At 45.6% G+C, this 72089-nt stretch overlaps 4 protein-coding genes across 4 annotated transcripts in view; all 4 read left to right on the top strand.

The window, feature by feature from the left end:
• ece2b (endothelin converting enzyme 2b) overlaps positions 1 to 7527 on the top strand; it is a 32329-nt gene extending 24802 nt beyond the window's left edge. Inside the window, exons 11-18 of the mRNA XM_079580478.1 lie at positions 2023 to 2121; positions 2295 to 2372; positions 2477 to 2580; positions 2661 to 2771; positions 4068 to 4135; positions 4206 to 4396; positions 6988 to 7083; positions 7161 to 7527. Coding sequence (XP_079436604.1) covers positions 2023 to 2121; positions 2295 to 2372; positions 2477 to 2580; positions 2661 to 2771; positions 4068 to 4135; positions 4206 to 4396; positions 6988 to 7083; positions 7161 to 7337 — 924 coding nt within the window. The 3' untranslated portion in view covers positions 7338 to 7527. The remainder of the gene's footprint in view (positions 1 to 2022; positions 2122 to 2294; positions 2373 to 2476; positions 2581 to 2660; positions 2772 to 4067; positions 4136 to 4205; positions 4397 to 6987; positions 7084 to 7160) is intronic.
• Positions 7528 to 14387: 6860 nt separating this feature from the next.
• lipt2 (lipoyl(octanoyl) transferase 2) lies at positions 14388 to 16270 on the top strand (the record flags this gene model as incomplete). Its single annotated transcript, XM_079576228.1, has 3 exons — positions 14388 to 14873; positions 15678 to 15804; positions 16056 to 16270. The coding sequence occupies 3 exons, from the start codon at positions 14388 to 14390 to the stop codon at positions 16268 to 16270; spliced, it is 828 nt and encodes a 275-aa protein (XP_079432354.1).
• Positions 16271 to 19052: 2782 nt separating this feature from the next.
• On the top strand, positions 19053 to 52860 carry pgm2l1 (phosphoglucomutase 2-like 1). The gene is made up of 14 exons (XM_079566450.1): positions 19053 to 19401; positions 23874 to 24041; positions 25290 to 25396; positions 26650 to 26734; positions 26804 to 26887; positions 27080 to 27276; positions 29261 to 29450; positions 39949 to 40046; positions 40118 to 40301; positions 40385 to 40478; positions 44364 to 44493; positions 51082 to 51271; positions 51979 to 52115; positions 52659 to 52860. Exons 1-14 carry the CDS (start codon positions 19237 to 19239, stop codon positions 52756 to 52758), a joined length of 1929 nt encoding a protein of 642 aa, XP_079422576.1. The 5' UTR covers positions 19053 to 19236; the 3' UTR covers positions 52759 to 52860.
• A 4580-nt stretch (positions 52861 to 57440) lies between these two features.
• Positions 57441 to 72089, top strand: part of rnf169 (ring finger protein 169) — a 23056-nt gene continuing 8407 nt past the window's right edge. Inside the window, exons 1-6 of the mRNA XM_079579703.1 lie at positions 57441 to 58225; positions 61461 to 61552; positions 63916 to 64010; positions 67027 to 67114; positions 68984 to 69373; positions 70965 to 71202. Coding sequence (XP_079435829.1) covers positions 58060 to 58225; positions 61461 to 61552; positions 63916 to 64010; positions 67027 to 67114; positions 68984 to 69373; positions 70965 to 71202 — 1069 coding nt within the window. The 5' untranslated portion in view covers positions 57441 to 58059. The remainder of the gene's footprint in view (positions 58226 to 61460; positions 61553 to 63915; positions 64011 to 67026; positions 67115 to 68983; positions 69374 to 70964; positions 71203 to 72089) is intronic.

Genomic DNA, 72089 nt, shown 5'->3' with positions numbered 1-72089 from the left:
ACAAAAATGCGATAAAACATTGACGGAAAAAAGTACAAAAATGTGATAGAAATTTGACAAAAAAAATGACAAAAAAATTGACAGAAAAGGACAAAAATGTGACAAAAAAATGACAAAAAAATGACAAAAAAATGACAAAAATGTGACAAAAAAAATTACAAAAATGTGACAAAAATGTGACAAAATGTGACAAAATGTGACAAAAATGTGACAAAAATGTGACAAAAATGTGACGAAAATGTGACAAAAAAATGACAAAAAAATGACAAAAAATGTGACAAAAAATGACAAAAAAATGACAAAAAAATGACAAAAATGTGACAAAAAATGTGACAAAAAAATGACAAAAATGTGACAAAAAATGTGACAAAAAAATGACAAAAATGTGACAAAAAATGTGACAAAAAATGACAAAAAAATGACAAAAAAATGACAAAAATGTGACAAAAAATGTGACAAAAAAATGACAAAAATGTGACAAAAAATGTGACAAAAAATGACAAAAAAATGACAAAAAAATGACTAAAATGTGACAAAAAATGACCAAAAAATGACAAAAATGTGATAAAAAAAAATACAAAAATGTGACAAAAATGTGACAAAATGTGACAAAATGTGACAAAAATGTGACAAAAATGTGACAAAATGTGACAAAAATGTGACAAAAATGTGACGAAAATGTGACGAAAATGTGACAAAAAAATGACAAAAAAATGACAAAAATGTGACAAAAAATGTGACAAAAAATGTGACAAAAAATGACAAAAAAATGACAAAAAAATGACAAAAATGTGACAAAAAAGGACAAAAATGTGACAAAAAATGACAAAAATGTGACAAAAATGTGACAAAAAAATGACAAAAATGTGACAAAAAAATGACAAAAAATGTGACAAAAAATGACAAAAAAATGACAAAAAAATGACAAAAAAATGACAAAAATGTGACAAAAAAATGACAAAAAATGTGACAAAAAATGACAAAAAAATGACAAAAAAATGACAAAAATGTGACAAAAAAGGACAAAAATGTGACAAAAAATGACAAAAATGTGACAAAAATGTGACAAAAAAATGACAAAAAAATGACAAAAATGTGACAAAAAATGTGACAAAAAATGACCAAAAAATGACCAAAAAATGACAAAAATGTGACAAAATGTGACAAAAATGTGACAAAAAATGACCAAAAAATGACAAAAATGTGATAAAAAAAATTACAAAAATGTGACAAAAATGTGACAAAATGTGACAAAATGTGACAAAAATGTGACAAAAATGTGACGAAAATGTGACGAAAATGTGACAAAAAATGTCAAAAATGTGACAAAAAAATGACAAAAATGTGACAAAAAATGTGACAAAAAATGTCAAAAATGTGACAAAAAAATGACAAAATGTGACAAAAAAATGACAAAAAAATGACAAAAAAATGACAAAAATGTGACAAAAAAATGACAAAAAAATGACAAAAAAATGACAAAAAAATGACAAAAAAATGACAAAAAATGACAAAAATGTGACAAAAATGTGACAAAAAAATGACCAAAAAGTAAAAAAAAAAAAAAAAAATGTGATCAAAAAGTGACAAAAAAGATCCTCTCTGTTCAGGCGGGAGTTAAGAGATTAAATCATCCTTTAGCTTCAAGACAAACTCCCTGATCCTCACAAACATAAACGTCTCCTCTATGGAAATATTTCTACCAGGAACTCACCGGTCTGAGCTCATCTTAATGGAAAAGAACACAAACAGGAAGTACTAGCGCCCACAGCTTCAGCTCAGAGGAACTAGCGTAGCCACATTGTGCAACAAGCCGATTGTAGGGGTTGTTGGTGTCCTGCAGGAGGTAGTAGTTAGGATGTAGGAGGTAGTAGTTAGGATGTAGGAGGGAGGAGGTAGGAGGGAGGAGGGAGGATAGAGGATGGAGGATGTAGGAGGGAGGAGGTAGTAGTTAGGATGTAGGAGGGAGGATGTAGGACTTAGGATGTAGGACGTAAGACTAACTCATGTGTGGTGTTGAAGGCGGAGGAGATGATCGGTGAGATACGAACGGCCTTCAAACAGAGTCTGGACAAACTCAGGTGGATGGACCCGGAGACCAAGCAGGCGGCGAAGGAGAAGGTACTTCCTACATCCTCCCTCCTACATCCTCCCTCCTACATCCTACATCCTCCCTCCTACATCCTCCCTCCTCCCTCCTACATCCTCCATCCTACATCCTCCCCCCTACATCCTCCCTCCTACATCCTCCATCCTCCCTCCATCACTCCAGATAAACGAGTTTTGTTTTTCAGGCCGACGCCATTTACGACATGATCGGTTTCCCCGAGTTCATCCTGGACCCGAAAGACCTGGACGACGTTTATGATGGAGTGAGTTCAGCCTGACCCTGACCCGGCTCTGGCCCGACCCTGACCCGGCCCTGACCCGTCCCTGACCCTGACCCGGCTCTGACCCGGCTCTGTGTGTGTTTCAGTACGAAGTCTCCGACGACAGCTTCTTTCAGAACATGCTGAACTTCTACAACTTCTCGTCGCGAGTCATGGCCGACCAGCTCCGCAAGACGCCCAACAAAGACCAGTGAGTTTCTCCACCAATAAACTCTGACCCCGCCCCCTCTGACCCCGCCCCCTCTGTCTCTGACCCCGCCCCTCTCTCAGGTGGAGCATGACTCCGCCCACAGTGAACGCCTACTACATGCCGACGAAGAACGGCATCGTGTTCCCGGCCGGAATCCTCCAGGCGCCGTTCTACGCCCATGACCACCCCAAGTAAGACACGCCCACAGCCACGCCCACAGCCACACCCACAGCCACGCCCTGTCCTAGTAAGACACGCCCACAGCCACGCCCACAGCCACACCCTGTCCTAGTAAGACACGCCCACAGACACGTCCACAACCACACCCTGTCCTAGTAAGACACGCCCACAGCCACGCCCACAGCCACGCCCTGTCCTAGTAAGACACGCCCACAGCCACACCCTGTCCTAGTAAGACACGCCCACAGCCACACCCTGTCCTAGTAAGACACGCCCACAGCCACGCCCACAGCCACGCCCTGTCCTAGTAAGACACGCCCACAGCCACGCCCTGTCCTAGTAAGACACGCCCACAGCCACACCCTGTCCTAGTAAGACACGCCCACAGCCACACCCTGTCCTAGTAAGACACGCCCACAGCCACGCCCACAGCCACGCCCTGTCCTAGTAAGACACGCCCACAGCCACGCCCTGTCCTAGTAAGACACGCCCACAGCCACGCCCTGTCCTAGTAAGACACGCCCACAGCCACACCCTGTCCTAGTAAGACACGCCCACAGCCACACCCTGTCCTAGTAAGACACGCCCACAGCCACACCCTGTCCTAGTAAGACACGCCCACAGCCACACCCTGTCCTAGTAAGACACGCCCACAGCCACACCTTGTCCTAGTAAGACACGCCCACAGCCACGCCCACAGCCACACCCTGTCCTAGTAAGACACGCCCACAGCCACACCCTGTCCTAGTAAGACACGCCCACAGCCACACCCTGTCCGAATAACACACAACCATTACCATTAAGACACGACTACACTGGAGAAATACAGAGAAATATATTTTTTTTTTTCTTTTTTTCTTCTTCATATTTTTATCTTTTTATTTCATTTTTTTTATTTATTTTAATTTTATTTAATTTTAATTTTTTTCCATTTTTTGTCACATTTATTGATTTATTTTTCATGTATTTTATTTTTTTGTAATTTTTAGTAATTTTTTTTAATTTTTTAATTTTTGTTTTGTTTTGTTTTCATATATTTATCTTATTTTTCATTATTTTTCATTATTTTATTTTTTTTTTTCATTTATTTATTTATTTTTTGTCATTATTTTTTTCATTTTTTCCCCCATTTTTTTCATCTTTGTTTTCATTTTTTGGTATTTTTTTTGTTTGGTTTTTTTGTAATTTTTATTTTATTTTATTTTTTTCCTATTTTTGTTCTTTTTTTTTTTTTTTTCATTTTTTCTCATTTTTTGTCATTTTCTGTCATTTTTTGTAATTATTGGTCCTTTTCTGTGTCCTTCCAGGGCGCTGAACTTCGGCGGGATCGGCGTGGTGATGGGGCACGAGCTGACGCACGCCTTCGACGACCAGGGTAAGCATGACCCCTGACCCCACACCCTTAACCCCGCCCCCTGACCCTTAACCCCGCCCCTCTGTTCCAGGGCGGGAGTACGATAAGGAGGGGAACCTGCGCCCCTGGTGGCAGAACGTGTCGGTGGCGGCGTTTTCCGAGCGGACTCGCTGCATGGAGCAACAGTATCAGAACTACAGCGTGAACGGGGAAAACATCAACGGGAAACAGACGCTCGGGGAGAACATGGCGGACAACGGCGGGCTGAAGGCGGCGTACACGGTAACCACGGAGACGCCACAAACATACGGCGTTTGAATCATGTGAAAATCGTCCTTTAAGGCGAGACACGGCAGGTGAAAGTATTGATTCTTCACGCAGTGGTGGAAGTGGAGATTTGTGTCTGTTTTCCTCCCTTTAGTTTTCATGTCAGATATAAAAATGACAAAATGTGACAAAAAAATGACAAAAAATGACAAAAAAATTAGAAAAAATGAACAAAAAATGAGAAAAAAAAGACAAAAAATGTGACAAAAAATGAGAAAAAAATGAGAAAAAAATGAGAAAAAAATGACAAAAAAAATGACTAAAAAAGACAAAAAATGACACAAATGTGATAAAAAATGAGAAAAAATGTGACAAAAAATGACAAAAAATAATTAAAAAATAGAAAAAAAATAGAACAAAATGATAAAAATGTGACAAAAAATGAGAAAAAAATGACAAAAAAAGACAAAAAATGACAAAAATGTGATAAAAATTGACAAAAAAATTACAAAATATTAACAAAAAATGACCAAAAAAAATGACAAAATGTGACAAAAATGTGATAAAAAATGTATATAAAATTGACGAAAAATTGACCAAAAATAAAATAAAAAATTGATAAAAAATTGACAAAAAAGTTACAAAAATGAGCAACCCGGAAGTAGCTGCTGCGCCGCGTAGAAAGGCCGTCTTTCCCGCGGGTTTTCATTCATAAATATTGACAGATTTGACATCCACGTGTCCTGCTAAGGGGCCCCGTGATGACGCTTTCACCCAAATATGGTGTTTTTCCTCCTACGAGACGCTGGAGCGGAAAAGTGGAAGAACGGGCCGAGCATGCGCACTCGCTACAAAACTTCAGGGCTGGTTTTCTCTGAATGAGAGAAGCCGCACTCGGGCAGAGCCTGAGCCCTTATAGAAGCTCCCACAGACTCCACACTTTACAGGCTGAGACACAACAACATTCTGAAGGTTTTTTCAGAGGGATTTTTTAATATCTAATTCCTAGCCTGATTTATTCAGCTTTGAAACCAAAAAAACAGGCGGAATTTGAGTTTTTACAGATTTTTTCACTGATGATTAGTTTATTGAAAAACTAAACAAAATATCCAAAATCCCTCTGAAAAAACCTTAGTCACTAATATGTCAATAAAATAAAACCATTTAATCTGCCTCAATTCATTATTTTGATTTCCCAAAATATAGGCAATGTTGGCCATTTTAATGCTCAAAATGCCTTATTTTTATGTGAAAACATAAAATGACAGAGAAAATGCAACACATTTTTCCTCATATTTATATCTGTGATGTTCAGCAAAAGCTTCAAATTGACGTCTCTACAGTTATTTTGTTTCCCTGTTCACCTGCAGTGTCTCGCCTTTAGCTGAGTGCATTTTCTCCAGGTCAGCTTTACACAAATCTAAAAACGTTTTGCAGCCTACAGGCCAGTGAAACGCCTCATTTGAAAGCTAAGACCTACAAAAGGATCTTAGATTTTTCCTTGTGTTGTTGCCACGTCGTCGTCACTTTTTCCTCAGGTTTTTGTTGCGTTTTCTTCCTCATTTTCGTTTCCGTTTCGTCGCTATTTTCACACTTTTTTCATGAAGCTTTTAGATTTGGGTAAAGCCTGGACGCCTCGATAAACACTGGAGAAAATGTGCTTGTGTAGGTGAGAGTTAAAGGAACAGGCCGGTGTGAGATATGTTCTTACCTGAGCTGTGACGAGTTCTTTAGGACCTGTCTGATCTTCAGTCACGTAAACACAGCGCAGACGGCGTTAGCATTTAGCCTCTCCCTCTCTCCTCTATAGCTCCAAAACAGGTCAAGATAGAAGCTACCAAGCTCTTCCACGTTTCCCCTATTTAAATATGGTTACGTGAAGTGTTCCACTACAAAGTATAATTACACACAATTAAACACTGTGGATTTTCTAAGCGGATAAAAGGGGGGACTATATTGTAAGGCGTAATAATACCAGGAGTAGTTTGGCATCCGCACAGTAAAGTGAAGATTACTGCGCGGATTTCGGACTTGTGTTTTTTGTCTTTTTCGTCATTTTTTTGTCATTTTTTGTCAATTTTTGTAAAAAAAATTGTCGTTTTTTGTAAAAAAAATTGTCGTTTTTTGTAAAAAAAATTGTTGTTTTTGTCATTTTTTTGTCTTTTTTAGTCAATTTTTGTGTCTTTATTTTTATTTTTTTTGTAAATTTTTTCAATTTTTTGTGGTTTTTTGTCATTTTTTAGTCATTTTTTGTCAGTTTTTGTAAAAAAAAATTGTCGTTTTTTGTCATTTTTTTGTCATTTTTTTTAATTTTTTGTAAATTTTTTGTCATTTTTTATCCGTTTTCTTTTCCAGTTTTTTGTCGTTTTTTATAACCATATTTAAATCGGGAAAACGTGGAAGAGCTTGGTAGCTTCTATCTTGACCTGTTTTGGAGCTATAGAGGAGAGAGGGAGAGGCTAAATGCTAACGCCGTCTGCGCTGTGTTTACGTGACTGAAGATCAGACAGGTCCTAAAGAACTCGTCACAGCTCTTGTTTCAGGTTCTCCTGGTTCTGACCCGGTTCTCGTGGTTCTGACCCGGTTCTCTTGGTTCTCTGTTTCAGGCGTACCGCTCGTGGGTGCAGAAACACGGCGAGGAGAAGCTGCTTCCTGCGGTGAACCTGACCAACGACCAGCTGTTCTTCGTCGGCTTCGCTCAGGTGAGTCCAGATGTCCCTCCCCCACACAGACCGAGTCCCTCACTAACCCCGCCCCCCTCTAACCCCGCCCCCCGCAGGTGTGGTGCTCCGTGCGGACCCCCGAGAGCGCCCACGAGGGCCTGGTGACCGACCCCCACAGCCCGCCGCGCTTCAGGGTCATCGGGACGCTCGCCAACTCGCCCGACTTCAGCCGCCACTTCAGCTGCGCCCGCGGCACGCCCATGAACCCGGGGCCGCGCTGCGAGGTGTGGTGACTCCGCCCCCGCCCAGAGGGAGGGGGGCGGGGCCGCGCTGCCGGGTGACTCCGCCCCCCGCACCGGGACCATGCTGGAGAAGGGAGGAGCTCAGGGATTTGGGGGAAGCCACAGAAACGTTATTATTGTGGAGTTTCCTCGAGGCGCCGCTCGCGTGGGCGGGTCCAAAACGAGGCGCCGTTTCTGTCCGTTTAAAGTGTTCGTGTTAAAGCTCAGACAAACGTCCTGTCGGTGACGCCGCGATGATGACAAACCTTCTGTTGGTCTGTAAATGCAAGTAAATTAGAATAACTGCCTTGTATAAAATGTCTGTCTCAAAATGGCTGCAGTGAATGTCTTGAAATAGGCCTCTGTCTCTTTAAGAACCTCTGAGCCTTTAGACACGCCCCCTCCACACGCTGTCTGTGGCATCAGTGGGGAGGGGGTTCTGCTGAGGAGCAGTGGTTGGTTACTCGGCTGGTGACCAAAGCTCGGAGGCGTCTCCAGGAGGTGGGGGCGTTCCTAGGAGGACTCAGGCAAACCTATCCCTAAAATGGCCGCCATCAGAGTTTTTACAGATTACTCAAAATGGCCGCCATCAGCCAAAAATTCAACAAAATGTGACAAAAATTCAACAAAAAATCAACAAAATGTGACAAAAAAATCAACAAAAATGTGACAAAAAATCAACAAAAAATGTGACAAAAATTCAACAAAAATATGACATAAACCTATCCCTAAAATGGCCGCCATCAGCCAAAAATTGGACAAAAATGTGACAAAAATTCAACAAAAATTCAACAAAAAACTCAACAAAAAATGACAAAAAATTCAACCAAAAAATGACAAAAATTCAACAAAAATGTGACAAAAATTTAACAAAAATTTGACAAAAAATTGACAAAAATTCGACAAAAAATCAACAAAAATGTGACAAAAAATCAATAAAAACTCAACAAAAATTCAACAAAAATGTGACAAAAATTCAATAAAAACTCAACAAAATTCAACAAAAATTCAACCAAAAAATGACAAAAATGTGACAAAAATTCAACAAAAATCAACAAAAACTCAACAAAAATTCAACAAAAATATGACAAAAATCAACAAAAATTCAACAAAAATTCAACAAAAACTCAACAAAAAATGACAAAAATTCAACCAAAAAATGACAAAAATTCAACAAAAATGTGACAAAAATTTAACAAAAATTTGACAAAAAATTGACAAAAATTCAACAGAAAATCAACAAAATGTGACAAAAAATCAATAAAAACTCAACAAAAATTCAACAAAAATGTGACAAAAAATCATAAAAACTCAACAAAAATTCAACAAAAATGTGACAAAAAATCAATAAAAACTCAACAAAAATTCAACAAAAATTCAACCAAAAAATGACAAAAATGTGACAAAAATTCAACAAAAAATCAACAAAAACTCAACAAAAATTCAACAAAAATATGACAAAAATGTGACAAAAATTCAACAAAAATTCAACAAAAATATGACAAAAAATGACAAAAATTCAACAAAAATGTGACAAAAATTTAACAAAAATGTGACAAAAATTCAACAAAAATGAGACAAAAACCTCTCCCTAAAATGGCCGCCATCAGAGTTTTTACAGATTACTCAGAAATACGTGAATGTGCCAAGGCAACACTTCAGCCATGTTTTTAATGAGGGAGTGACACAATAACATTCCCCCCTTTAAGAAACAGTATCTGTGACCTCTGACCTCTGGGTCCTTCTCATGTTTATCCAAATCCAGGCTCTTTCGTCTCAGCGTCAGATCCAGCGCGGTGATAAAAGAGGGAAATGAAGCCAAAGGGATGAGAGGGAGCCGTCAAACTGACTTCAGCACTTTCTGTCTTAAATATTCCGTAAATATTCCGTAAATATTCCGTAAATATTCCATAAATATTCCGTAAATATTCCGTAAATATTCCGTCACCGTCAGGACAAACCCGTGACTTCGTCCTCGTCGTTCGTCGGTGAAACTGTCACGTGTCGCGGCGTCCACAGGAAGTGACGGTGAACCGGTTGCTATGGCGCCCCCCTGGAGTGGGCGGAGCCTGCTGTAATTCCACAATAATAACGTTTTCTGGCTCCGCCCTCCCGCCGACTGTGGACCAATCGCGCATCGCAAGTGTGTTTAAATGTCTTTGTCTCGTGCTTAAACAGGAAGCGGAGGAGCCAATAAGAAGTGCCATACTGACTCAGGGGCGGGGCTTGGGAGGGGAACGGGGCCAATCAGAGGACACGTAGATTATATCACACTGTAGAGCTGTTTATTTATGAATGAAACTATTTATTTCACGGAACCGAGTCTCCTGAGGCCCCCCCAACCAGGACCAGGGCCCCTAAACCGAGTCTCCTGAGGGCCCCCCAGCCAGGACCAGGGCCCCCCAAACCGAGTCTCCTGAGGGCCCCCCAGCCAGGACCAGGGTCCCCTAAACCGAGTCTCCTGAGGGCCCCCCCAGCCAGGACCAGGGCCCCTAAACCGAGTCTCCTGAGGGCCCCCCAGCCAGGACCAGGGCCCCCCAAACCGAGTCTCCTGAGGGCCCCCCAGCCAGGACCAGGGTCCCCTAAACCGAGTCTCCTGAGGGCCCCCCCAGCCAGGACCAGGGCCCCCCAGCCAGGACCAGGGCCCCCCAAACCGAGTCTCCTGAGGGCCCCCCCAGCCAGGACCAGGGCCCCCCAAACCGAGTCTCCTGAGGCTCCCCAGCCAGGACCAGGGCCCCTAAACCGAGTCTCCTGAGGGCCCCCCCAGCCAGGACCAGGGCCCCTAAACCGAGTCTCCTGAGGGCCCCCTAAACCGAGTGTCCTGAGGGCCCCCCAGCCAGGACCAGGGCCCCTAAACCGAGTCTCCTGAGGGCCCCCCAGCCAGGACCAGGGCCCCCAATAAGGGCCCCCTAAACCACATCCAGGACATGTGACCCATGTGGCCCATGTGTCCCATGTGACCCATGTGACCCTTGTGACCCATGTGGCCCATGTGACCCATGTGGCCCATGTGGCCCATGTGGCCCATGTGACCCATGTGGCCCATGTGGCCCATGTGGCCCATGTGACCCATGTGGCCCATGTGACCCATGTGACCCATGTGGCCCATGTGACCCATGTGGCCCATGTGGCCCATGTGACCCATGTGACCCATGTGGCCCATGTGACCCATGTGGCCCATGTGACCCATGTGGCCCATGTGGCCCATGTGACCCATGTGACCCATGTGACCCATGTGGCCCATGTGACCCATGTGGCCCATGTGACCCATGTGACCCATGTGGCCCATGTGACCCATGTGACCCATGTGGCCCATGTGACCCATGTGACCCATGTGACCCATGTGACCCATGTGACCCATGTGACCCATGTGACCCATGTGGCCCATGTGACCCATGTGGCCCATGTGACCCATGTGGCCCATGTGGCCCATGTGACCCATGTGACCCATGTGGCCCATGTGACCCATGTGACCCATGTGGCCCATGTGACCCATGTGACCCATGTGACCCATGTGGCCCATGTGGCCCATGTGACCCATGTGGCCCATGTGACCCATGTGACCCATGTGGCCCATGTGGCCCATGTGGCCCATGTGACCCATGTGGCCCATGTGACCCATGTGACCCATGTGACCCATGTGGCCCATGTGACCCATGTGGCCCATGTGACCCATGTGACCCATGTGACCCATGTGGCCCATGTGGCCCATGTGACCCATGTGACCCATGTGGCCCATGTGGCCCATGTGACCCATGTGGCCCATGTGGCCCATATGACCCATGTGACCCATATGACCCATGTGACCTATATGACCCATGTGGCCCATATGACCCATGTGACCTATATGACCCATGTGGCCCATGTGACCCATGTGACCCATGTGACCCATGTGGCCCATGTGACCCATGTGACCCATGTGACCCATGTGGCCCATGTGACCCATGTGGCCCATGTGACCCATGTGACCCATGTGGCCCATGTGGCCCATATGACCCATGTGACCCATATGACCCATATGACCCATGTGACCTATATGACCCATGTGGCCCATATGACCCATGTGACCTATATGACCCATGTGGCCCATATGACCCATGTGACCCATGTGACCCATGTGGCCCATGTGACCCATGTGACCCATGTGGCCCATGTGGCCCATATGACCCATGTGACCCATATGACCCATATGACCCATGTGACCTATATGACCCATGTGGCCCATATGACCCATGTGACCTATATGACCCATGTGGCCCATATGACCTATATGACCCATGTGGCCCATATGACCCATGTGACCTATATGACCCATGTGGCCCATGTGACCCATGTGACCCATGTGGCCCATGTGGCCCATATGACCCATGTGACCCATGTGGCCCATATGACCCATGTGACCTATATGACCCATGTGGCCCATGTGACCCATGTGACCCATGTGGCCCATGTGGCCCATATGACCCATGTGACCTATATGACCCATGTGGCCCATATGACCCATGTGACCTATATGACCCATGTGGCCCATGTGACCCATGTGACCCATGTGACCCATGTGACCACGCTGGTTTTTGTTTATCAGCCTGAAATTCGGAATCATTTTCAGGACATTGACTGGTTCCAGAGCCTGTCAATCAAACTCTGGAGCTCTGTGGAGGCTCCGCCCCCGAGTGCAGGGCTTCCTGCCTTGTTGCCCTTTTAAGGAGGAGGAGGCGCCCCCTGGTCTGTGCCTTGGGCCCTCAGGAGGAGGCGCCCTCTGGTCTGTGCCTGGGGCCCTCAGGAGGAGGCGCCCCCTGGTCTGTGGTGGGGCCCTCAGGAGGAGGCGCCCCCTGGTCTGTGGTGGGGCCCTCAGGAGGAGGCACCCCCTGGTCTGTGGTGGGGCCCTCAGGAGGAGGCGCCCCCTGGTCTGTGTGTGGGGCCCTCAGGAGGAGGCGCCCCCTGGTCTGTGGTGGGGCCCTCAGGAGGAGGCGCCCCCTGGTCTGTGTGTGGGGCCCTCAGGAGGAGGCGCCCCCTGGTCTGTGGTGGGGCCCTCAGGGGAAGGCGCCCCCTGGTCTGTGGTGGGGCCCTCAGGAGGAGGCGCCCCCTGGTGGACACTGTGACTCTTGTTCTGACTCTGTTGCCTTTAAATAAACTCTGGAAAAAGCAGCGTGGAGTTTCCTCTTTTGTTTGTGCAGCGGCTCGTGGCCTAGTGGTTAGAGCCGCTCCTCAGTAAAGTATCGTCTTTACTCATACAGTACTTTTTACTTCTACTTTGAATAATATGATAATGAAGTATCTGTTTCTTACTCGAGTAAAAGTGATAGTTATAATAAAAATACTATATATATTTTAAACCTTATCTCAGGTATTTGTATATTTTAGCTTCAACAGTGAAACATAAAGATAAAACAGTTTCTTAATATAAACATCACGACTTTTGTTTCACACATGACGTCACTGATTGCACGTGCGTGAGTCTCCTCCCCCGCGGCGCCGGCAGGGGGCGGTGTCGCGCTGGAGGCGGCTCCGGATCAAAACAAAGGAGAAGAAGATCCAAGATGGCGGCGGCCTCGCACAGGAGCGTGACCGCGGTCAGGAGGTGCGCGTGAGGAGTCCCCAACCTGCGGTGCGCGGCCCTGAAGGTGCGCGTGAGGAGTCTTCAATCTGCGGCGCGCGGCCCTGAAGGTGCGCGTGAGGAGTCCCCAACCTGCGGCGCGCGGCCCTGAAGGTGCGCGTGAGGAGTCCCCAACCTGCGGCGCGCGGCCCTGAAGGTGCGCGCTCTGTTCTCTGTATTCGCAGTAAAGTCACGTGACTCCTGTAGCCTCTGAGGGAAACATCTGTGAACCTGAATCACGAGTTACAGATGTGGATCTGCTTTAGTCTGACCAGGTCTGAGTCAGAGGCTTCACATGTGGAACATGGATCCAGCTGTTATCCGCTTTACCCAAATCTACAGCTCACAGCTGCGTATATATATATATATATATTAGATAGTAGTGGCTCATTTGAAAGCTAAGACCTACAACACTGATTTGTTGCTGTTGTGTGTTTGTCACGTCTTCTTCTTTTTTCTTGTCGCTCTTTTGTCGTGTTTTCGTCTAATTTGACTAATTTAACATATTTAAGGTTTTAGATTTGGGTAAAGCCAAACTGGATACAAACTAAGCTACTGCGCGGCACGGTGGCACAGCGGTTAGTTCACAGCTAGAAGGTCCCGGGTTCGATTCCCACCTGGACGGGGCCTTTCTGTGGAGCATGTTCTCCCCGTGTCTGCGTAGGTTTCCCCCGGGTACTCCGGTCTCCCCCACCACTAAAAACATGTACAATAGGCCAGGGCGAGTGAGAGCGAGTGAGAGTGGGGACAAAGCCGTTTGAGTAGCAGGTAGGGCTGCTCGATTATTGAAAAAATAATAATCACGATTATTTTTGTCATAATTGAAATCACGATTATTCAAACGATTATTTGTTGCCTTTAAAAAAATCCATCAAAAAAGTGACAAAAATCCATCAAAAAAATGACAAAAATCCATAAAAAAAGGCAAAAATCCATCAAAAAAGTGACAAAAATCCATCAAAAAAGTGACAAAAATCCATCAAAAAAAAGGCAAAAATCCATCAAAAAAGTGACAAAAATCCATCAAAAAAGTGACAAAAATCCATCAAAAAAAAGACAAAAATCCATCAAAAAAAAGACAAAAATCCATCAAAAAAGTGACAAAAATCCAGCAAAAAAGTGACAAAAATCCATCAAAAAAAGTGACAAAAATCCATCAAAAAAGTGACAAAAATCCATCAAAAAAGTGACAAAAATCCATCAAAAAAAAGACAAAAATCCATCAAAAAAGTGACAAAAATCCATTAAAAAAGACAAAAATCCAAAAATTAAAAATTAGAAAAAAAAAAAAAAAAAATTAGAAAAAAAAAATTATAATCGTTTTTTTGCGATTATGCTAATTTTGTAATCGTTTACTGTTGTAATCGAAATCGTAATCGAATTTTGATTAATTGCACAGCCCTAGTAGCAGGTGCTGAGGGACAATATTTACCCCCAAAGCTTGCATGTGCTTAATATTGCCTGCAATGCGTAAACCATCCACCAGGGTGAGCTGCAGCCCCTCAGCACCCTGGGTTCCCACGGCCTGGCATGGACTGTCCCGAGCAAATAAACCAACTAAACTAAACACTTTCCTCCAACAGGACCAACCGGACAAGGTCACACCCGCCCCTGGCCCCGGCCCCGCCCCCGGCCCCGCCCCCATGCCTCCCCCGGTGCTGCGCGTGCTCCGTCTGGGCCGCGTGTCCTTCCTGGAGGCTCTGGAGCTGCAGCGTTTCCACTCCGAGCGCCTGAAGCAGCGCCCGGACTCGGACTGGACTCTGCTGCTCTGCCAACACCCCCCGGTTTACACCGTCGGGCTCAGGACGGAGCCGTACCCGGACCGCGAGCTCCGGGTCCTCCGTCAGACCGGAGCCGAGGTCCACAAGGCCGACCGGGGAGGACTCATCACCTTCCACGGCCCGGGACAGCTCATGTGCTACCCCATCGTCCACCTGGGGGCGCTAAAGCAGGTCAGTACCATCATCATCCTCCACCTGGGGGCGCTAAAGCAGGTCAGTGTCATCACCCTCCACCTGGGGGCGCTAAAGCAGGTCAGTGTCATCATCATCCTCCACCTGGGGGCGCTAAAGCAGGTCAGTGTCATCATCCTCCACCTGGGGGCGCTAAAGCAGGTCAGTGTCATCACCCTCCACCTGGGGGCGCTAAAGCAGGTCAGTGTCATCATCATCCTCCACCTGGGGGCGCTAAAGCAGGTCAGTGTCATCATCCTCCACCTGGGGGCGCTAAAGCAGGTCAGTGTCATCATCCTCCACCTGGGGGCGCTAAAGCAGGTCAGTGTCATCACCCTCCACCTGGGGGCGCTAAAGCAGGTCAGTACCATCATCATCATCCACCTGGGGGCGCTAAAGCAGGTCAGTGTCATCATCGTCCACCTGGGGGCGCTAAAGCAGGTCAGTACCATCATCATCGTCCACCTGGGGGCGCTAAAGCAGGTCAGTGTCATCATCCTCCACCTGGGGGCGCTAAAGCAGGTCAGTGTCATCACCCTCCACCTGGGGGCGCTAAAGCAGGTCAGTACCATCATCCACCTGTCTCAGCTGGAGATGATAGTACTGCAGTATCTGTAGTATCTGTAGTATTTGAAGTACTGTGTGTACAGGGCGTGCGATGGTACGTGTCTCAGCTGGAGATGATAGTACTGCAGTATATGAAGTATCTGAAGTACTGTGTGTACAGGGCGTGCGATGGTACGTGTCTCAGCTGGAGATGATAGTACTGCAGTATATGAAGTATCTGAAGTACTGTGTGTACAGGGCGTGCGATGGTACGTGTCTCAGCTGGAGAAGGCAGTGATGGAAGTTTGTTCTGGTTTCGGCGTCAGAGCGAACACGTCCCCTCACACCGGAGTCTGGGTCGGAGACACTAAGATCTGTGCTATGGGTGAGTGAATACTGCCAATACTACTAATACTAATATTACTAATACTACTGCCAATAGTACTAATACTACTGCCAATACTACTAATACTACTAATACTACTAATACTACTGTCCACAAACCTGTTCATTTACTCTGGTCTTTACTCCCTGCACTTTGTTATGAGCAAAAAACATTCATCTAATCGTTCCCCCCCCTCTCCCCCCTCTCTCTCTCCCCCCTCTCTCCCCCCCTCTCTCTCCCCCCCCCCTCAGGGATCCGCGTCTCCCGCCGGGTCACGTCACATGGTCTGGCGCTGAACTGTGACGTGGACCTGTCGTGGTTCGACCACATCGTCCCGTGTGGCCTGAGGGGTTTGGGAGTGACGTCCCTGAGCCGAGAGACGCAGAGACAGGTGGGCGTGGAGGAGGCGGAGCTTCCTCTGCTGCACGCCCTCGGCCACGCCTTCAACTGCGAGGTCAGGGACTGAGGAGGCGGAGCTTCCTCTGCTGCACGCCCTCGGCCACGCCTTCAACTGCGAGGTCAGGGACTGAGGAGGAGCGCCACCTACAGGGGAGGAGGCGGAGCTTCCTCTGCTGCACGCCCTCGGCCACGCCTTCAACTGCGAGGTCAGGGACTGAGGAGGAGCGCCACCTACAGGGGAGGAGGCGGAGCTTCCTCTGCTGCACGCCCTCGGCCACGCCTTCGACTGCGAGGTCAGGGACTGAGGAGGAGCGCCACCTACAGGGGAGGAGGCGGAGCTTCCTCTGCTGCACGCCCTCGGCCACGCCTTCAACTGCGAGGTCAGGGACTGAGGAGGAGCGCCACCTACAGGGGACTCTCTGACTTCACCAAGCCTCAGGGTCGTTTCTATCATCAACTCTCCTCGTCCACCGGGGGGCGCTGCACAAGTCTGAACCTCCACCTGAACCAAGCACACTACCTCCACTTCAGCTTTACCCAAATCTAAAGCTTCTTGACTGGAGATTACAGCCTATTCATGCATTAGTTCTGGCGGCCATTTTGAATACCAAAGTAGAATTATGCAGTGCTACAACATGTATAACATCTCCACTCAGGATGAAAATGAAAAACAACTGATTGACAGATAAGAAGTCAGAGTTTAAGCTACTCAAGACGTTAGCATGCTACCGGCTAGCAACTGTCAACAATCAACACTATGAACTCTGACCTCTGTCACATGTTGTATCCAAGGCTAGATGTTTGGAGTTTGGTTACACTGAAGCTAACGCTGGCGCTAACACTAAAGCTGATGCTAAAGCTAGCACTAAAACAAGAGCTAGCACTAAAACTAGAGCTAGCGCTAACACTGAAGCTAATGCTAACACTGAAGCTAACGCTGGCGCTAACACTAAAGCTGATGCTAAAGCTAGCACTAAAACAAGAGCTAGCACTAAAACTAGAGCCAGCGCTAACACTGAAGCTAATGCTAACACTGAAGCTAACGCTGACGCTAACACTAAAGCTGATGCTAAAGCTAGCACTAAAACAGGTGCTAGCACTAAAACTAGAGCCAGCGCTAACACTGACGCTAATGCTAACACTGAAGCTAACGCTGACGCTAACACTAAAGCTGATGCTAGCACTAAAACAAGAGCTAGCGCTAAAACAAGAGCTAGCATTAAAACTAGAGCCAGCGCTAACACTGACGCTAATGCTAACACTGAAGCTTATGCTTACACTGAAGCTAATGCTAAAGCTAGCGTTAATGCTAATGCTAACACTAATGAATAAAACAAACGCTGAGGCTAATGCTAACGCTAGAGCTAGCACTAAAGGTAAAGCTAAAACTAAAGCTAATAGAGATATAGATACTTTATTGTCAGCTGCTCCACATCAACACAAAATACAGACAAGACATGAGACAATGTAAACAATTGTTTATTATTTTAATGCTATCATGAAGCTAGCGCTAAAGCTAACACTGAAGCTAACGCTAAAACTAGAGCTAAAGCTAGCGCTGAAGCTAGCGGGTCTGAGAGTCTAGTCTCGGCTAGCAACTGTCAACAATCAACAGTATGAACTCTGACCTCTGTCACATGTTGTATCCAAGGCTAGATGTTTGGAGTTTGGTTCAGGGCTTTCTCTTGGAGAGGCTCGCCGTGTTGAAATGCTAACCGGTAGCATGCTAGCGTCTTGAGCAACACTAACTCTGACTGAGACTCTGATTATGAGTAAATAAAAATATCACTGTCAATCAGTCGTCTTTCTTTTTCATCCTGAGTTCATCCTAATTCGGTTTGCAAAATGGCCGCCATAACAACAACAGTCACGTGACAGAAAGGCGCGTATAGGCCAGAGAAACGCCTCATTTGAAAGCTAAGGCCTACAGAACTGATGGTCACTCTTTGTTTGTCGTGTTATTGTTGCTTTTCAGGCATGTTTTTGTTGCTCTTTTTAATCTCGTGGTCCTCGTGGTTCTTTCATCCATGTTTTTGCTCTTCTGACACTTTGTTCAAGAAGCTTTTTGATTTGGGTAAAGCTGGGATATGAAGCGCTCGGTCAAAGAGGGGGGTCAGAGGTTAAACACGCCTCCACACACTCCTGTTGTTTTGTAATGTCATGTGTGCTGTATATCATTGCTAATATAAATAAAAAAACATATAAAACAATAACAGTTTTCATAATAGTTTCTTGAATCCACAGTTTCCATGTTGGACCCGGACTCGGGTTTGTGTTTTGACAAACGCTCAAACAAAACAGATTTTATTTTGGCTTAAATATAGAGTTCGGGAATGTGATGTCATCTCGCTAAGCATTATGGGATTAGCAGCAATTGTAAACTAATGGAGATTTTAGTTATTGTTCACATTAAAACACTCGGACTCCACAGTGTAATAAATGTATTTACCAGCAGTGACTCGGCAGCTAATGGAGCTGTTCCACGTGTTTCTTCTCCACTTTTTATACTGTTTTTAGCTAATGTTAGTCAATGGAAATGTATGCTAACAGCTGCAAAGATGGCCGATCTCCATGGTAATTGTGGAATTTCCCAAACTCTATAGTCTCATAAATATATTTGGAAACAACATGATTACTGATCCATATTTAAACACAGGACACAGTCACATTTTAGAAAAAACGTTCTGCATATTGTCATAAATGACACGAACACTCAGCGGAAACAGAACCAAACAGAAGCTTTTATTGTGAAAAGCGCCGGAAGCCGGTGCCTTGAACTTGTGATATTTAAAGTTTTAAAGTCTGTTTTTGTCCACGGATCTGCGTTCTGGTCCGTTATGTAACCGAGCTCCGGAGCTGACCCCCCCCTCCCCGCGGAGAGACACCCTCCGACCGGGGCAGCAGTGACATGTGCGGCCGCCCCACAGCGCTCCAAACCCGGGCAGAGTGAGACGCAGAGACCGATAGCTCCGTTAGCTCCAGCGGCTAAGCTAAACGCGGCTAACAGCGGCACCGGAGGAGGAGGCGGCGGGAATGGGGGACAGCGGAGCGGTGAACGGGGGTCTGGACCTGCCGAGCCCCCGGGAGGACACCCCCGAGGACCTGCCGAGCCCCCGGGAGGACACCCCCAAGGACCTGCCCTCCACCGGGGACCCCAGCCTGGACAGCGCCGTGGAGCAGTGGATGCTCTGGGACAGGGTGAGTGCCCGCGGTCCGCTGCGAAACCGTCCATTTTTAATTAAACTCTGTCACTTTAGCATCTCTTTTCTCTAAACTAAAAAAAACGACTGTGATTCTGTTCAGCGCGGAGTCAGCGTGGATTCGGCGTGTTCAAATAACATCATACACTTTAAGATATTTAATAACACTGTTTTTAATTTGATAAAGCCTCAGATCAGACGGCCATTTAAACGTGAGGATGTCTGATTAAAGCACCAGGTCCCTCTTTTGTTTTAATGTAATAAGGGCTGCAGAATTCGGCAGGGTTATTTTTCCCGTCCTGATCCGTGTTTTTAGTTTATTCTAAGGTGCAGGAGTCGAAACGAAACGTCCTCGTAAAAATCACGTATTGTGGATTTAAGTGTGATTTTCTGTGATTTTCCTGCCGCAAAACCACGGAGCGGCTCCTGGATCATCTCCCGGACTCTGCTGGGCTCCGTTCGGCCGGTTTATTTAACATCAAGAACGTGTTTAATTGTGAGGGTTTGAGTTTCGGTGGCGCCGCTGCTCCTTCTGATGAACCCGTTTTAGCGCCGACCCCGAGGGAAATGTCACAGGTCACGTGTCTAAAGAAAAGTTTAGATGTTTCTCCTGTAGAACCCTCAGACTCTCTCAGATCCGCTCGCTCCTGGATCCTCACGTTTAGATGTTTCTCCTGTAGAACCCTCAGACTCTTTCAGACCCGCTCGCTCCTGGATCCTCACGTTTAGATGTTTCTCCTGTAGAACCCTCAGACTCTCAGACCCGCTCGCTCCTGGATCCTCACGTTTAGATGTTTCTCCTGTAGAACCCTCAGACTCTCTCAGACCCGCTCGCTCCTGGATCCTCACGTTTAGATGTTTCTGTTTATTATTTTAATGCTATCATGAAGCTAGCGCTAAAGCTAACACTGAAGCTAATGCTAGGGCTAGCGCTGAAGCTGACACTAAAGCTAACGCTGAAGCTAGAGCTAAAGCTAACGCTGACGCTAAAGCTAACACTAAAACTAGAGCTAAAGCTAACGCTGAAGCTAACGCTGAAACTAGAGCTAAAGCTAACGCTGAAGCTGACGCTAAAGCTAACACTAAAACTAGAGCTAAAGCTAACGCTGAAGCTAACGCTGACGCTAAAGCTAACACTAAAACTAGAGCTAGAGCTAACGCTGACGCTAAAGCTAGCGCTGAAACTAGAGCTAAAGCTAACACTGATGCTAAAGCTAACGCTAAAACTAGAGCTGAAGCTAACGCTGAAGCTAAAGCTAACACTAAAACTAGAGCTAAAGCTAGCGCTGAAACTAGAGCTAAAGCTAACGCTGATGCTAAAGCTAACGCTAAAACTAGAGCTAAAGCTAACGCTGAAGCTAACTCTGACGCTAAAGCTAACACTAAAACTAGAGCTAAAGCTAACGCTGAAGCTAACGCTGAAACTAGAGCTAAAGCTGACGCTAAAGCTAACACTAAAACTAGAGCTAAAGCTAACGCTGAAGCTAATGCTGACGCTAATGCTGACGCTAAAGCTAACACTAAAACTAGAGCTGACGCTAAAGCTAACCCTAAAACTAGAGCTAAAGCTAACGCTGAAGCTAATGCTGACGCTAAAGCTAACACTAAAACTAGAGCTAGAGCTAACGCTGACGCTAAAGCTAACACTAAAACTAGAGCTAAAGCTAACGCTGAAGCTAATGCCGACGCTAAAGCTAACACTAAAACTAGAGCTAGAGCTAATGCTGACGCTAAAGCTAACACTAAAACTAGAGCTAAAGCTAACACTGAAGCTAATGCTGACGCTAAAGCTAACACTAAAACTAGAGCTAGAGCTAACGCTGACGCTAACTTAGTAATTTTGTATGTGATTTTTATTCCTGAAACAGTTCACAGAGAAACATCATATTGGCCTTTTCGCCGCTTCAGATCATTGTCCAACATTTCATCAGGAGTATTAGTACTTTTATTATTGCAGTATTAGTAACTAGTAGTTTTCTTTGCAGTAGTCACAGTAGTATTGCAGTAGTTGTAGTATTCTGGATCCTCACGTTTAGATGTTTCTCCTGTAGAACCCTCAGACTCTCAGACCCGCTCGCTCCTGGACCCTCACGTTTAGATGTTTCTCCTGTAGAACCCTCAGACTCTCAGACCCGCTCGCTCCTGGATCCTCACGTTTAGATGTTTCTCCTGTAGAACCCTCAGACTCTCAGACCCGCTCGCTCCTGGATCCTCACGTTTAGATGTTTCTCCTGCAGAACCCTCAGACTCTCAGATCCGCTCGCTCCTGGATCCTCACATTTAGATGTTTCTCCTGCAGAACCCTCAGACTCTCAGACCCGCTCGCTCCTGGATCCTCACGTTTAGATGTTTCTCCTGTAGAACCCTCAGACTCTCTCAGACCCGCTCGCTCCTGGATCCTCACGTTTAGATGTTTCTCCTGTAGAACCCTCAGACTCTCTCAGACCCGCTCGCTCCTGGATCCTCACGTTTAGATGTTTCTCCTGTAGAACCCTCAGACTCTCTCAGACCCGCTCGCTCCTGGATCCTCACGTTTAGATGTTTCTCCTGTAGAACCCTCAGACTCTCAGACCCGCTCGTTCCTGGATCCTCACGTTTAGATGTTTCTCCTGTAGAACCCTCAGACTCTCTCAGACCCGCTAGCTTCAGCGTTAGCTTCAGTGTTAGCGCTAGCTCTAGTTTTAGTGCTAGCTCTTGTTTTAGTGCTAGCTTTAGCATCAGCTTTAGTGTTAGCGTCAGCGTTAGCTTCAGTGTTAGCATTAGCTTCAGTGTTAGCGCTAGCTCTAGTTTTAGTGCTAGCTCTAGTTTTAGTGCTAGCTCTTGTTTTAGTGCTAGCTTTAGCATCAGCTTTAGTGTTAGTGTTAGCGTCAGCGTTAGCTTCAGTGTTAGCATTAGCTTCAGTGCTAGCTCTAGTTATAGTGCTAGCTCTTGTTTTAGTGCTAGCTTTAGCATCAGCTTTAGTGTTAGCGTCAGTGTTAGCGCTAGCTCTAGTTTTAGCGCTAGCTCTAGTTTTAGTGCTAGCTCTTGTTTTAGTGCTAGCTTTAGCATCAGCTTTAGTGTTAGCGTCAGCGTTAGCTTCAGTGTTAGCATTAGCTTCAGTGCTAGCTCTAGTTATAGTGCTAGCTCTTGTTTTAGTGCTAGCTTTAGCATCAGCTTTAGTGTTAGCGTCAGTGTTAGCGCTAGCTCTAGTTATAGTGCTAGCTCTTGTTTTAGTGCTAGCTTTAGCATCAGCTTTAGTGTTAGCGTCAGTGTTAGCGCTAGCTCTAGTTTTAGCGCTAGCTCTAGTTTTAGTGCTAGCTCTTGTTTTAGTGCTAGCTTTAGCATCAGCTTTAGTGTTAGCGTCAGCGTTAGCTTCAGTGTTAGCATTAGCTTCAGTGTTAGCGCTAGCTCTAGTTTTAGTGCTAGCTCTTGTTTTAGATCCAGCATGTCCTGGATCCTCACGTTTAGATGTTTCTCCTGTAGAACCCTCAGACTCTCTCAGACCCGCTCACTCCTGGATCCTCACGTTTAGATGTTTCTCCTGTAGAACCCTCAGACTCTCAGACCCGCTCGCTCCTGGATCCTCACGTTTAGATGTTTCTCCTGTAGAACCCTCAGACTCTCTCAGACCCGCTCACTCCTGGATCCTCACGTTTAGATGTTTCTCCTGTAGAACCCTCAGACTCTCAGACCCGCTCGCTCCTGGATCCTCACGTTTAGATGTTTCTCCTGTAGAACCCTCAGACTCTCTCAGACCCGCTCACTCCTGGATCCTCACGTTTAGATGTTTCTCCTGTAGAACCCTCAGACTCTCAGACCCGCTCGCTCCTGGATCCTCACGTTTAGATGTTTCTCCTGTAGAACCCTCAGACTCTCAGACCCGCTCGCTCCTGGATCCTCACGTTTAGATGTTTCTCCTGTAGAACCCTCAGACTCTCAGACCCGCTCGCTCCTGGATCCTCACGTTTAGATGTTTCTCCTGTAGAACCCTCAGACTCTCAGACCCGCTCGCTCCTGGATCCTCACGTTTAGATGTTTCTCCTGTAGAACCCTCAGACTCTCAGACCCGCTCGCTCCTGGATCCTCACGTTTAGATGTTTCTCCTGTAGAACCCTCAGACTCTCTCAGACCCGCTCACTCCTGGATCCTCACGTTTAGATGTTTCTCCTGTAGAACCCTCAGACTCTCAGACCCGCTCGCTCCTGGATCCTCACGTTTAGATGTTTCTCCTGTAGAACCCTCAGACTCTCTCAGACCCGCTCGCTCCTGGATCCTCACGTTTAGATGTTTCTCCTGTAGAACCCTCAGACTCTCAGACCCGCTCGCTCCTGGATCCTCACGTTTAGATGTTTCTCCTGTAGAACCCTCAGACTCTCTCAGACCCGCTCGCTCCTGGACCCTCACGTTTAGATGTTTCTCCTGTAGAACCCTCAGACTCGCGCTCAGATCCGCTCGCTCCTGGATCCTCACGTTTAGATGTTTCTCCTCTAGAACCCTCAGACTCGCGCTCAGATCCGCTCGCTCCTGGACCAGGCCCAGTTTTCGGAGCTGAGGTCCAGACTCTCGTCCAGACTGAGCTTCGGGACGGCAGGACTCAGGGCCAAGATGGGCGCCGGCTTCAACCGCATCAATGACCTGACGGTGATCCAAAGCACTCAGGTGAGCCCCGCCCCCTCAGGTGAGCCCCGCCCCTCAGGTGAGCCCCGCCCCCTCATGTGAGCCTGCCCCCTCAGGTGAGCCCCGCCCCCTCAGGTGAGCCCCGCCCTCAGAGGAATATCAGGTTTAATGTTGACGTTTAGTTTGTCAGTTTTTTGCAAATACGTCCATGATCCTAATCCAAAGTTCAGTCAGACTAAAGCTAAAGCTAAAGCTAGAGCCGAAGCTAAAGCTAATGCTAAAGCTAGAGCCGAAGCTAAAGCTAATGCTAAAGCTAACGCAAAAACTAGAGCTAACGATAAAGCTTGCACTGATGCTTACACTGAAGCTAACGCTGACGCTAACACTAAAGCTGATGCTAAAGCTAGCACTAAAACAAGAGCTAGCACTAAAACAAGAGCTAGCACTAAAACAGGAGCTAGCACTAAAACTAGAGCTAGCGCTAACACTGAAGCTAATGCTAACACTGAAGCTAATGCTAAAGCTAGCGTTAATGCTAACGCTAACACTAATGAATAAAAAAAACACTGAAGCTAAGCTGACGCTAACACTAAAGCTAATGCTTTCACTGAAGCTAATGCTAAAGCTAGCGTTAATGCTAACGCTAACACTAATAAATAAAACAAACACTGAAGCTAACGCTGACGCTAACACTAAAGCTGATGCTAAAGCTAGCACTAAAGGTTGCAGTTCAGCTGCTCCGCATCAACACAAAATACAGACAAGACATAAGACAATTAAGACAAAGACATTATAAAGAATTGTTTATTATTTTAATGCTATCATAAAGCTAGCGCTAAAGCTAACACTGAAACTAGAGCTAAAGCTAACGCTGAAGCTAATGCTAAGGCTAGTGCTGAAGCTGACGCTAAAACTAGAGCTGAAGCTAACGCTGAAGCTAACGCTGAAGCTAACGCTAACGCTGAAGCTAAAGCTTACTAAGTAGTTACGTATGTGATTTTTATTTCTGAAACAGTTCAGAGAAAACATCATATTGGCCTTTTCGCCGCTTCAGATCTAACATTTCATCAGGAGTAGTTGTAGTTTTGTTATTGCAGTAGTAGTACTTTTATTATTGCAGTAGTAGTAGTTCCCTCTGCAGGTTTCTTTGCAGTAGTCACAGTAGTACTGCAGTAGTAGTAGTATTCTGTGCAGTATTAGTAACTAGTAGTTTTCTTTGCAGTAGTCCCAGTAGTATTGCAGTAGTTGTAGTATTCTGTGCAGTATTAGTAACAGTGCTGGTGTGTCCAGGGCCTGTGCACGTACCTGTCCAGGTGTGTGTCTGACCTGAAGGAGAGGGGCGTGGTCATCGGCTACGACACCCGAGCTCAGCCAGAGAGCGGCTGCAGCAGCCAAAGGTACGGCCTCCTCAGCCTGTCCTCAGCCTGTCCTCAGTCTGTCCTCAGCCTGTCCTCAGTCTGTCCTCAGCCTGTCCTCAGCCTGTCCTCAGCCTGTCCTCAGTCTGTCCTCCTCAGCCTGTCCTCCTCAGCCTGTCCTCCTCAGCCTGTCCTCCTCAGCCTGTCCTCCTCAGCCTGTCCTCAGCCTGTCCTCAGCCTGTCCTCCTCAGCCTGTCCTCCTCAGCCTGTCCTCCTCAGCCTGTCCTCCTCAGCCTGTCCTCCTCAGCCTGTCCTCCTCAGCCTGTCCTCCTCAGCCTGTCCTCAGCCTGTCCTCCTCAGCCTGTCCTCAGCCTGTCCTCAGCCTGTCCTCCTCAGCCTGTCCTCCTCAGCCTGTCCTCAGCCTGTCCTCCTCAGCCTGTCCTCCTCAGCCTGTCCTCAGCCTGTCCTCAGCCTGTCCTCAGCCTGTCCTCCTCAGCCTGTCCTCCTCAGCCTGTCCTCCTCAGCCTGTCCTCCTCAGCCTGTCCTCCTCAGCCTGTCCTCCTCAGCCTGTCCTCCTCAGCCTGTCCTCCTCAGCCTGTCCTCCTCAGCCTGTCCTCAGCCTGTCCTCCTCAGCCTGTCCTCAGCCTGTCCTCCTCAGCCTGTCCTCAGCCTGTCCTCAGCCTGTCCTCCTCAGCCTGTCCTCCTCAGCCTGTCCTCCTCAGCCTGTCCTCCTCAGCCTGTCCTCCTCAGCCTGTCCTCAGCCTGTCCTCAGCCTGTCCTCCTCAGCCTGTCCTCCTCAGCCTGTCCTCCTCAGCCTGTCCTCCTCAGCCTGTCCTCCTCAGCCTGTCCTCAGTCTGTCCTCAGCCTGTCCTCCTCAGCCTGTCCTCCTCAGTCTGTCCTCCTCAGCCTGTCCTCCTCAGCCTGTCCTCCTCAGCCTGTCCTCAGCCTGTCCTCCTCAGCCTGTCCTCAGCCTGTCCTCAGCCTGTCCTCCTCAGCCTGTCCTCCTCAGCCTGTCCTCCTCAGCCTGTCCTCCTCAGCCTGTCCTCCTCAGCCTGTCCTCAGTCTGTCCTCAGTCTGTCCTCAGCCTGTCCTCAGTCTGTCCTCCTCAGCCTGTCCTCAGCCTGTCCTCCTCAGCCTGTCCTCCTCAGCCTGTCCTCAGTCTGTCCTCAGTCTGTCCTCAGCCTGTCCTCAGTCTGTCCTCCTCAGCCTGTCCTCAGCCTGTCCTCCTCAGCCTGTCCTCAGCCTGTCCTCCTCAGCCTGTCCTCCTCCTCACAGAGCCTCTGTTATTGTTGCAGGTTGGCGAGGTTGGCAGCCGCGGTGTTCCTCACGGCCGACGTCACGGTGCACCTGTTCTCCTCCTACGTCCCCACACCCTTCGTGGTGAGTCCTGACCCGGATAAACTCACCTACACTAAAGGCAGTTCCACTGACTTCACTTTACTGTTTCAGCCGTTTGCTGTTCTCAAACTGGGAGCCACGGCCGGAATCATGATCACAGCGTCACACAACCACAAAGAAGACAACGGGTACAAGGTACGACCGGGAGGGCATCTGACCCTACACAGGGAGGGCACCTGACTCTACACAGGGAGGACACCTGACCCTACACAGAGAGGACATCTGACCCTCACAGGGAGGACATCTGACCCTCACACAGGGAGGACATCTGACCTCTGGATGACGGCTTGTTGTCAAGGTGATTCCAAATCAGTGTTTTTTGTCCAGGTTTACTGGAGGAACGGGGCGCAGATGATCGCTCCTCATGACAGACAGGTCCTCCTCTGCATCAGGGAGCAGCTGCAGCCCTGGGGCGCCCCCTGCTGGAGCCAAGAGCTGAGCGCCAAGAGCCACAAGAGAACGGACCCTCTGCAGGAGATCAGCCGAGCCTACGATGACGAGCTGAGGAACCTCTGCTTCTACAGGTTATTAAACTATAAAGACGAGCTGAGGAACCTCTGCTTCTACAGGTTATTAAACTATAAAGACGAGCTGAGGAACCTCTGCTTCTACAGGTTATTAAACTATAAAGACGAGCTGAGGAACCTCTGCTTCTACAGGTTATTAAACTATAAAGACGAGCTGAGGAACCTCTGCTTCTACAGGTTATTAAACTATAAAGACGAGCTGAGGAACCTCTGCTTCTACAGGTTATTAAACTATAAAGACGAGCTGAGGAACCTCTGCTTCTACAGGTTATTAAACTATAAAGACGAGCTGAGGAACCTCTGCTTCTACAGGTTATTAAACTATAAAGACGAGCTGAGGAACCTCTGCTTCTACAGGTTATTAAACTATAAAGACGAGCTGAGGAACCTCTGCATCTACAGGTTATTCAACTATAAAGACGAGCTGAGGAACCTCTGCTTCTACAGGTTATTAAACTATAAAGACGAGCTGAAGAACCTCTGCTTCTACAGGTTATTAAACTATAAAGACGAGCTGAGGAACCTCTGCATCTACAGGTTATTAAACTATAAAGACGAGCTGAGGAACCTCTGCTTCTACAGGTTATTAAACTATAAAGACGAGCTGAGGAACCTCTGCTTCTACAGGTTATTAAACTATAAAGACGAGCTGAGGAACCTCTGCTTCTACAGGTTATTAAACTATAAAGACGAGCTGAGGAACCTCTGCATCTACAGGTTGTTAAACTATAAAGACGAGCTGAGGAACCTCTGCTTCTACAGGTTGTTAAACTATAAAGACGAGCTGAGGAACCTCTGCTTCTACAGGTTATTAAACTATAAAGACGAGCTGAGGAACCTCTGCTTCTACAGGTTATTAAACTATAAAGACGAGCTGAGGAACCTCTGCTTCTACAGGTTATTAAACTATAAAGACGAGCTGAAGAACCTCTGCTTCTATAGGTTATTAAACTATAAAGACGAGCTGAACCTCTGTTTCTACAGGTTATTAAACTATAAAGACGAGCTGAAGAACCTCTGCTTCTACAGGTTATTAAACTATAAAGACGAGCTGAAGAACCTCTGCTTCTACAGGTTATTAAACTATAAAGACGAGCTGAGGAACCTCTGCTTCTACAGGTTATTAAACTATAAAGACGAGCTGAAGAACCTCTGCTTCTACAGGTTATTAAACTATAAAGACGAGCTGAGGAACCTCTGCTTCTACAGGTTATTAAACTATAAAGACGAGCTGAGGAACCTCTGCTTCTACAGGTTATTAAACTATAAAGACGAGCTGAACCTCTGCTTCTACAGGTTATTAAACTATAAAGACGAGCTGAGGAACCTCTGCTTCTACAGGTTATTAAACTATAAAGACGAGCTGAGGAACCTCTGCTTCTACAGGTTATTAAACTGTAAAGACGAGCTGAAGAACCTCTGCTTCTACAGGTTATTAAACTATAAAGACGAGCTGAGGAACCTCTGCTTCTACAGGTTATTAAACTATAAAGACGAGCTGAGGAACCTCTGCTTCTACAGGTTATTAAACTATAAAGACGAGCTGAAGAACCTCTGCTTCTACAGGTTATTAAACTATAAAGACGAGCTGAGGAACCTCTGCTTCTACAGGTTATTAAACTATAAAGACGAGCTGAGGAACCTCTGCTTCTACAGGTTATTAAACTATAAAGACGAGCTGAGGAACCTCTGCTTCTACAGGTTATTAAACTATAAAGACGAGCTGAGGAACCTCTGCTTCTACAGGTTATTAAACTATAAAGACGAGCTGAGGAACCTCTGCTTCTACAGGTTATTAAACTATAAAGACGAGCTGAGGAACCTCTGCTTCTACAGGTTATTAAACTATAAAGACGAGCTGAGGAACCTCTGCTTCTACAGGTTATTAAACTATAAAGACGAGCTGAGGAACGTCTGGGATTCTCTGGGGCTGAATGTGGCGTCAGATACGTGTAACGGTTCATAACTGCTTCTGTCTCAGGGACGTGAACGCGGCGTCTGCGCTGAAGGTCGTCCACTCCTCGTTCCACGGCGTCGGTCACGAGTTTGTCAGAAAGAGCTTCGAGGTGTTTGGCCTCAATCCTCCCATTCCAGTCCACGAGCAGAAGGATCCGGATCCGGACTTTCCTACAGTGTCCGTCCCCAACCCCGAGGAGGGCGCCCCCGTGCTGGTACTGCAGGAACTACACTAACACTACACCTTTACTACATTACTACTACTTTCCCCAACCCGAGGAGGGCGCCCCCGTGCTGGTACTGCAGGAACTACACTCTACACCTTTACTACATTACTACTACTACCTTGTGTCCTCTGTAGACTCTGATGGTTCCTCATGTCCTCATTTTTTGTCATTTTTTTTTGTCTTTTTTTGTAATTTTTTTCTCGTTTTTTTCTCATTTTTTCCCCCATTTTTTTCTCATTTTTTTCTTGTTTTTTTCTCATTTTTTTTGGTCATTTTTTCCCCCATTTTTTTCATTTTTTTCATTTTTTTTCATTTTTTAGTCATTTTTTAGTCTTTTTTTTAGTAATTTTTTTAGTAATTTTTTTATCATTTTTTTCTCTTTTTTTTTTCTTTTTTTCTCATTTTTTCCATTGTTTTCACATTTTTTTCATTTTTTTTCATGTTTTTTCATTTTTTTCATATTTTTTCATTTTTTTTTCATTTTTTTTTCATTTTTTTCTCATTTTTTTCTCATTTTTTTGTCACTTTTTTTTCCATATTTTCATTTTTTTCATTTTTTTTCATTTTTTTTTTCATTTTTTCATTGTTTTTCATTTTTTCATTGTTTTTCATTTTTTCATTTTTTTTCATTTTTTTGTCGTTTTTTGTCATTTTTTAGTAATTTTTTTATCATTTTTATCTCGTTTTTTGTCTTATTTTTCTCATTTTTTCATTTTTTTCACATTTTTTGTCATTTTCTTTTTTTCATTTTTTTGTCACTTTTTTTTCCATTTTTTCATTTTTTTCATTTTTTTGTCATTTTTTTTATTTTTTTTACTTTTTTTTTCATTTTTTTTCATTTTTTTGTCCTTTTTTTGTCATTTTTTAGTAATTTTTTTATCATTTTTTTCTTATTTTTTGTCATTTTTTTCTCATTTTTTGTCAATTTTTTTGTCATTTTTTTCATTTTTTTCATTTTTTGTATTTTTTTTGTAGACTCTGATGGTTCCTCATGTCCTCTGTAGACTCTGATGGTTCCTCATGTCCTCTGTAGACTCTGATGGTTCCTCGTGTCCTCTGTAGACTCTGATGGTTCCTCGTGTCCTCTGTAGACTCTGATGGTTCCTCATGTCCTCTGTAGACTCTGATGGTTCCTCGTGTCCTCTGTAGACTCTGATGGTTCCTCGTGTCCTCTGTAGACTCTGATGGTTCCTCGTGTCCTCTGTAGACTCTGATGTTTCCTCGTATCCTCTGTAGACTCTGATGGTTCCTCATGTCCTCTGTAGACTCTGATGGTTCCTCGTGTCCTCTGTAGACTCTGATGGTTCTTCATGTCCTCTGTAGACTCTGATGGTTCCTCATGTCCTCTGTAGACTCTGATGGTTCCTCATGTCCTCTGTAGACTCTGATGGTTCCTCATGTCCTCTGTAGACTCTGATGGTTCCTCATGTCCTCTGTAGACTCTGATGGTCCCTCATGTCCTCTGTAGACTCTGATGGTTCCTCGTGTCCTCTGTAGACTCTGATGGTTCCTTGTGTCCTCTGTAGACTCTGATGGTTCCTCATGTCCTCTGTAGACTCTGATGGTCCCTCATGTCCTCTGTAGACTCTGATGGTTCCTCGTGTCCTCTGTAGACTCTGATGGTTCCTCATGTCCTCTGTAGACTCTGATGGTTCCTCATGTCCTCTGTAGACTCTGATGGTTCCTCGTGTCCTCTGTAGACTCTGATGGTTCTTCATGTCCTCTGTAGACTCTGATGGTTCCTCATGTCCTCTGTAGACTCTGATGGTTCCTCGTGTCCTCTGTAGACTCTGATGGTTCTTCATGTCCTCTGTAGACTCTGATGGTTCCTCATGTCCTCTGTAGACTCTGATGATGATTTTTTGTCATTTTTTGTCATTTTTTTGTCATTTTTTTGTCATTTTTTCTCATTTTTTTGTCATTTTTTTGTCATTTTTTGTCATTTTTTTAGTAATTTTTTTGTCATTTTTTTGTCATTTTTTTAGTCATTTTTTTGTCATTTTTTGTTATTTTTTAGTCATTTTTTTAGTCATTTTTTTGTCATTTTTTGTCATTTTTTTAGTCATTTTTTTTTGTCATTTTTTTTTGTCATTTTTAGTCAATTTTTTCTCATTTTTTGTCATTTTTGTTTCATTTTTTTCATTTTTTTTTTCATTTTTTTGTCATTTTTTGTCATTTTTTGTCATTTTTTTCTAATTTTTTGTGTCATTTTTTTCATATTTTTGTCATTTTTTTGTTGTCATTTTTATCATTTTTTTGTCATTTTTAGTCATTTTTTTTCTTTTTTTGTAATTTTTTTGGTCATTTTTTAGTCAATTTTTTGTCACTTTTTTCTAACTTTTTTGTTTCATTTTTTTCATTTTTTTTTCATTTTTTTGTCATTTTTTGTTATTTTTTGTCATTTTTTTTGTCATTTTTTGTCATTTTTAGTCATTTTTTTTTCATTTTTTTGTCATTTTTTTTGTCATTTTTTTCATTTTTTTGTTAATTTTTGTCATTTTTTTTCTTTTTTTGTAGACTCTGATGGTTCCTCATGTCCTCTGTAGACTCTGATGGTTCCTCATGTCCTCTGTAGACTCTGATGGTTCCTCATGTCCTCTGCAGACTCTGATGGTTCCTCATGTCCTCTGTAGACTCTGATGTTTCCTCATGTCCTCTGTAGACTCTGATGGTTCCTCATGTCCTCTGTAGACTCTGATGGTTCCTTGTGTCCTCTGTAGACTCTGATGGTTCCTCATGTCCTCTGTAGACTCTGATGGTTCCTCATGTCCTCTGTAGACTCTGATGGTTCCTTGTGTCCTCTGTAGACTCTGATGGTTCCTCATGTCCTCTGTAGACTCTGATGGTTCCTCATGTCCTCTGTAGACTCTGATGGTTCCTCGTGTCCTCTGTAGACTCTGATGGTTCCTCATGTCCTCTGTAGACTCTGATGGTTCCTTGTGTCCTCTGTAGACTCTGATGGTTCCTCATGTCCTCTGTAGACTCTGATGGTTCCTCATGTCCTCATTTTTTTTCATTTTTTGTCTTTTTCTTTTTGTAATTTTTTTGTAATTTTTTGTAATTTTTGTCTTTTGTTGTCATTTTTTGTCTTTTTTTTGTCAATTTTTGTAATTTTTTAGTAATTTTTTAGTCTTTTTTAGTCTTTTTTTTGTCATTTTTTGGTCATTTTTTGGTCATTTTTTTGTCTTTTTTTCTCATTTTTTTGGTCATTTTTTTCCATTTTTTGTCCTTTTTTTGTCATTTTTTTCCCAGTTTTTTATTATTTTTTTGTCATTTTTTTGTGAATTTTTTTGTAAATTTTTGTAAATTTTTGTAAATTTTTGTAAATTTTTTTGTCATTTTTTTGTCATTTTTTTGGTCATTTTTTTGTGTTTTTTTGTAGACTCTGATGGTTCCTTGTGTCCTCTGTAGACTCTGATGGTTCCTCGTGTCCTCTGTAGACTCTGATGGTTCCTCATGTCCTCTGTAGACTCTGATGGTTCCTCATGTCCTCTGTAGACTCTGATGGTTCCTCATGTCCTCTGCAGACTCTGATGGTTCCTCATGTCCTCTGTAGACTCTGATGGTTCCTCATGTCCTCTGCAGACTCTGATGGTTCCTCATGTCCTCTGTAGACTCTGATGTTTCCTCATGTCCTCTGTAGACTCTGATGGTTCCTCATGTCCTCTGTAGACTCTGATGGTTCCTCATGTCCTCTGTAGACTCTGATGGTTCCTCATGTCCTCTGTAGACTCTGATGGTCCCTCATGTCCTCTGTAGACTCTGATGGTTCCTCGTGTCCTCTGTAGACTCTGATGGTTCCTCATGTCCTCTGTAGACTCTGATGGTTCCTCATGTCCTCTGTAGACTCTGATGGTTCCTTGTGTCCTCTGTAGACTCTGATGGTTCCTCATGTCCTCTGTAGACTCTGATGGTTCCTTGTGTCCTCTGTAGACTCTGATGGTTCCTTGTGTCCTCTGTAGACTCTGATGGTTCCTCATGTCCTCTGTAGACTCTGATGGTTCCTCATGTCCTCATTTTTTTTCATTTTTTGTCTTTTTTTTTTTTGTCATTTTTTTTTCATTTTTTGTATTTTTTTTGTAGACTCTGATGGTTCCTCGTGTCCTCTGTAGACTCTGATGGTTCCTCGTGTCCTCTGTAGACTCTGATGGTTCCTCATGTCCTCTGTAGACTCTGATGGTTCCTCATGTCCTCTGTAGACTCTGATGGTTCCTCATGTCCTCTGCAGACTCTGATGGTTCCTCATGTCCTCTGTAGACTCTGATGTTTCCTCATGTCCTCTGTAGACTCTGATGGTTCCTCATGTCCTCTGTAGACTCTGATGGTTCCTCATGTCCTCTGTAGACTCTGATGGTTCCTCATGTCCTCTGTAGACTCTGATGGTCCCTCATGTCCTCTGTAGACTCTGATGGTTCCTCGTGTCCTCTGTAGACTCTGATGGTTCCTCATGTCCTCTGTAGACTCTGATGGTTCCTCATGTCCTCTGTAGACTCTGATGGTTCCTTGTGTCCTCTGTAGACTCTGATGGTTCCTCATGTCCTCTGTAGACTCTGATGGTTCCTTGTGTCCTCTGTAGACTCTGATGGTTCCTTGTGTCCTCTGTAGACTCTGATGGTTCCTCATGTCCTCTGTAGACTCTGATGGTTCCTCATGTCCTCATTTTTTTTCATTTTTTGTCTTTTTTTTTTTTGTCATTTTTTTGTCAATTTTTGTAATTTTTTAGTAATTTTTTAGTCTTTTTTTGTCTTTTTTTTGTCATTTTTTGGTCATTTTTTGGTCATTTTTTTGTCTTTTTTTCTCATTTTTTTGGTCATTTTTTCCATTTTTTGTCCTTTTTTTGTCATTTTTTTTCCCAGTTTTTTATTATTTTTTTGTCATTTTTTTGTGAATTTTTTTGTAAATTTTTGTAAATTTTTGTAAATTTTTTTGTCATTTTTTGGTCATTTTTTTGTCATTTTTTTGTCTTTTTTTCTCATTTTTTTGGTCATTTTTTCCATTTTTTGTCCTTTTTTTGTCATTTTTTTTCCCAGTTTTTTATTATTTTTTTGTCATTTTTTTGTGAATTTTTTTGTAAATTTTTGTAAATTTTTGTAAATTTTTTTGTCATTTTTTTGTCATTTTTTTGGTCATTTTTTTGTGTTTTTTTGTAGACTCTGATGGTTCCTCATGTCCTCTGTAGACTCTGATGGTTCCTCATGTCCTCTGTAGACTTTGATGGTTCCTCATGTCCTCTGTAGACTCTGATGGTTCCTCATGTCCTCTGTAGACTCTGATGGTTCCTCATGTCCTCTGTAGACTCTGATGGTTCCTTGTGTCCTCTGTAGACTCTGATGGTTCCTCGTGTCCTCTGTAGACTCTGATGGTTCCTTGTGTCCTCTGTAGACTCTGATGGTTCCTTGTGTCCTCTGTAGACTCTGATGGTTCCTCGTGTCCTCTGTAGACTCTGATGGTTCCTTGTGTCATCTGTAGACTCTGATGGTTCCTCTTTGTCATTTTTTTTGTCATTTTTTAGTCTTTTTTTTGTAATTTTTTTGTCATTTTTTTCTCATTTTTTTCTCATTTTTTTCTCATTTTTGTCATTTTTTTTTTCTTCATTTTTTTCATTTTTTTTTTCATGTTTTTTTCATTTTTTTGTCATTTTTTTGTCATTTTTTTTGTCATTTTTGGTCATTTTTTTGTAATTTTTTTGTAATTTTTTTGTAATTTTTTGTCATTTTTTGGTCATTTTTTTCATTTTTTCATTTTTTTGTTTTATTTCCTCATTTTTTGTCTTTTTTTTTCTCAATTTTTGTCATTTTTTGTGTTTTTTTTGTAGACTCTGATGGTTCCTCATGTCCTCTGTAGACTCTGATGGTTCCTCATGTCCTCTGTAGACTCTGATGGTTCCTTGTGTCCTCTGTAGACTCTGATGGTTCCTTGTGTCTTCTGTAGACTCTGATGGTTCCTCATGTCCTCTGTAGACTCTGATGGTTCCTCATGTCCTCTGTAGACTCTGATGGTTCCTTGTGTCCTCTGTAGACTCTGATGGTTCCTTGTGTCTTCTGTAGACTCTGATGGTTCCTCGTGTCCTCTGTAGACTCTGATGTTTCCTCATGTCCTCTGTAGACTCTGATGGTTCCTCATGTCCTCTGTAGACTCTGATGGTTCCTCATGTCCTCTGTAGACTCTGATGGTTCCTCATGTCCTCTGTAGACTCTGATGTTTCCTCATGTCCTCTGTAGACTCTGATGGTTCCTTGTGTCTTCTGTAGACTCTGATGGTTCCTCATGTCCTCTGTAGACTCTGATGGTTCCTCGTGTCCTCTGTAGACTCTGATGTTTCCTCATGTCCTCTGTAGACTCTGATGTTTCCTCATGTCCTCTGTAGACTCTGATGGTTCCTCATGTCCTCTGTAGACTCTGATGGTTCCTCATGTCCTCTGTAGACTCTGATGGTTCCTCATGTCCTCTGTAGACTCTGATGGTTCCTTGTGTCCTCTGTAGACTCTGATGGTTCCTCATGTCCTCTGTAGACTCTGATGGTTCCTCATGTCCTCTGTAGACTCTGATGGTTCCTCATGTCCTCTGTAGACTCTGATGGTTCCTCATGTCCTCTGCAGACTCTGATGGTTCCTCATGTCCTCTGTAGACTCTGATGGTTCCTTGTGTCCTCTGTAGACTCTGATGGTTCCTCATGTCCTCTGTAGACTCTGATGGTTCCTCATGTCCTCTGTAGACTCTGATGGTTCCTTGTGTCCTCTGTAGACTCTGATGGTTCCTCATGTCCTCTGTAGACTCTGATGGTTCCTCATGTCCTCTGTAGACTCTGATGGTTCCTCATGTCCTCTGTAGACTCTGATGGTTCCTCATGTCCTCTGTAGACTCTGATGGTTCCTCATGTCCTCATTTTTTTTCATTTTTTGTCTTTTTTTTTTTTGTCATTTTTTTCTCATTTTTTGTCTTTTTTTTTTGTAATTTTTTTGTAATTTTTTGTAATTTTTTAGTAATTTTTTAGTCTTTTTTTGTCTTTTTTTTGTCATTTTTTGGTCATTTTTTTGTCATTTTTTTGTCTTTTTTTCTCATTTTTTTGGTCATTTTTTTCCATTTTTTGTCATTTTTTTGTCATTTTTTTCCCAGTTTTTTATTATTTTTTTGTCATTTTTTTGTGAATTTTTTTGTAAATTTTTGTAAATTTTTGTAAATTTTTTTGTCATTTTTTTGTCATTTTTTTGGTCATTTTTTTGTCATTTTTTTCCCAGTTTTTTATTATTTTTTTGTCATTTTTTTGTCAATTTTTGTAATTTTTTAGTAATTTTTTAGTCTTTTTTTGTCTTTTTTTTGTCATTTTTTTGGTCATTTTTTTGTCATTTTTTTGTCTTTTTTTCTCATTTTTTTGGTCATTTTTTTCCATTTTTTGTCATTTTTTTGTCATTTTTTTCCCAGTTTTTTATTATTTTTTTGTCATTTTTTTGTGAATTTTTTTGTAAATTTTTGTAAATTTTTGTAAATTTTTTTGTCATTTTTTTGTCATTTTTTTGGTCATTTTTTTGTCATTTTTTTCCCAGTTTTTTATTATTTTTTTGTCATTTTTTTGTGAATTTTTTTGTAAATTTTTGTAAATTTTTGTAATTTTTTTTGTCATTTTTTTGGTCATTTTTTTGTGTTTTTTTGTAGACTCTGATGGTTCCTCATGTCCTCTGTAGACTCTGATGGTTCCTCATGTCCTCTGTAGACTCTGATGGTTCCTTGTGTCCTCTGTAGACTCTGATGGTTCCTCATGTCCTCTGTAGACTCTGATGGTTCCTCATGTCCTCTGTAGACTCTGATGGTTCCTCTGTAGACTCTGATGGTTCCTCATGTCCTCTGTAGACTCTGATGGTTCCTCTGTAGACTCTGATGGTTCCTCTTTGTCATTTTTTTTGTCATTTTTTAGTCTTTTTTTTGTAATTTTTTTGTCATTTTTTTGTCATTTTTTTGTCATTTTTTTCTCATTTTTGTCATTTTTTTTTTTCTTCATTTTTTTCATTTTTTTTTTCATTTTTTAGTCATTTTTTTTGTCATTTTTTTGTCATTTTTTTGTCATTTTTTTGTCATTTTTTTGTAATTTTTTGTCATTTTTTGGTCAATTTTTTCATTTTTTTGTTTTTTTGTTTTTTTTTGTCATTTTTTTTCCTCATTTTTTGTCATTTTTTGTATTTTTTTTGTAGACTCTGATGGTTCCTCGTGTCCTCTGTAGACTCTGATGGTTCCTCATGTCCTCTGTAGACTCTGATGGTTCCTCATGTCCTCTGTAGACTCTGATGGTTCTTCATGTCCTCTGTAGACTCTGATGGTTCCTCATGTCCTCTGTAGACTCTGATGGTTCCTCATGTCCTCTGTAGACTCTGATGGTTCTTCATGTCCTCTGTAGACTCTGATGGTTCCTTGTGTCCTCTGTAGACTCTGATGGTTCCTCGTGTCCTCTGTAGACTCTGATGGTTCCTCATGTTCTCTGTAGACTCTGATGGTTCCTCATGTCCTCTGTAGACTCTGATGGTTCCTCATGTCCTCTGTAGACTCTGATGGTTCCTTGTGTCCTCTGTAGACTCTGATGGTTCCTCGTGTCCTCTGTAGATTCTGATGGTTCCTCATGTCCTCTGTAGACTCTGATGGTTCCTCATGTCCTCTGTACCTCTGATGGTTCCTCATGTCCTCTGTAGACTCTGATGGTTCCTCATGTCCTCTGTAGACTCTGATGGTTCCTCATGTCCTCTGTAGACTCTGATGGTTCCTTGTGTCCTCTGTAGACTCTGATGGTTCCTCATGTCCTCTGTAGACTCTGATGGTTCCTTGTGTCCTCTGTAGACTCTGATGGTTCCTCATGTCCTCTGTAGACTCTGATGGTTCCTCATGTCCTCTGTAGACTCTGATGGTTCCTCATGTCCTCTGTAGACTCTGATGGTTCCTCATGTCCTCTGTAGACTCTGATGGTTCCTCATATCCTCTGTAGACTCTGATGGTTCCTCATGTCCTCTGTAGACTCTGATGGTTCCTCGTGTCCTCTGTAGACTCTGATGTTTCCTTGTGTCCTCTGTAGACTCTGATGGTTCCTCATGTCCTCTGTAGACTCTGATGGTTCCTCATGTCCTCTGTAGACTCTGATGGTTCCTTGTGTCCTCTGTAGACTCTGATGGTTCCTTGTGTCCTCTGTAGACTGACTTTTTTTGTAGTCATTTTTTGTTATTTTTTAGTAATTTTTTTTTGTCATTTTTTTTCATATTTTTTTCATATTTATTTCATTTTTCTTTTTTTTCTTCAATTTTTTTCTAATTTTTTAATAATTTTTTTGTCATTTTTTGTCATTTTTTTCATATTTTTTCCATTTGTCTTTTTTTTCCATTTTTTTCCATTTTTTTTAAAAAAAAAATTAATTTTTTTTTTTTTTTTCATTTCTTTCCACTTTTTTTTAATCATTTTTTTTGTCTTTTTTTTTTTGTCATTTTTTCAATTTTTAGTAATTTTTTTTATAATTTTTTGGGTCATTTTTGGTAATTTTTTCCATTTTTTGTCATTTTTTTAATAATTTTTTTTGTCATTTTTTTTAATCATTTTTTTTGTCATTTTTTAATCATTTTTTCATATTTTTTCATTTTTCATTTTTTTTTTTTTTCCATTTTTTTTTTCCATTTTTTGTCTTTTTTTTATTTTAATTTTTTTTGTCATTTTTTGTCTTTTTTAATTATTTTTTTCATTTTTTTAATTTTTTCCCATTTTTTTCCCAGTTTTTTGTCTTTTTTTTTTTTTATCATTTTTTTTGTCATTTTTTGTCATTTTTTTGTCATTTTTGTCATTTTTTTTGTAGACTCTGATGGTTCCTTGTGTCCTCTGTAGACTCTGATGTTTCCTCATGTCCTCTGTAGACTCTGATGTTTCCTCATGTCCTCTGTAGACTCTGATGTTTCCTCATGTCCTCTGTAGACTCTGATGGTTCCTTGTGTCCTCTGTAGACTCTGATGGTTCCTCATGTCCTCTGCAGACTCTGATGGTTCCTCATGTCCTCTTTAGACTCTGATGGTCCCTCATGTCCTCTGTAGACTCTGATGGTTCTTTGTGTCCTCTGTAGACTCTGATGGTTCCTTGTGTCCTCTGTAGACTCTGATGGTTCCTCATGTCCTCTGTAGACTCTGATGGTTCCTTGTGTCCTCTGTAGACTCTGATGGTTCCTCATGTCCTCTGTAGACTCTGATGGTTCCTCATGTCCTCTGTAGACTCTGATGGTTCCTCATGTCCTCTGTAGACTCTGATGGTTCCTCGTGTCCTCTGTAGACTCTGATGGTTCCTTGTGTCCTCTGTAGACTCTGATGGTTCCTCATGTCCTCTGTAGACTCTGATGGTTCCTTGTGTCCTCTGTAGACTCTGATGGTTCCTCATGTCCTCTGTAGACTCTGATGGTTCCTTGTGTCCTCTGTAGACTCTGATGGTTCCTTGTGTCCTCTGTAGACTCTGATGGTTCCTTGTGTCCTCTGTAGACTCTGGCGCTGGCTCTGGCTGATAAAGAGGAGGCCCAGTTGGTTCTGGCCACTGACCCCGACGCCGACCGCCTCGCTGTGGCCGAGAAGGAAGCCAGGTACTTCCTAACACCTCCTACCTCCTCCACCAGGCGTCAGCTCTCTTCACCTCCTCTCTCCTCTGTCCCAGTGGTCAGTGGAGGATCTTCTCAGGGAATGAAGTGGCCGCTCTCCTCGGCTGGTGGATGCTCCTGAACCACAGGCAGAACCAGGAACGAGACCAGGACGAGGACCGGGGCCTGTTCATGTTGGCCACCACTGTCTCCTCCAAGATCCTCCAGAGCATCTGCCACAAAGAGGGGCTCAGCTATGAGGTTCTTCTGCTGCTCCAGACCTGCTCCAGTGTTAATCACCTGGTTCTTACTCGATTCTGACCCGGTTCTGGTCTCTGTCGTAGGAGACTCTTCCTGGGTTCAAATGGATTGGGAACCGGATCCACGAGCTCCAGAAGTCCGGACACAAAGTTCTGTTTTCCTTCGAGGAATCCATAGGTAAAATTCACTCACCCATTACCCCGACATTACCCCGACATTACCCCGACATTATCCCGACATTACCCCGACATTACCCTGACCTTATCCCGACATTATCCCGACATTATCCTGACATTACCCCGACATTATCCCGACATTATCCCGACTTTACCCCGACATTACCCCGACATTATCCCGACATTATCCCGACATTATCCTGACATTACCCCGACATTATCCCGACATTATCCCGACTTTACCCCGACATTATCCCGACTTTACCCCGACATTACCCCGACATTATCCCGATATTACCCCGACATTATCCCGACTTTACCCCGACATTACCCCGACATTATCCCGACATTATCCCGACATTATCCTGACATTACCCCGACATTACCCCGACATTATCCCGATATTACCCCGACATTATCCCGACTTTATCCCGACATTACCCCGACATTATCCCGACATTATCCCGACATTATCCTGACATTACCCCGACATTATCCCGACATTATCCCGACTTTACCCCGACATTATCCCGACTTTACCCCGACATTACCCCGACATTATCCCGATATTACCCCGACATTATCCCGACTTTACCCCGACATTACTCCGACATTATCCCGACATTACCCCGACATTATCCCGACTTTACCCCGACATTACCCCGACATTACCCCGACATTATCCCGACTTTACCCCGACATTATCCCGACATTACCCCGACATTATCCCGACTTTACCCCGACATTATCCCGACATTACCCCGACATTATCCCGACTTTACCCCGACATTACCCCGACATTACCCCGACATTATCCCGACTTTACCCCGACATTATCCCGACATTACCCCGACATTATCCCGACTTTACCCCGACATTACCCCGACATTATCCCGACATTATCCCGACATTATCCTGACATTACCCCGACATTATCCCGACATTACCCCGACATTACCCCGACATTATCCCGACATTACCCCGACATTATCCCGACATTACCCCAACATTACCCCGACATTATCCCGACATTACCCCGACATTATCCCGACATTACCCCGACATTACCCCGACATTATCCCGACATTACCCCGACATTACCCCGACATTATCCCGACATTACCCCAACATTATCCCGACATTACCTCGACATTACCCCGACATTACCCCGACATTACCCCGACATTACCCCGACATTATCCCGACATTATCCCGACATTACCCCAACATTACCCCGACATTATCCCGACATTACCCCGACATTATCCCGACATTACCTCGACATTACCCCGACATTACCCCGACATTACCCCGACATTACCCCGACATTACCCCGACATTATCCCGACATTACCCCAACATTACCCCGACATTATCCCGACATTACCCCAACATTACCCCGACATTATCCCGACATTACCCCAACATTACCCCGACATTATCCCGACATTACCCCAACATTATCCCGACATTATCCCGACATTACCCCAACATTACCCCGACATTATCATGACATTATCCCGACATTACCCCGACATTACCCCGACATTATCCCGACATTACCCCGACATTATCCCGACATTATCCCGACATTATCCCGACATTATCCCGACTTTACCCCGACATTACCCCGACATTACCCCGACATTACCCCGACATTACCCCGACATTACCCCGACATTACCTCGACATTACCCCGACATTATCATGACATTATCCCGACATTACCCCGACATTACCCCGACATTATCCCGACATTACCCCGACATTATCCCGACATTATCCCGACATTATCCCGACATTATCCCGACTTTACCCCGACATTACCCCGACATTACCCCGACATTACCCCGACATTATCCCGACATTATCCCGACATTACCCCGACATTACCCCGACATTACCCCGACATTACCCCGACATTACCCCGACATTATCCCGACATTACCCCGACATTACCCCGACATTACCCCGACATTACCCCGACATTACCCCGACATTACCCCGACATTACCCCGACATTACCCCGACATTACCCCGACATTACCCCGACATTATCATGACATTACCCCGACATTATCCCGACATTACCCCGACATTACCCCGACATTACCCCGACATTATCCCGACATTACCCCGACATTACCCCGACATTATCCCGACATTACCCCGACATTACCCCGACATTACCCTGACATTACCCCGACATTACCCCGACATTACCCCGACATTACCCCGACATTATCCCGACATTATCATGACATTACCCCGACATTACCCCGACATTACCCCGACATTATCCCGGTATTACCCCGACATTATCCCGACATTACCCCGACATTACCCCGACATTATCCCGACATTATCATGACATTACCCCGACATTACCCCGACATTATCCCGACATTATCCCGACATTATCATGACATTATCATGACATTACCCCGACATTACCCCGACATTACCCCGACATTATCCCGGTATTACCCCGACATTATCCCGACATTACCCCGACATTACCCCGACAATATCCCGACATTATCCCGGTATTACCCCGACATTATCCCGACATTACCCCGACATTACCCCGACATTACCCCGACATTACCTCGACATTACTCCGACATTATCCCGACATTATCCCGACATTACCCCGACATTACCCTGACATTACCCCGGCATTACCCCGACATTATCCCGACATTACCCCGACATTACCCCGACATTATCCCGACATTACCCCGACATTACCCCGACATTACCCCGACATTATCCCGACATTATCCCGACATTACCCCGACATTATCCCGACATTATCCCGACATTACGCCGACATTACCCCGACATTATCCCGACATTACCCCGACATTACCCCGACATTATCCCGACATTATCCCGACATTACCACGACATTATCCCGGTATTACCCCGACATTATCCCGACATTATCCCGGTATTATCCCGACATTACCCCCACATTACCCCGACATTATCCCGACATTATCCCGACATTATCCCGACATTACCCCGGTATTATCCCGACATTACCCCGACATTATCCCGACATTATCCCGACATTATCCCGACATTATCCCGACATTACCCCGACATTATCCCGACATTATCCCGACATTACCCCGGTATTATCCCGACATTATCCCGACATTATCCCGGTATTATCCCGACATTACCCCGACATTATCCCGACATTATCCCGGTATTATCCCGACATTACCCCCACATTACCCCGACATTATCCCGACATTACCCCGACATTACCCCGACATTACCCCGGTATTATCCCGACATTACCCCGACATTACCCCGACATTACCCCGACATTATCCCGACATTATCCCGACATTACCCCGACATTACCCCGACATTACCCCGACATTACCCCGACATTACCCCGACATTACCCCGACATTATCCCGACATTATCCCGACATTACCCCGACATTATCCCGACATTATCCCGACATTACCCCGACATTACCCCGACATTACCCCGACATTATCCCGACATTACCCCGACATTACCCCGACATTATCCCGACATTATCCCGACATTATCCCGACATTACCACGGCATTACCCCGACATTACCCCGACATTATCCCGACATTATCCCGACATTACCCCGACATTACCCCGACATTATCCCGACATTACCCCGACATTACCCCGACATTATCCCGACATTATCCCGACATTACCCCGACATTATCCCGACAATGCCCCGACATTATCCCGACATTATCCCGACATTATCCCGACATTACCCCGGTATTACCCCGACATTATCCCGACATCACCCCGACATTACCCCGGTATTATCCCCGAAAATCAGATCTAACGGCGATGATGACTCCTCCCTCTGCAGGGTTCCTGTGCGGGGCTGCGGTCCCGGAGAAGGACGGGGTCAGTGCGGCCGCGGTCGTGGCCGAAATGGCCTCTTTTCTCCATCGACAAAACCTGAGTCTGAGCTGCCAGCTGCAGAACATCTACCACACGTAAGTGTCAAACTAAAACATGTATAACATCTACCACACGTAAGTCTGAAACTAAAACATGTATAACATCTACCACACGTAAGTCTGAAACTAAAACATGTATAACATCTACCACACGTAAGCCTCAAACTAAAACATGTATAACATCTACCACACGTAAGCCTCAAACTAAAACATGTATAACATCTACCACACGTAAGCCTCAAACTAAAACATGTATAACATCTACCACACGTAAGTCCCAAACTAAAACATGTATAACATCTACCACACGTAAGTCTGAAACTAAAACATGTATAACATCTACCACACGTAAGTCTGAAACTAAAACATGTATAACATCTACCACACGTAAGTCCCAAACTAAAACATGTATAACATCTACCACACGTAAGCCTCAAACTAAAACATGTATAACATCTACCACACGTAAGTCCCAAACTAAACATGTATAACAGCTACCACACGTAAGTGTCAAACTAAAACATGTATAACATCTACCACACGTAAGTCCCAAACTAAAACATGTATAACAGCTACCACACGTAAGTCCCAAACTAAAACATGTATAACATCTACCACACGTAAGCCTCAAACTAAAACATGTATAACATCTACCACACGTAAGTCCCAAACTAAACATGTATAACATCTACCACACGTAAGTCCCAAACTAAAACATGTATAACATCTACCACACGTAAGTCTGAAACTAAAACATGTATAACATCTACCACACGTAAGCCTCAAACTAAAACATGTATAACATCTACCACACGTAAGTCTGAAACTAAAACATGTATAACATCTACCACACGTAAGTCTGAAACTAAACATGTATAACATCTACCACACGTAAGTCTGAAACTAAACATGTATAACATCTACCACACGTAAGTGTCAAACTAAAACATGTATAACATCTACCACACGTAAGTCCCAAACTAAACATGTATAACAGCTACCACACGTAAGTGTCAAACTAAAACATGTATAACATCTACCACACGTAAGTCCCAAACTAAAACATGTATAACATCTACCACACGTAAGTCTGAAACTAAAACATGCAGAACATCTACCACACGTAAGTCTGAAACTAAAACATGTATAACATCTACCACACGTAAGTCCCAAACTAAAACATGTATAACAGCTACCACACGTAAGTCTGAAACTAAAACATGTATAACATCTACCACACGTAAGTCCCAAACTAAAACATGTATAACATCTACCACACGTAAGTCTGAAACTAAAACATGTATAACATCTACCACATGTAAGCCTCAAACTAAACATGTATAACATCTACCACACGTAAGTCCCAAACTAAACATGTATAACATCTACCACACGTAAGCCTCAAACTAAAACATGTATAACATCTACCACACGTAAGTCTGAAACTAAAACATGTATAACATCTACCACACGTAAGTCTGAAACTAAAACATGTATAACATCTACCACACGTAAGTCTGAAACTAAAACATGTATAACATCTACCACACGTAAGTCTGAAACTAAAACATGTATAACATCTACCACACGTAAGTCTGAAACTAAAACATGTATAACATCTACCACACGTAAGTCTGAAACTAAAACATGTATAACATCTACCACACGTAAGTCTGAAACTAAAACATGTATAACATCTACCACACGTAAGTCTGAAACTAAAACATGTATAACATCTACCACACGTAAGTCTGAAACTAAACATGTATAACATCTACCACACGTAAGTCCCAAACTAAAACATGTATAACATCTACCACACGTAAGTCTGAAACTAAAACATGTACAACATCTACCACACGTAAGTCTGAAACTAAAACATGTACAACATCTACCACACGTAAGTCTGAAACTAAAACATGTATAACATCTACCACACGTAAGTCTGAAACTAAAACATGTATAACATCTACCACACGTAAGTCTGAAACTAAAACATGTATAACATCTACCACACGTAAGTCTGAAACTAAAACATGTATAACATCTACCACACGTAAGTCTGAAACTAAAACATGTATAACATCTACCACACGTAAGCCTCAAACTAAAACATGTATAACATCTACCACATGTAAGTCCCAAACTAAAACATGTATAACATCTACCACACGTAAGTCCCAAACTAAAACATGTATAACATCTACCACACGTAAGTCCCAAACTAAAACATGTATAACATCTACCACACGTAAGTCTCAAACTAAAACATGTATAACATCTACCACACGTAAGTCCCAAACTAAAACATGTATAACATCTACCACACGTAAGTCCCAAACTAAAACATGTATAACATCTACCACACGTAAGTCCCAAACTAAAACATGTATAACATCTACCACACGTAAGTGTCAAACTAAAACATGTATAACATCTACCACACGTAAGTCCCAAACTAAAACATGTATAACATCTACCACACGTAAGTCCCAAACTAAAACATGTATAACATCTACCACACGTAAGTCCCAAACTAAAACATGTATAACATCTACCACACGTAAGTCCCAAACTAAAACATGTATAACATCTACCACACGTAAGTCCCAAACTAAAACATGTATAACATCTACCACACGTAAGTGTCAAACTAAAACATGTATAACATCTACCACACGTAAGTCTGAAACTAAAACATGTATAACATCTACCACATGTAAGTCCCAAACTAAAACATGTATAACATCTACCACACGTAAGTCCCAAACTAAAACATGTATAACATCTACCACATGTAAGTCCCAAACTAAAACATGTATAACATCTACCACACGTAAGTCTGAAACTAAAACATGTATAACATCTACCACATGTAAGTCCCAAACTAAAACATGTATAACATCTACCACACGTAAGTCCCAAACTAAAACATGTATAACATCTACCACATGTAAGTCCCAAACTAAAACATGTATAACATCTACCACACGTAAGTCTGAAACTAAAACATGTATAACATCTACCACACGTAAGTCCCAAACTAAAACATGTATAACATCTACCACACGTAAGTCTGAAACTAAAACATGTATAACATCTACCACACGTAAGCCTCAAACTAAAACATGTATAACATCTACCACACGTAAGTCCCAAACTAAAACATGTATAACATCTACCACACGTAAGTCTGAAACTAAAACATGTATAACATCTACCACATGTAAGTCCCAAACTAAACATGTATAACATCTACCACATGTAAGTCCCAAACTAAAACATGTATAACATCTACCACACGTAAGTCCCAAACTAAAACATGTATAACATCTACCACACGTAAGTCCCAAACTAAAACATGTATAACATCTACCACACGTAAGTCCCAAACTAAAACATGTATAACATCTACCACACGTAAGTCTGAAACTAAAACATGTATAACATCTACCACACGTAAGTCCCAAACTAAAACATGTATAACATCTACCACACGTAAGTCTGAAACTAAAACATGTATAACATCTACCACATGTAAGTCCCAAACTAAAACATGTATAACATCTACCACACGTAAGTCTGAAACTAAACATGTATAACATCTACCACACGTAAGTCTGAAACTAAAACATGTATAACATCTACCACACGTAAGTCCCAAACTAAAACATGTATAACATCTACCACAAGTAAGTCTCAAACTAAAACATGTATAACATCTACCACACGTAAGCCTCAAACTAAAACATGTATAACATCTACCACACGTAAGTCTGAAACTAAAACATGTATAACATCTACCACACGTAAGCCTCAAACTAAAACATGTATAACATCTACCACATGTAAGTCTCAAACTAAAACATGTATAACATCTACCACATGTAAGTCTCAAACTAAAACATGTATAACATCTACCACACGTAAGCCTCAAACTAAAACATGTATAACATCTACCACACGTAAGTCTGAAACTAAAACATGTATAACATCTACCACACGTAAGTCTGAAACTAAACATGTATAACATCTACCACACGTAAGTCCCAAACTAAAACATGTATAACATCTACCACACGTAAGTCCCAAACTAAAACATGTATAACATCTACCACACGTAAGTCTGAAACTAAAACATGTATAACATCTACCACACGTAAGTGTCAAACTAAAACATGTATAACATCTACCACATGTAAGTCCCAAACTAAAACATGTATAACATCTACCACACGTAAGTCTGAAACTAAAACATGTATAACATCTACCACATGTAAGTCCCAAACTAAAACATGTATAACATCTACCACATGTAAGTCCCAAACTAAAACATGTATAACATCTACCACACGTAAGTCTGAAACTAAAACATGTATAACATCTACCACACGTAAGTCTCAAACTAAAACATGTATAACATCTACCACACGTAAGCCTCAAACTAAAACATGTATAACATCTACCACACGTAAGTCTGAAACTAAAACATGTATAACATCTACCACACGTAAGCCTGAAACTAAAACATGTATAACATCTACCACACGTAAGCCTCAAACTAAAACATGTATAACATCTACCACATGTAAGTCCCAAACTAAAACATGTATAACATCTACCACACGTAAGTCTGAAACTAAAACATGTATAACATCTACCACATGTAAGTCCCAAACTAAAACATGTATAACATCTACCACATGTAAGTCCCAAACTAAAACATGTATAACATCTACCACACGTAAGTCTGAAACTAAAACATGTATAACATCTACCACACGTAAGTCTGAAACTAAAACATGTATAACATCTACCACACGTAAGTCTGAAACTAAAACATGTATAACATCTACCACACGTAAGCCTCAAACTAAAACATGTATAACATCTACCACACGTAAGCCTCAAACTAAAACATGTATAACATCTACCACACGTAAGCCTCAAACTAAAACATGTATAACATCTACCACACGTAAGTCCCAAACTAAACATGTATAACAGCTACCACACGTAAGTGTCAAACTAAAACATGTATAACAGCTACCACACGTAAGTCTCAAACTAAAACATGTATAACATCTACCACACGTAAGCCTCAAACTAAAACATGTATAACATCTACCACACGTAAGCCTCAAACTAAAACATGTATAACAGCTACCACACGTAAGTCCCAAACTAAAACATGTATAACATCTACCACACGTAAGTCCCAAACTAAAACATGTATAACATCTACCACACGTAAGTCCCAAACTAAAACATGTATAACATCTACCACACGTAAGTGTCAAACTAAAACATGTATAACATCTACCACACGTAAGTCCCAAACTAAAACATGTATAACATCTACCACACGTAAGTCCCAAACTAAAACATGTATAACATCTACCACACGTAAGTCCCAAACTAAAACATGTATAACATCTACCACACGTAAGTCCCAAACTAAAACATGTATAACATCTACCACACGTAAGTCCCAAACTAAAACATGTATAACATCTACCACACGTAAGTCCCAAACTAAAACATGTATAACAGCTACCACACGTAAGTCCCAAACTAAAACATGTATAACATCTACCACACTTAAGTCTGAAACTAAAACATGTATAACATCTACCACACATAAGTCTGAAACTAAAACATGTATAACATCTACCACACGTAAGCCTCAAACTAAAACATGTATAACATCTACCACACGTAAGTGAAATATCATATATTATAGTTCGTCTCGTGCTTCTGGTTCTTTAAACAGGATTTTTTTTTTTTCACACAATTATGCCGTTGTTGAAAAAAGATCAGTTACTCACAGTACTCGAGTAACATTTTCTCCAAGTACTTTTTTACTCTTACTTGAGAAAATATTGTGGCGACTCCCACCTCTGGTTCCGGCTCTGGTTCCACCTCTGGTTCCGGCTCTGGTTCCGGCTCTGGTTCCGGCTCTGGTTCCTCCCTGGTTCCGGCTCTGGTTCCGGCTCTGGTTCCGGCTCTGGTTCCGGCTCTGGTTCCACCCTGGTTCTGAGTCTCTGGTTCCACCCTGGTTCCGGCTCTGGTTCCTCCCTGGTTCCGGCTCTGGTTCCGGCTCTGGTTCCGGCTCTGGTTCCGGCTCTGGTTCCGGCTCTGGTTCCACCCTGGTTCTGAGTCTCTGGTTCCACCCTGGTTCCGGCTCTGGTTCCTCCCTGGTTCTGAGTCTCTGGTTCCACCCTGGTTCCGGCCCTGGTTCCACCTCTGGTTCCTCCCTGGTTCCGGCTCTGGTTCCTCCCTGGTTCCGGCTCTGGTTTCCGGCTCTGGTTCCGGCTCTGGTTCCTCCCTGGTTCTGAGTCTCTGGTTCCACCCTGGTTCCGGCCCTGGTTCCACCTCTGGTTCCTCCCTGGTTCCGGCTCTGGTTCCTCCCTGGTTCCGGCTCTGGTTTCCGGCTCTGGTTCCGGCTCTGGTTCCTCCCTGGTTCTGAGTCTCTGGTTCCACCCTGGTTCCGGCCCTGGTTCCACCTCTGGTTCCTCCCTGGTTCCGGCTCTGGTTCCTCCCTGGTTCCGGCTCTGGTTTCCGGCTCTGGTTCCGGCTCTGGTTCCTCCCTGGTTCTGAGTCTCTGGTTCTGTTCCCTCTCAGTTACGGGTTCCACACCGCGGTGACGACCTACGTCATCTGTAACGACCCGCCCACCGTGGACCGGATCTTCTCGCGGATCCGGGACTTCGACGGCTCCGGGACGTATCCCCGAACCTGCGGCTCGTCCGCCATCACCGCCGTCAGGGACATCGGGCGGGGCTACGACAGTCGCCAAGACGACCAGAGATCGGTGAGGACGGCAGGGCCTTGAAGGGAAAGTGTTTATAATATTAGCTCCGTGACTTGGCCTTGAAGGGAAAGTGTTTATAATATTAGCTCCGTGACTCGGCCTTGAAGGGAAAGTGTTTATAATATTAGCTCCGTGTCTCGGCCTTGAAGGGAAAGTGTTTATAATATTAGCTCCGTGACTCGGCCTTGAAGGGAAAGTGTTTATAATATTAGCTCCGTGACTCGGCCTTGAAGGGAAAGTGTTTATAATATTAGCTCCGTGACTCGGCCTTGAAGGGAAAGTGTTTATAATATTAGCTTTGTGACTCGGCCTTGAAGGGAAAGTGTTTATAATATTAGCTTTGTGACTTGGCCTTGAAGGGAAAGTGTTTATAATATTAGTTCCGTGACTCGGCCTTGAAGGGAAAGTGTTTATAAAATTAGTTCCGTGACTCTGCCTTGAAGGGAAAGTGTTTATAATATTAGTTCCGTGACTCGGCCTTGAAGGGAAAGTGTTTATAATATTAGCTCCGTGACTCGGCCTTTAAGGGAAAGTGTTTGTAATATTAGCTCCGTGACTTGGCCTTGAAGGGAAAGTGTTTGTAATATTAGCTCCGTGACTCGGCCTTGAAGGGAAAGTGTTTGTAATATTAGCTTTGTGACTCGGCCTTGAAGGGAAAGTGTTTATAATAGGAGGGCGCCTGATGTGACGGATCATGTGACCTGCAGGTACTTCCTGTGAGCAGCGGTCACATGATCACCTTCTGGCTGCAGAACGGGGTCACGGCGACGCTACGGAAGAGCGGCACCGAAAACAAGATCAAGGTTTACGCCGAGATCTGCGCCGAGCCACAAGGGGGCGACAGGTAACTACTACTAATACTACTACTGCCCCGAGCCACAAGGGGGCGACAGGTACCTACTACTACTACTACTACTACTAATACTACTACTGCGCCGAGCCACAAGGGGGCGACAGGTAACTACTACTAATACTACTACTGCCCCGAGCCACAAGGGGGCGACAGGTACCTACTACTACTACTACTACTACTAATACTACTACTGCGCCGAGCCACAAGGGGGCGACAGGTAACTACTACTAATACTACTACTGCCCCGAGCCACAAGGGGGCGACAGGTACCTACTACTACTACTACTACTACTAATACTACTACTGCGCCGAGCCACAAGGGGGCGACAGGTAACTACTACTAATACTACTACTGCCCCGAGCCACAAGGGGGCGACAGGTAACTACTACTACTACTACTACTACTACTACTACTACTACTACTACTACTACTACTACTACTACTACTACTACTACTACTGATACTACTACTGTTTCTACTACTACTGCAACTACTGCCCCGAGGATTAATAAAGTATCACTATTTTTTTTCAGTGTGGCGCAGCTGGAGGCGGAGCTTCAGGCTGTTACTGCAACGCTATTGGACGAGTTCCTGGAACCGGAGAAGAACCACCTGATTCGCCGAGGCGTTTAGCCCCGCCCCCACAGCGCTGTGATTGGCTGAGACCTTTAGTTTTTCAAATTAAGACACTGTAAGTGTCTCTAAGGCTTTTACTGTGACAGGTTTGTGTTTTAAACCAAAGACCGAGGTCAGTATTTACTTTATTTATGTTTTCATATACTGTAGCTTACAGATCAGCCACAAACTACAGAGTCAAGGCAAATGAATTATACAATAATAAATATATGACTTTATCTAGTGACGTATTCGCTCCAAAGAGGGATTTTGGATCCGGTTTAGTTTGTGAATAAACTAGTTATTGTAGGAACAATGTAATTTCTCCTCGAGAGTTCAGTCATTTAGAAACATGGAAAATAAAACTAAGAAATCTCTAAACTGCTGCTGAAACGGAGACTTGTTACAGAATCTGCGTTTACGCCGTGTTTCCTCCACATTGTTCTGTTTGGATTTAAAAAAGACTTTCTGTAAAACGTGTGTTAAACATTTCAATTGTTTGTTTTGATTCAGGAAATGCTATTTATTTTTTATGCACGTATTTTTATGTAGAAACAAGTATTTTCATAAACTACAGAGTCATTTCCTTTATCCCTGGTTTATCCCTGGTTTATCCCTGGTTTATCTCTGGTTTATCTCTGGTTTATCCCCGGTTTATCCCTGGTTTATCTCTGGTTTATCCCCGGTTTATCCCTGGTTTATCCCTGGTTTATCCCTGGTTTACCCCTGGTTTATCTCTGGTTTATCTCTGGTTTATCCCTCTTTAATCCCTCTTTATCCTTCTTTAGCCTTAGTGTTCAGAGAAACTGCTGGCTGTGTTTGTGTTCATAATAAACAGGGTTTCGTGTGTATTCAAGTTTCCATCCATTTTCTTCCTCTTTATCCGGGGCCGGGTCGTGGGGGCAGCAGCCTCCACACACACCTCCTGCAGCTGTTCTGGGGGGACCCCGACCTCCTCCAGCTGTTCTGGGGGGACCCGACCTCCTGCAGCTGTTCTGGGGGGACCCCGACCTCCTCCAGCTGTTCTGGGGGGACCCCGACCTCCTCCAGCTGTTCTGGGGGGACCCGACCTCCTGCAGCTGTTCTGGGGGACCCCGACCTCCTCCAGCTGTTCTGGGGGGACCCCGAGGCGACACCACCAGCGTGTCCTGGGCCTTCCTATTCGAGTGTGTTTACGTTAATGTTCCGTCACTGTTGCTTTTCTCCAATAAAATACTCAAATACACAAGTACAAATATGGGCCGTTTGTCTCCCTCAGTCTGAGATTAGATCAGTTTTTAAATGATGTTCATGTTACTCAAGGTTTCGGCTGCGCCGCAATAAAAATCCTAGCAAAAAAAAGGCAGATTCTCACTTCATGGGCTTTCATCCAAAATGGCCGACATCCAATATGGCGGAAGGCGTTGCCATAATATTTTGTGCTCAACTTGTCATGACGCACGTCTGTACCGATTTAAAAAAAATTCTATGACAAACTTCATTTTTAGCCGAGTCCTATCTCGCAATGTAAAATAAAAACCTCGTTTTGGGGCGTGTGCTTCGTGCTCGTTTTGGGGCGTGTGATTCGTACTCGTTTTGGGGAGTGTGCTTCGTGCTCGTTTTGGGGCGTGTGCTTCGTACTCGTTTTGGGGAGTGTGCTTCGTGCTCGTTTTGGGGAGTGTGCTTCGTGCTCGTTTTGGGGCGTGTGCTTCGTGCTCGTTTTGGGGCGTGTGCTTCGTGCTCGTTTTGGGGAGTGTGCTTCGTGCTCGTTTTGGGGCGTGTGCTTCGTGCTCGTTTTGGGGACTGTGCTTCGTGCTCGTTTTGGGGCGTGTGCTTCGTGCTCGTTTTGGGGCGTGTGCTTCGTGCTCGTTTTGGGGCGTGTGCTTCGTGCTCGTTTTGGGGCGTGTGCTTCGTGCTCGTTTTGGGGCGTGTGCTTCGTGCTCGTTTTGGGGCGTGTGCTTCGTGCTCGTTTTGGGGAGTTTGCTTCGTGCTCGTTTTGGGGCGTGTGCCTCGTGCTCGTTTTGGGGAGTGTGCCTCGTGCTCGTTTTGGGGAGTGTGCTTCAGGCTCGTTTTGGGGAGTGTGCTTCGTGCTCGTTTTGGGGCGTGTGCTTCGTGATCGTTTTGGGGAGTGTGCTTCGTGCTTGTTTTGGGGCGTGTGCTTCGTGCTCGTTTTGGGGAGTGTGCTTCGTGCTCGTTTTGGGGCGTGTGATTCGTACTCGTTTTGGGGAGTGTGCTTCGTGCTCGTTTTGGGGCGTGTGCTTCGTACTCGTTTTGGGGAGTGTGCTTCGTGCTCGTTTTGGGGACTGTGCTTCGTGCTCGTTTTGGGGCGTGTGCTTCGTGCTCGTTTTGGGGCGTGTGCTTCGTGCTCGTTTTGGGGCGTGTGCTTCGTGCTCGTTTTGGGGCGTGTGCTTCGTGCTCGTTTTGGGGCGTGTGCTTCGTGCTCGTTTTGGGGCGTGTGCTTCGTGCTCGTTTTGGGGAGTTTGCTTCGTGCTCGTTTTGGGGCGTGTGCCTCGTGCTCGTTTTGGGGAGTGTGCCTCGTAATCGTTTTGGGGAGTGTGCTTCAGGCTCGTTTTGGGGAGTGTGCTTCGTGCTCGTTTTGGGGCGTGTGCTTCGTGATCGTTTTGGGGAGTGTGCTTCGTGCTTGTTTTGGGGCGTGTGCTTCGTGCTCGTTTTGGGGAGTGTGCTTCGTGCTCGTTTTGGGGCGTGTGCTTCGTGCTCGTTTTGGGGCGTGTGCTTCGTGCTCGTTTTGGGGCGTGTGCTTCGTGCTCGTTTTGGGGAGTGTGCTTCGTGCTCGTTTTGGGGAGTGTGCTTCGTGCTCGTTTTGGGGAGTGTGCTTCGTGCTCGTTTTGGGGCGTGTGCTTCGTGCTCGTTTTGGGGAGTGTGCTTCGTGCTCGTTTTGGGGAGTGTGCTTCGTGCTCGTTTTGGGGCGTGTGCTTCGTGCTCGTTTTGGGGCGTGTGCCTCGTGCTCGTTTTGGGGCGTGTTCTTCGTGCTCGTTTTGGGGAGTGTGCTTCGTGCTCGTTTTGGGGCGTGTGCTTCGTGCTCGTTTTGGGGCGTGTGCTTCGTGCTCGTTTTGGGGAGTGTGCTTCGTGCTCGTTTTGGGGCGTGTGCTTCGTGCTCGTTTTGGGGCGTGTTCTTCGTGCTCGTTTTGGGGAGTGTGCTTCGTGCTCGTTTTGGGGAGTGTGCTTCGTGCTCGTGTTGGGGAGTGTGCTTCGTGCTCGTTTTGGGGCGTGTGCTTCGTGCTCGTTTTGGGGCGTGTTCTTCGTGCTCGTTTTGGGGCGTGTGCTTCGTGCTCGTTTTGGGGCGTGTGCTTCGTGCTCGTTTTGGGGCGTGTGCTTCGTGCTCGTTTTGGGGCGTGTTCTTCGTGCTCGTTTTGGGGCGTGTGCTTCGTGCTCGTTTTGGGGAGTGTGCTTCGTGCTCGTTTTGGGGAGTGTGCTTAGTGCTCGTTTTGGGGCGTGTGCTTCGTGCTCGTTTTGGGGCGTGTGCTTCGTGCTCGTTTTGGGGAGTGTGCTTCGTGCTCGTTTTGGGGAGCGTGCTTCGTGCTCGTTTTGGGGAGTGTGCTTCGTGCTCGTTTTGGGGAGTGTGCTTCGTGCTTGTTTTGGGGAGTGTGCTTCGTGCTCGTTTTGGGGAGTGTGCTTCGTGCTCGTTTTGGGGAGTGTGCTTCGTGCTCGTTTTGGGGCGTGTGCTTCGTGCTCGTTTTGGGGAGTGTGCCTCGTGCTCGTTTTGGGGCGTGTGCTTCGTGCTCGTTTTGGGGAGTGTGCTTCGTGCTCGTTTTGGGGCGTGTGCTTCGTGCTCGTTTTGGGGCGTGTGCTTCAGGCTCGTTTTGGGGCGTGTGCTTCATGCTCGTTTTGGGGCGTGTGCTTCGTGCTCGTTTTGGGGTGTGTGCTTCATGCTCGTTTTGGGGCGTGTGCTTAGTGCTCGTTTTGGGGTGTGTGCTTCATGCTCGTTTTGGGGTGTGTGCTTCATGCTCGTTTTGGGGCGTGTGCTTCGTGCTCGTTTTGGGGTGTGTGCTTCATGCTCGTTTTGGGGCGTGTGCTTAGTGCTCGTTTTGGGGCGTGTGCTTCGTGCTCGTTTTGGGGTGTGTGCTTCATGCTCGTTTTGGGGTGTGTGCTTCGTGCTCGTTTTGGGGTGTGTGCTTCATGCTCGTTTTGGGGCGTGTGCTTCGTGCTCGTTTTGGGGTGTGTGCTTCGTACTCGTTTTGGGGCGTGTGCTTCAGGCTCGTTTTGGGGATTGTGCTTCGTGCTCGTTTTGGTGCGTGTTCTTCGTGCTCGTTTTGGGGCGTGTGCTGACTCCAGTCTCCAAGTGTCATGTGGTAAATAAACACTTTATTTTGAAGAGCTTTGTTTTGCTGATTTTAAAGCTGAATATTTTCAAAATAAATGAACCTTAATCTTGTGGGTGTTTTTTTTTTTTTTTTAGCTTATTTTGGGTGTTTTTTGGGCTTGTTTATCGGATGTATTTTGTTTTGTTTTATAGCCTGTAATACGGTGTTTTTTTAGTTTGTTTTTGGATGTTTTTAGCTTGTTTCTCAGTTGTTGTTGTTTATGTGTTTTTTCGGGTGTATTCCAGTTGTTTTTCAGATGTTTTTTCGGGTGTTTTTCGTGTTTTTCAGGTGTTGTGGTTCTTTTCGCCTCAGATTCAAACTCAAACCGCTGGATAGAGGCGGGAAGCACGCGCGCAGCTCTGGTCCAATCAGCTCCGGGACCGCCGGGGAGAAGGGCGGGGCCTGCGGGTAAAGATGGCGGCCGCAGAATAACCTGAACGAAGCTTTGGGATGTTTTTTAGTGTTTTTAACCGCAGAAACGGGACTGAAACGCGGAGTTTGGAGAAACTACGGGAGGTCCGTGACAAACACGAGAGTCTGGACACGGCCCGGACACGACACGACGGATCTCAGCCGAGTTTAGAGCCCAAACAGGAAGAGGATCGATGCGGGACTCGCTAAACGTTTGGCATTTCGTCCTGTTTTCTCTTTAGTGACAGTTTCTGTGAAATAATCTGAAATGAACTAAACAATGGTTCTGTTCTGAGCCTCGTCTTTCTCCACATGTGAATAAACCACATTAAAGTCCGCACAGCTCTGTCCAAACCAGAGACAGCTTTAGTTTAGCTCCGCTTCAGATGCTTCGTGTTTTTACTCACTTTCATGTTGTTATTAATGACCTTTTACTCATAATAATGGCCTTTTATTTGTATATACGAGTGAATCAAGCCTAAAGTTCTTATTATCCATGAGCATAACCAGTTTATTATCAAAGTAATAATAAAATCGCGAAGTTTCTCTGACCCTCCGCGCTGAAACCACCGGGACGAAATGCCGAGAGTTTAGCGTCGGTCCCAGGATGGACACCGCGGGGTTCCCAGGCCCCCTGCCCGCCCCCGACAGCCCTCAGGCGGCCACGGAGCAGCCCGGGCCCCGGCCCTGCTCCAGGCGGCTCCGGAGGACGGACCCCCCCGGGAGGAGCGGCTGCAGAGCGGGCAGACGGAGCAGCGGCGGCCGGGAGGGAGGTGCGTGTGTGCGGACACTGAGCTCCGGAGTGTCCGGAGTGTTTTTATTATTGTTTATTTCTCCAGTTCTTCTTTGCTGTTTTTAACTAGATTAGAAACTATAATAAACAATAAACGCTCAGTGTTGTTTACACATGTCTGATCCTCGTGACCTTTGGACTCAGGGAAGTTTCTGACTTTAACCCGACTCATGTTTGTTTATCAGCGGCAGCTCTTTGTTTTACGTCTGTCACTGAACCGGCTTTACCCAAACCTGAGCGTCTTGAACAAAAGCGACAAAAACGAGGAGGAAAACACAACAAAAAAACACACACAAAAAACACAATAAAAAAACAAAAAGCAGCAACAACAAAGAGGTCACAATTTTTGTTGGTCTTAGCTTTCAAATGTTTCAAATGAAAATACCAACTCTCTGAAACGTGTTCAGTGACTTTACTAAAGTTTCTCTTCCTCTGTTTGACCCAATGTTTGTAAAGCAACTGATTTATTTCTGCTTTTGTGGCTTAAAAAGTATGAAATTTGACCTGGTTTGGACTGAATAAACCCCGCCTGGTTAAACCCTCTTATTTACCCTGATTGTCCCCGGTCCCCGGTCCCTGCCCGGTCCCTGCCCGGTCCCCGGTCCCTGCCCGGTCCCCGGTCCCTGCCCGGTCCCCGGTCCCTGCCCGGTCCCTGCCCGGTCCCTGCCCGGTCCCTGCCCGGTCCCCGGTCCCTGCCCGGTCCCTGCCCGGTCCCTGCCCGGTCCCCGGTCCCTGCCCGGTCTCTGCTGTGGGACTAGTCCGGGCTTGTTCCTGAAGGCGTTTGTTGAAGCTGCTCTGCCTCAGACTCATCACTTTACTTTAAATCAGCCTGGACTTTACTTTAGTTTATTTAGACTTTACTTTATTTAGACTTTACTTTATTTAGACTTTACTTTATTTACACTTTACTTTATTTACACTTTACTTTATTTACACTTTACTTTATTTACACTTTACTTTATTTAGACTTTACTTTATTTAGACTTTACTTTATTCAAACTTTACTTGTACTGTACAGTATTTGTGGTGTACCATGTTGGCCCTGGTCTCTGTTCACAAAGGTAGGACTGAGGCAGGTTTACTTTTCATGTATTTGTGGTGTATTTGTGGTGTATTTGTGGTGTATTTGTGGTGTATTTGTGGTGTATTTGTAGTGTATTTGTCGTGTATTTGTAGGTAGGACTGAGGCAGGTTTACTTTTCATGTATTTGAGTTTAGAGGTTACACAGGTCCCAGGTTCGATTCCAGGGCTGTTTCTGTGAGGAGTAATGTAGTCGTGTGTGTCCAGCAGGGGGTGCTGTTTCCCCCTCAGCTGCTCTGTGTTCTTCACAGGTAAGTGAAGAACACAGAGCAGGACCTGTGCTGGGAATGTGGCCTTTATGATGCCCTGATAGCATTCCCTCCGGAGAAAGCTAATGCTGCAAGCTAAAGCTAAAAGCTAATTCTGCAAGCTAAAGCTAAAAGCTAAAGTTACAAGCTAAAGCTACAACCCGGTCATCACGTGAAAACACACACTGAGCCGGGCCTGGTGATTGTGAAGTTTGTTGCTCACATTTCATCTACAATGGGTTGTTGCCGAGTGGTTTTCTCTCTAAGCTAACAAGCTATTAGCAGCTAACAGCTAGCTTGAAGTGATCCATTGAAAACAAGCAGCATATTATATAACATGCTAACGGGGGTAACAAGCTAATGGGGGTAACATGCTAACGGGGGTAACAAGCTAATGGGCGTAACAAGCTAACGGGGGTAACATGCTAACGGGGGTAACATGCTAACGGGGGTAACATGCTAACGGGGGTAACATGCTAACGGGGGTAACATGCTAACGGGGGTAACAAGCTAACGGGGGTAACATGCTAACGGGGGTAACATGCTAACGGGGGTAACATGCTAACGGGGGTAACATGCTAACGGGGGTAGCATGCTAACGGGGGTAGCATGCTAACGGGGGTAACAGGCTAACGGGGTAACAGGCTAACGGGGGCAGCATGCTAACGGGGGTAACAGGCTAACGGGGTAACAGGCTAACATGCTAATGGGGTAGCAAGCTAACGGGGGTAACATGCTAACGGGGGTAACAGGCTAACATGCTAATGGGGTAACATGCTAACGGGGTAACAGGCTAACGGGGTAACATGCTAACGGGGTAACATGCTAACGGGGGTAACATGCTAACGGGGGTAACATGCTAACGGGGGTAACATGCTAACGGGGGTAACAGGCTAACGGGGTAACAGGCTAACATGCTAATGGGGTAACATGCTGACTGGGGTAACACGCTAACAGGCTAACGGGGGCAACAAGCTAACATGCTAGCGGGGGTAACATGCTAACGGGGGTGACATGCTAACGGGGGTAACATGCTAGCATGCTAGCAGGGGTAACTTGCTAATGGGGGTAACATGCTAGCAGGCTAACAGGGGTAACTTGCTAACGGGGTAACATGCTAGCAGGCTAACGGGGGTAACAAGCTAACGGGGGCAACAAGCTAACATGCTAGCAGGGGTGACATGCTAACGGGGGTAACATGCTAACATGCTAGCAGGGGTAACTTGCTAACGGGGGTAACATGCTAACATGCTAGCAGGGGTAACTTGCTAACGGGGTAACATGCTAGCAGGCTAACGTGGGTAACATGCTACCAGGCTAACATGCTAATGGGGTAACATGCCTAAAGGGTAACATTATAACGGGCTAACATGCTACCAGGCTAACATTCTAGCGGGGGTATCATGCTAACGGGCTAACATGCTAACGGGGGTAACATGCTACCAGGCTAACATTCTAGCGGGGGTAGCATGCTAACGGGCTAACATGCTAATGGGCTAGCATGCTAACGGGAGTAACATGCTACCAGGCTAACATGCTAACGGGGGTAACATGCTAACGGGGTAACATGCTAACGGGGTAACATGCTAACGGGGTAACATGCTAACGGGGTAACATGCTAACGGGGGTAACATGCTAACGGGCTAACATGCTAACGGGGGTAACCTGAAATAACCAGATTATGTCCCTGGTGTGGTCCATGGGGGTATAGTTAAAGAACCATTGGACATGGCAGTAGCAAAGAGGGACTAGAGGACTAACCACTCTGCCATCTGTGTATGTGCCTGAGGACTAACCACTCTGCCATCTGTGTGTGTGTGAGGACTAACCACTCTGCCATCTGTGTGTGTGCCTGAGGACTAACCACTCTGCCATCTGTGTTTCAGATTTCCTCTGCCCGTCGCTTTTCAAACCCTCTGAGTCTGTGAGGCTGCGGCTGGACGAGCGAGAGGAGCCGCGCAGGAGACACCAGCAACAGGTGAGCCGTTACCACGACAACGACAGGTAAACAGTTACCACGACAACGACAGGTAAACAGTTACCACGACAACGACAAGTAAACAGTTACCACGACAACGACAGGTAAACAGTTACCACGACAACGACAGGTAAACAGTTACCACGACAACGACAAGTAAACAGTTACCACGACAACGACAGGTAAACAGTTACCACGACAACGACAGGTAAACAGTTACCACGACAACGACAAGTAAACAGTTACCACGACAACGACAGGTAAACAGTTACCACGACAACGACAGGTAAACAGTTACCATCCATCCACTTTCTTCCGCTTTATCCGGGGCCGGGTCGCGGGGGCAGCGTCTCAGCAGAGATGCCCAAACTCCCCGATCCACACACACCTCCTCCAGCTGTTCTGCCCCCGAGGCCACACCTCCTCCAGCTGTTCTGACCCCGAGGCCACACCTCCTCCAGCTGTTCTGACCCTGAGGCCACACCTCCTCCAGCTGTTCTGACCCCGAGGCCACACCTCCTCCAGCTGTTCTGACCCTGAGGCCACACCTCCTCCAGCTGTTCTGACCCCGAGGCCACACCTCCTCCAGCTGTTCTGACCCCGAGGCCACACCTCCTCCAGCTGTTCTGACCCTGAGGCCACACCTCCTCCAGCTGTTCTGACCCCGAGGCCACACCTCCTCCAGCTGTTCTGACCCCGAGGCCACACCTCCTCCAGCTGTTCTGACCCGAGGCCACACCTCCTCCAGCTGTTCTGACCCCGAGGCCACACCTCCTCCAGCTGTTCTGACCCCGAGGCCACACCTCCTCCAGCTGTTCTGACCCCGAGGCCACACCTCCTCCAGCTGTTCTGACCCCGAGGCCACACCTCCTCCAGCTGTTCTGACCCCGAGGCCACACCTCCTCCAGCTGTTCTGACCCCGAGGCCACACCTCCTCCAGCTGTTCTGACCCCGAGGCCACACCTCCTCCAGCTGTTCTGACCCCGAGGCCACACCTCCTCCAGCTGTTCTGACCCCGAGGCCACACCTCCTCCAGCTGTTCTGACCCCGAGGCCACACCTCCTCCAGCTGTTCTGACCCCGAGGCCACACCTCCAGCTCGGAGACATAGTCCCACCACCGTGTCCTGGGTCCACGAGGCCTTGTCCCACTAGGACATGCCTGGAACACCTCCCGCGGGAGGCGACCAGGAGGTATCCGGAACAGATGCCCGAGCCACCTCAGCTGCTCCTTTCGACGTGAAGGAGCAGCGACTCTACTCCGAGCTCCTCCCGGGTAACTGAGCTCCTCACCCCCAGCCACCCTGCGAAGGAAACTCATTTCGGCCGCTTGTATTCGCGATCTCGTCCTTTCGGTCATGACCCAAATCTCATGACCACAGGTGAGGATCACATGACCATAGGTGAGGATCACATGACCATAGGTGAGGATCACATGACCATAGGTGAGGATCACATGACCATAGGTGAGGATCACATGACCATAGGTGAGGATCACATGACCATAGGTGAGGATCACATGACCATAGGTGAGGGTCACATGACCATAGGTGAGGATCACATGACCGTAGGTGAGGATCACGTGACCGTAGGTGAGGATCACGTGACCACAGGTGAGGATCACATGACCACAGGTGAGGATCACGTGACCACAGGTGAGGATCACATGACCATAGGTGAGGATCACATGACCACAGGTGAGGATCACGTGACCACAGGTGAGGATCACATGACCATAGGTGAGGATCACATGACCACAGGTGAGGATCACGTGACCACAGGTGAGGATCACATGACCACAGGTGAGGATCACGTGACCACAGGTGAGGATCACGTGACCACAGGTGAGGATCACATGACCATAGGTGAGGATCTCATGACCATAGGTGAGGATCACATGACCATAGGTGAGGATCACATGACCATAGGTGAGGATCACATGACCATAGGTGAGGATCACATGACCATAGGTGAGGATCACATGACCATAGGTGAGGATCACATGACCATAGGTGAGGATCACATGACCATAGGTGAGGATCACATGACCATAGGTGAGGATCACATGACCATAGGTGACGCCGCACCGATCCGTCTGTCCATCTCACGCTCCATCCGTCCCTCACTCGTGAACAAGACCCCGAGATACTTGAACTCCTCCACTTGAGGTCAGGACTCCCCACCGACCTGTAGAGGGGAAGGAGAACCATGGCCTCAGATGTGGAGGTGCTGATCCTCATCCCGGCCTCTTCACACTCGGCTGCAAACCGCCCCAGGGCAGCTGAAGGTCCCACAGAACATCAGGTCAAAAAGTCATTGAACTGAATGACATCATCAGGTTTGTTGTACATGTTTTGTTTTCCAGAAGGTTCTGTCAGACTCTGAGAATGAGGAGCCGATGACCCGGAGGATCAGAACCATCTCAGCCTTTATCAGGAAGACGACTACTGCACTGAGCAGGTACAAGTACTACTATACTACTGCACTGAGCAGGTACAAGTACTACTATACTACTGCACTGAGCAGGTACAAGTACTACTATACTACTGCACTGAGCAGGTACAAGTACTACTATACTACTGCACTGAGCAGGTACAAGTACTACTATACTACTGCACTGAGCAGGTACAAGTACTACTATACTACTGCACTGAGCAGGTACAAGTACTACTATACTACTGCACTGAGCAGGTACAAGTACTACTATACTACTGCACTGAGCAGGTACAAGTACTACTATACTACTGCACTGAGCAGGTACAAGTACTACTATACTACTGCACTGAGCAGGTACAAGTACTACTATACTACTGCACTGAGCAGGTACAAGTACTACTATACTACTGCACTGAGCAGGTACAAGTACTACTATACTACTGCACTGAGCAGGTACAAGTACTACTATACTACTGCACTGAGCAGGTACAAGTACTGCTATACTACTGCACTGAGCAGGTACAAGTACTACTATACTACTGCACTGAGCAGGTACAAGTACTACTATACTACTGCACTGAGCAGGTACAAGTACTACTATACTACTGCACTGAGCAGGTACAAGTACTACTATACTACTGCACTGAGCAGGTACAAGTACTACTATACTACTGCACTGAGCAGGTACAAGTACTACTATACTACTGCACTGAGCAGGTACAAGTATTACTATACTACTGCACTGAGCAGGTACAAGTACTGCTATACTACTGCACTGAGCAGGTACAAGTACTACTATACTACTGCACTGAGCAGGTACAAGTACTACTATACTACTGCACTGAGCAGGTACAAGTACTGCTATACTACTGCACTGAGCAGGTACAAGTACTACTACTACTACTGCACTGAGCAGGTACAAGTACTACTATACTACTGCACTGAGCAGGTACAAGTACTACTATACTACTGCACTGAGCAGGTACAAGTACTGCTATACTACTGCGCTGAGCAGGTACAAGTACTACTATACTACTGCACTGAGCAGGTACAAGTACTGCTATACTACTGCACTGAGCAGGTACAAGTACTACTATACTACTGCACTGAGCAGGTACAAGTACTACTATACTACTGCACTGAGCAGGTACAAGTACTACTATACTACTGCACTGAGCAGGTACAAGTACTACTATACTACTGCACTGAGCAGGTACAAGTACTACTATACTACTGCACTGAGCAGGTACAAGTACTGCTATACTACTGCACTGAGCAGGTACAAGTACTACTATACTACTGCGCTGAGCAGGTACAAGTACTGCTATACTACTGCACTGAGCAGGTACAAGTACTACTATACTACTGCACTGAGCAGGTACAAGTACTACTATACTACTGCACTGAGCAGGTACAAGTACTACTATACTACTGCACTGAGCAGGTACAAGTACTACTATACTACTGCACTGAGCAGGTACAAGTACTACTATACTACTGCACTGAGCAGGTACAAGTACTACTATACTACTGCACTGAGCAGGTACAAGTACTGCTATACTACTGCACTGAGCAGGTACAAGTACTACTATACTACTGCACTGAGCAGGTACAAGTACTACTATACTACTGCACTGAGCAGGTACAAGTACTACTATACTACTGCACTGAGCAGGTACAAGTACTGCTATACTACTGCACTGAGCAGGTACAAGTACTACTATACTACTGCACTGAGCAGGTACAAGTACTACTATACTACTGCACTGAGCAGGTACAAGTACTGCTATACTACTGCGCTGAGCAGGTACAAGTACTACTATACTACTGCACTGAGCAGGTACAAGTACTGCTATACTACTGCACTGAGCAGGTACAAGTACTACTATACTACTGCACTGAGCAGGTACAAGTACTACTATACTACTGCACTGAGCAGGTACAAGTACTGCTATACTACTGCACTGAGCAGGTACAAGTACTACTATACTACTGCACTGAGCAGGTACAAGTACTACTATACTACTGCACTGAGCAGGTACAAGTACTACTATACTACTGCACTGAGCAGGTACAAGTACTACTATACTACTGCACTGAGCAGGTACAAGTACTACTATACTACTGCACTGAGCAGGTACAAGTACTACTATACTACTGCACTGAGCAGGTACAAGTACTGCTATACTACTGCACTGAGCAGGTACAAGTACTGCTATACTACTGCACTGAGCAGGTACAAGTACTACTATACTACTGCACTGAGCAGGTACAAGTACTACTACTACTACTGCACTGAGCAGGTACAAGTACTACTATACTACTGCACTGAGCAGGTACAAGTACTACTATACTACTGCGCTGAGCAGGTACAAGTACTACTATACTACTGCACTGAGCAGGTACAAGTACTACTATACTACTGCACTGAGCAGGTACAAGTACTACTATACTACTGCACTGAGCAGGTACAAGTACTACTATACTACTGCACTGAGCAGGTACAAGTACTGCTATACTACTGCACTGAGCAGGTACAAGTACTACTATACTACTGCACTGAGCAGGTACAAGTACTGCTATACTACTGCACTGAGCAGGTACAAGTACTACTATACTACTGCACTGAGCAGGTACAAGTACTACTATACTACTGCACTGAGCAGGTACAAGTACTACTATACTACTGCACTGAGCAGGTACTGATACTACTACAAATACTATTATTATTACTACGGGTCGTCATGTGACCAGAGGGTCGGGGGTTCGACGCGTTACTACGACTGCTGTTACTACGGTAACCAGTTTAGGGGCGTGGTTTCAGGTGTCTGTGGGCGTGTCTCTGACTCTGTGGGCGTGTCTCTGACTCTGTGGGCGTGTCTCTGACTCTGTGGGCGTGTCTCTGACTCTGTGGGCGTGTCTCTGACTCTGTGGGCGTGTCTCTAACTCTGTGGGCGTGTCTCTGACTCTGTGGGCGTGTCTGTGGGCGTGTCTCTGACTCTGTGGGCGTGTCTCTGACTCTGTGGGCGTGTCTCCTCAGTGGGCGTCAGAGGAGCCGCAGCTGCACTGACCCGGTGGAGGACCGCGGGAAACTGAAGGTGCTGCTGCAGCCGGCGCTGCTCGACCCGGTGAGTCCAGGGGAACCCCGGGGGGGCTCTGACCCATGTGTGTTTTCCAGGTGGGGGCTCTGACCCATGTGTGTTTTCCAGGTGGGGGCTCTGACACGTGTTTGTTTTCCAGGTGGGGGCTCTGACCCATGTGTGTTTTCCAGGTGGGGGCTCTGACACGTGTTTGTTTTCCAGGTGGGGGCTCTGACTCATGTTTGTTTTCCAGGTGGGGGCTCTAACACATGTTTGTTTTCCAGGTGGGGGCTCTAACACATGTTTGTTTTCCAGGTGGGGGCTCTGACCCATGTGTGTTTTCCAGGTGGGGGCTCTGACCCATGTGTGTTTTCCAGGTGGGGGCTCTGACTCATGTGTGTTTTCCAGGTGGGGGCTCTGACTCATGTGTGTTTTCCAGGTGGGGGCTCTGACTCATGTTTGTTTTCCAGGTGGGGGCTCTAACACATGTTTGTTTTCCAGGTGGGGGCTCTAACACATGTTTGTTTTCCAGGTGGGGGCTCTGACCCATGTGTGTTTTCCAGGTGGGGGCTCTGACCCATGTGTGTTTTCCAGGTGGGGGCTCTGACCCATGTGTGTTTTCCAGGTGGGGGCCCTGACCCATGTGTGTTTTCCAGGTGGGGGCTCTGACTCATGTTTGTTTTCCAGGTGGGGGGTCTGACACATGTGTGTTTTCCAGGTGGGGGCTCTGACTCATGTTTGTTTTCCAGGTGGGGGCTCTAACACATGTTTGTTTTCCAGGTGGGGGCTCTAACACATGTTTGTTTTCCAGGTGGGGGCTCTGACCCATGTGTGTTTTCCAGGTGGGGGCCCTGACCCATGTGTGTTTTCCAGGTGGGGGCTCTGACTCATGTTTGTTTTCCAGGTGGGGGGTCTGACACATGTGTGTTTTCCAGGTGGGGGCTCTGACTCATGTTTGTTTTCCAGGTGGGGGCTCTAACACATGTTTGTTTTCCAGGGGGGGCTCTAACACGTGTTTGTTTCCAGGTGGGGGCTCTAACACATGTTTGTTTTCCAGGTGGGGGCTCTGACCCATGTGTGTTTTCCAGGTGGGGGCTCTGACCCATGTGTGTTTTCCAGGTGGGGGCTCTGACCCATGTGTGTTTTCCAGGTGGGGGCCCTGACCCATGTGTGTTTTCCAGGTGGGGGCTCTGACTCATGTTTGTTTTCCAGGTGGGGGCTCTGACTCATGTTTGTTTTCCAGGTGGGGGCTCTGACTCGTTTGTTTTCCAGGTGGGGGCTCTGACTCATGTTTGTTTTCCAGGGGGGGCTCTGACACGTTTGTTTTCCAGGTGGGGGCTCTGACTCATGTGTGTTTTCCAGGTGGGGGCTCTGACTCATGTTTGTTTTCCAGGGGGGGCTCTGACCCATGTGTGTTTTCCAGGTGGGGGCTCTGACACGTGTTTGTTTTCCAGGTGGGGGCTCTGACCCATGTGTGTTTTCCAGGTGGGGGCTCTGACACGTGTGTGTTTTCCAGGGGGGGGCTCTGACACATGTTTGTTTTCCAGGTGGGGGCTCTAACACGTGTTTGTTTTCCAGGTGGGGGCCCTGACTCATGTTTGTTTTCCAGGTGGGGGGTCTGACCCATGTGTGTTTTCCAGGTGGGGGGTCTGACCCATGTGTGTTTTCCAGGTGGGGGGTCTGACCCATGTGTGTTTTCCAGGTGGGGGCTCTGACACGTGTTTGTTTTCCAGGTGGGGGGTCTGACACATGTGTGTTTTCCAGGGGGGGCTCTGACACATGTGTGTTTTCCAGGGGGGGCTCTGACACGTGTTTGTTTTCCAGGTGGGGGCTCTGACACGTGTTTGTTTTCCGGGTGGGGGCTCTGACACGTGTTTGTTTTCCAGGTGGGGGCTCTGACTCATGTTTGTTTTCCAGGTGGGGGCTCTGACGGCCGGTGTGTTGCTGTCGTCTGAAAACAGCCGCTCGGTGTCGGTGCCGATTCTTCCTCCTCAGCGGCGTTTGGCCTGGAGCGCTGTGGTGCCGCTGCAGAGCCAATCAGAGCGCTGTGTCCCTGCTCTGGGCCAATCGGAGCGCGGCGTCCTCGTCCCGAGCCAATCGGAGCGCGGCGTCCTCGTCCCTGGCCAATCGGAGCGCTCGGCGAGCCCGGACAGTAACGACAGCATCTCTGAGGAGCTGAATCACTTCAAGCCCATCGTGTGCTCGCCGTGCACGCCGCCCAAGAGGCTCGCGGACGGAAGAACTCTGCAGCCGCGCATCGTCAAGTCCACACCGAGGAACCTGAGGGAGCTGCCGCAGACCAGCCAGGTCCTACAACGCCCTACAATAGCATACCATAACATACCATAACATACCATAACATACCATAACATACCGTAATATAACATAACATACCATAACATACCATAACATACCATAACATACACTAACCTAGAAAGTGGCCTCGGTCACATTGAAAAGATCAGATCGGAGAATAGAGTCAGCTCAGCCTCAGTCTGACCGGAGCCTAAGATTCTCTTTCTCAGGAAATCGTATCGGATCGTGACCAAAGTTTATAACTTCATTACATAACCCCTACATTACCCCTACATGAGCCCTACATTATCCCTACATTACCCCTACGTTACCACTACATGACCCCTACATGACCCCCACATTACCCCTACATGACCCGTACATTACCCCTACATGACCCCTACATTACCCCTACATGACCCCTACGTTACCACTACATGACCCCTACGTTACCCCTACATGACCCCTACGTTACCCCTACATGACCCCTACGTTACCCCTACATGACCCCTACGTTACCCCTACATGACCCCTACATTACCCCCACATGACCCCTACATTATCCCTACATGATCCCTACATGACCCCTACATGACCCCTACATTATCCCTACATTACCCCTACATTATCCCTACATTATCCCTACATTATCCCTACATTATCCCTACATTATCCCTACATTACCCCTACATGACCCCTACATGACCCCTACATTACCCTTACATTATCCCTACATGACCCCTACATGACCCTTACGTTACCCCTACATGACCCCTACATGACCCCTACATGACCCTTACATTATCCCTACATGACCCCTACATGACCCCTACATGACCCCTACATTACCCTTACATTATCCCTACATGACCCCTACATGACCCTTGCGTTACCCCTACATGACCCCTACATTATACCCACATGACCCCTACGTTACCCCTACATTACCCCTACATTACCCCTACATTACCCCTACATGACCCCATATGACCCGTACGTTACCCCTACATTATCCCTACATGACCCGTATGTTACCCCTACATTACCCCTACATTACCCCTACATGACCCCTACATGACCCCTACATGACCCGTACGTTACCCCTACATTACCCCTACGTTACCCCTACATGACCCGTACATTACCCCCACATGACCCGTACGTTACCCCTTCATGACCCGTACGTTACCCCTACATGACCCCTACATGACCCGTACGTTACCCCTACATTACCCCCACATGACCCGTACGTTACCCCTTCATGACCCGTACGTTACCCCTACATGACCCCCACATGACCCGTACGTTACCCCTTCATGACCCGTACGTTACCCCTACATGACCCCTACATGACCCGTACGTTACCCCTACATTACCCCTACATGACTCCTACATGACCCCATATGACCCGTACGTTACCCCTACATTATCCCTACATGACCCGTACGTTACCCCTACATTACCCCTACATGACCCCTACATGACCCCTACATGACCCGTACGTTACCCCTACATTACCCCTACATGACTCCTACACTGACCCCTACATTACTCCTACATGACCCCTACATGACCCCTACATGACCCTGTCTCTGACCCTCAGGGCTCCTCCTGGTTCCTCTCCAGCGCCGCCGTTCTGCAGAAGTGGCGTCAGATCGAGTTGGACCGACAGACGGTTTCCGCGGCGACGGGCGGCGTCTGCTCCGTCTCCGTGGCGACGCACACCAGCCCCGTCAACGACCCCGCCAAAAACCGGCGCCGCCTCCTGTTCGACGCCGACGAGGAGGAGGAGACCGTCAGGATAAAAGTCCCCGCCATCCGCCCCCAGGACCACAGTCTGGGTCAGTCCTTTCAGTCTGGTTTAGTCCTGGTTTAGTCCTGGTTTAGTCCTGGTTTAGTCCTGGTTTAGTCCTGGTTTAGTCCTGGTTTAGACCTGGTTTAGTCCTGGTTTAGTCCTGGTTTAGTCCTGGTTTAGTCCTGGTTTAGACCTGGTTTAGTCCTGGTTTAGACCTGGTTTAGTCCTGGTTTAGTCCTGGTTTAGTCCTGGTTTAGTCCTGGTTTAGCCCTGGTTTAGACCTGGTTTAGTCCTGGTTTAGACCTGGTTTAGCCCTGGTTTAGTCCTGGTTTAGTCCTGGTTTAGCCCTCGTTTAGACCTGGTTTAGTCCTGGTTTAGACCTGGTTTAGTCCTGGTTTAGTCCTGGTTTAGTCCTGGTTTAGACCTGGTTTAGTCCTGGTTTAGACCTGGTTTAGCCCTGGTTTAGTCCTGGTTTAGTCCTGGTTTAGCCCTCGTTTAGCCCTGGTTTAGTCCTGGTTTAGTCCTGGTTTAGTCCTGGTTTAGCCCTCGTTTAGCCCTGGTTTAGTCCTGGTTTAGTCCTGGTTTAGACCTGGTTTAGTCCTGGTTTAGACCTGGTTTAGCCCTGGTTTAGTCCTGGTTTAGACCTGGTTCAGTCCTGGTTTAGACCTGGTTTAGTCCTGGTTTAGACCTGGTTTAGTCCTGGTTTAGACCTGGTTTAGCCCTGGTTTAGTCCTGGTTTAGACCTGGTTTAGTCCTGGTTTAGACCTGGTTTAGTCCTGGTTTAGCCCTGGTTTAGCCCTGGTTTAGTCCTGGTTTAGTCCTGGTTTAGTCCTGGTTTAGACCTGGTTTAGACCTGGTTTAGACCTGGTTTAGTCCAGGTTTAGTCCAGGTTTAGACCTGGTTTAGTCCTGGTTTAGTCCTGGTTTAGACCTG

This window comes from Gobius niger (genome assembly GCF_951799975.1).
Source record: "Gobius niger genome assembly, chromosome: 1".
NCBI lineage: Eukaryota > Metazoa > Chordata > Actinopteri > Gobiiformes > Gobiidae > Gobius > Gobius niger.
Note: the sequence above shows the minus strand (reverse complement) of the source record. Positions and strands in the feature narration are given on the sequence as shown.

Coding starts and splice junctions, on each gene's coding strand:
- pgm2l1 (XM_079566450.1), top strand. CDS start 19,237: ATGGGGGACAGCGGAGCGGTGAACGGGGGTCTGGACCTGCCGAGCCCC. Junction 44,494..51,081: donor CTGCAGAACATCTACCACAC/GTAAGTGTCAAA, acceptor GTTCCCTCTCAG/TTACGGGTTCCACACCGCGG. Junction 51,272..51,978: donor GCCAAGACGACCAGAGATCG/GTGAGGACGGCA, acceptor TGTGACCTGCAG/GTACTTCCTGTGAGCAGCGG.